General features: G+C 34.3%; 1 protein-coding gene across 3 annotated transcripts; it reads left to right on the top strand.

The window, feature by feature from the left end:
- Positions 1-13,068: 13,068 nt before the first annotated feature.
- LOC111514884 (fork head domain-containing protein L1) lies at positions 13,069-46,069 on the top strand. 3 transcript variants are annotated; one of them, XM_074186812.1, is made up of 3 exons: positions 13,069-13,276; positions 23,640-24,161; positions 45,691-46,069. In XM_074186812.1, exons 1-3 carry the CDS (start codon positions 13,247-13,249, stop codon positions 45,841-45,843), a joined length of 705 nt encoding a protein of 234 aa, XP_074042913.1. In that variant the 5' UTR covers positions 13,069-13,246; the 3' UTR covers positions 45,844-46,069. The 3 variants fall into 3 exon arrangements, with proteins under 3 accessions (XP_074042913.1, XP_074042908.1, XP_074042917.1); XM_074186807.1 differs by having other exon boundaries at positions 13,070-13,276; positions 23,613-24,161; XM_074186816.1 differs by having other exon boundaries at positions 13,071-13,276; positions 23,576-24,161.
- The last annotated feature ends 26,020 nt before the right edge of the window (positions 46,070-72,089 follow it).

Raw genomic sequence — 72,089 nt, 5'->3', positions numbered from 1 at the left:
GTACCTATGCAACTATTTGCATTGTTGAGGCACTTTCAACGGAACTCATTTGCGGCCGGTAAATCGGACATTACGGTACCTGATACTGCAATGTGACACTTTATGTTTTTGAAAGCAATGGCGTTTTAGTTTCGCTGAAATCTGTTCAAAATGTACAATGTGTGTACACTATTATTGTTATATTGCCGAAAACTTAGATTATAATATAACCATATACAATTATTGAAAAAGTATCAGGTTGTTTCAGAAGATTTGTGCTTTTTTATGAGTCTACTTTGAACTGTGATATATCTAATATTTATTCAATTTAATCGAAATGAGCGCCAATTCAATCAGTGCAGATTTGCCAACGTGTCACAGGTCGACTAATTCCGTCAGCATGAAAATTGTGTGCTCGGGATTCGATGGAGTCGACGAAGACTGTTTTTGCCTGGTCCTGATTGATGAAGGGCCCACCAGTGAGAAAGTTATACGAAGAGTTTGAAAAGACGGTAGTCGGTTGGCGAGAAATCTGGGGCGTATGGTGGCCGGCTGCTGCTGACACAATTTCTGGTACATATCGTCGATTTTCTCACAATAAGACTCTGCTGTAATGGTTTCGCCCGGTTGCAGAAAGTTATAGTGAAACACACCAGCCGCTGACCATCATACAGTAACTATGGTCTTTTTTGGCCAGTTTCGGCAGCGTTTTGGTTCAATTTGAACTTGAAAAAAATTGGCCAAAAATCGTTCAACATCATAGAGTAATGAGTTGAAAAGTGGAAAAAAATTAAATTTGGAAAAAATGACCGGCATCAATGTATATCTATCGACCAGTATATACCATGACACTGTAGAATAAATATTCATTCAGACAAAACTTTTGAAACAACCTGAGTTGAAATTCAAAGAGTCATGTGGATTAAACAGGAGCAAATGCATTCGCTCACATTATTTGTCTCATTCAGTACGTGAAGTGAGAGAGATGGAATGGGAATAAAAGCTTTCTCTTCCTTTTATTCATCTATCCCTAAGCCATAGCCCAATGAAAAAAAACGTACTGTGCGCCCTCGTCTCTAATATATATTAATAATAATAACAATAATGATCGTCCTTTTTACTGTCGAATAAATATATACAAAAAGAAAAATAGATGAAATATACTGATAACTATTCTAAATATCAATGAAAATAAAGGGCAACGTTTATTTTTGTAAAGTGTTGAACACCATCAAAAATATTCTTCCACTTAACCCAAAAACAGAGATGTGTTCTAATTTAGTTACTCATTTTAGTTACTCATTGCGAATGCATCCCTCACTGAAAATTATCTATTCCAGAATTGAATCGTAGAAAAGGAAGAAGAGAAAAAAAAATCAAATATTATTTCCTTTGGTGTTTTTCCCCATTAACTATTGCTATACACCCCGCATATGATTTATAGAAAATACATCCACAGCTGTCCATACAGTGCATTTCTTTAATGCCTTCCTTTTATTTTTTGAACGGGTCAACTCGAAAATTTGAAATTTGGAATGATGAAATTAATCCATAAATACTTCATTTTGAAGTGAAATTGACAGATGAAACTTCCAAGATGGCTACTGGACGCCATCTAGGAAGAAAAATTAAATGGAAAGGGGGGTCTTGTTACACATCCTTTTGAAGTTCCCTACAAATGCTTTACAACCCTGTAATATAATGTCAATATCTTCAACTACTACAAAATGGCGGAGCTTTTAATAATTGCCTGAATACATTGACATTTGACTACATAATATGAGGAAATGAGAATAAGGTTAGTTCAGAAGATGCTTGAAATGGTCGCCTTGAACTTCTTGACATATGAACAGCCTATACGATATTTCACGCTGAACATTTTCGAACACAGTAACGTCAATATCTCTACAAATATTTATTATTCTCTGCCGTATATCCAATATTGAAGCAGGTACAGTTGCGTACACCTTTTGCTTCAAATAACCCCATAAAAAAAGTCCAAAGGTGTCAAATCTGGCGAGCGGGCTGGCCATTCTGTAGGACCTCGACGGCCAATCCTACAATCGGGAAAAGTAATATCCAAATTGTTTTTTACTTGTCTGGATTAATGTGGTGATGCTCCATCTTGTTGGAATACAATATCCATAACGAATTCATTAGGATTCGCTTCGACGATTTCAGTGATGAGGAGGGTCAACAGTAGTGGAAACTACTACATATTCAAATACAGTTCCCCTGTTGAACTTTGATTAATAAATGGAGATCCTACATTATGGTTTCCAAATATTCCTATCCAAACGTTAATTTTTTCTGGATATTGGGTATGTCTTTCCCGGAAAACGTGAGGGTTGTTGTCACTCCAATATCGGCAATTTTGTCTGTGTACATTCGTCACTAAAACAAATATTGGGGAGATAGGTAGGATCCCTTGCAATGGTTTCCGTCATGATTTCGCAAAATTTTGTTTTTCGATCAGGGTCATTTTCAGTTGATTGAAGTGAATTTGGATACGATTCGGAAAACGTTCATTGAAAATCCTTTCGATCTCGTGAAAGTTTCGCGGCGCAACGTAAATAAAAATCGCTTCAATATTTTTTTCCAATGGACGAGAATTGACCATTTCAGAGATTGTTTACGTGGTACCTTTCTACTAGTAAAACCGAAAACTAAATGAGAATTTTTTAGCTGAACAGTGATGTTCATTATCGTGCTAATATTTTTTGTCTTTTTTATAAACAAAAAATAACTTAACAAACCTAATCGGGTTGTTGGAATTGCCATATGATAGATGAAAAGGAATATTTCTAGAAATACCGATATTAATGTGTTTGTCTTCAGGAAATTATTAAATGTTCCGCCATTTTGAGTGAGTGAAGATGTCAACTTTATTTTCTAAAGTTGTGAAGTATTTGTCAGGAACTTCGAAATGATGTGTCACAAGACCCCTCTTTCCATTTAATTTTTTTCCAGATGGCGCTCAGTTGTCATCTTGGAAGTTTCATCTGTCAATTTTACTTCAAAATAAAGTATTTATGCATTTATTAAATTAACCCAAATTTCAATTTTTTGAGTTGACCCGTTCAAAAACTAATGGTGGGGGGGGCATTGAAGAAATGCACTGTATACTCAACTACCTCAGTAAATGGAGAATTTCATGTAATTATGAAAAAAATGTGATACGTTTTTCATACTCTTTAGGTCAACTAACATTAATATTTTTTTTTCCTTCTGAACCTATATCTATTGACACAGTTTATGCATGATAGTTCGTACTGGAACCTCGGGCGTAAAATGAATCTATTGAAAACACTTTTTCAACAAGAGAACAAAATATACGGTCTCTCGACGCGCGTTTCGCTAATCAAGTTAGCGTCCGTAGTAGATCATTATGATTAAAGTTTACTACTATGTTAGTGTTTTTGTATGCTAGTGGCCTAACTACTACTATCGGTTAGTATTACCTAACCTAACCTAGCTGCTACATGTTATTGTTCCTATGCTAAACTACCTGTTTTTTAATAACCGCTAATTTGTTATGTATTTCCTCTATGTTAGTGACTATCCCCTAAATTTTTCCTCTGATATTCATCTATTTTTCATTTAGAATTATTACTTATAAGACCAAGCTTTTGAAGGCATCCAGAAAACTGTTGTCATGTACCGGTCTTGAGAATTTCAAATTTTTCACTTATTCTATGGTCGTTCTCTATGACATGTTGAGCGACACTGGATTTCTCCGGTCTATGGAATGAACATGCAAAACATGATCCATTCATTTGATTTAACCAACATATTTCTTATCACAATCCTCTCAGCTCCTTCCGTAAATCTCAGACTCTTTTTTTCCAACGGTTTGTCTTTCGTACTGCCCAACACTGTTCGGACCAAACCATTGATGTATTTGGGTTCATATGGAGGCACTATGAATTTTGAATCTTCCTCCCTAAATTTTTGTCATCCACTATGTTTGATGGATACCCTTTGCTACCTTCCTAACAACTTGTTTCTCAATCTCACACCTTTTTTGCACAAGGGAAATGTGAGCAGTCTATGGACAAGAAATTCAAGTCCCGCCATTATTTTCTTATGGGCAATGATGAAAGCTGTCAGGGATATACTTGAAAGTACTCGAATTCTTCCTATATATATATATATATATATATATATATATATATATATATATATATATATATATATCAAACTCTAGACCCTTATCGACATTTTTAATAACTGGTACATCACGGAATGGTAGTTCTTCGTTATTTTCAATTTCGTGCCTGAATTTTATACATTCGTTTCGAAAATGGCAAATACATCATCCACGTATCGGCTCCTGTATCGTGGAAAGTAAAGCATCCATCCAACCCTTCCCTTGCTGCCATTTCTAATCTGCTCATGAACAGATTAGAAGACAACGGGTTTCCCATTGTTGTATCTTCATGTCGCCCATAAAAACAGTTGGCGAACTGGAAGCAATTTGAGTAAATGAAAAATATTGTTAAACTATCGAATGCACTCCTAATTATCATATTTTATTTACTTTTCTCAACTGAAGTGGTGGTTTCTTTTTTATCGGCCTCATATCTATCGATACCTATTAATCTTGACGTAAACATGCGAAACAACACTTAAGCAAATATAATGAAATAGTATTTTTATTAGTTACATATTCAATCAGTGGGAGTTAGTATCTGAATATATAAACTGAATCACCTTCAGAAAGGATTTTGGAATTACGTAACATTTTGACTGAAGTACCCAGATTGAATTCTCTCTTGAACTTTCAAACTACTTCCATGAATGAAGCATTTTGAACAGATTCTACACCGGAAAGATTTTTCCCCAGTATGACTTTTTTCATGAGCTTTCAAAGAAACAAAGTGTGTAAAAGATTTCGGGCAGACTGTACACTGAAACGGTTTTTCTTTGATGCACAACTATGACTAAAAATTTTTGAACAGCTTTTACACTTGAATGGTCTTTCTCCAGTATGTTTTCTTTCATGAATTTCCAAAGAACCACTTTGAGTGGAATATTTTGGACAAACCTCACAGTGAGACGGTTTTTTCCCGGTATGAATTCTTTCATGATCTTTCAAATTACACATTGAATGAATGGTTTTGGACAAATTACGCACCGTAAAATTCTTTCCCCAGAATTAATTCTTTCATGAACTTTCAAATCATCACTTTGAGTGAAAGATTTCGAACAACTACACTTGAATGGTTTGCCTCCTGTATGTTTTTTTCATGAATGTTCAAAGAACAGATTTTGCACAAAGTTTGCACTCAGGTATGAGTCCTTTCATGAACTTTAAGATTACCACTTTGAGCAAAAAATCTTAAACACATCGTACATCGATACGGTTTTTCTCCAGTAGGCCTTCCTTCGTGAACTCCTAAGTAATCTCCTTGAGTGAAAGGTTTTAAACAGATATTACACTGGAACGGTTTTTCTCCGGTATGAGTTCTTTCGTGAATTTTTAAGGTATCAGTACGAGTGTACAAAATGTACACTGGAAAGATTTTTCACCTGTATGACTTCTTTCGTGAAATTTCATGTCATAACTTCAAGTAAAGGATTTCATGCAAATTTCACACTGAAATGGTCTTTTTTCAAAATGAATCCTTCTAATCTGTTGATCTGTTTCCTGCTGTATATCCAAAAGTTGTTTCACGCATTTCCTAATGTGTCGAAAAAATGTTACATTTGTTTTAAAATTATGTTCCACAGGTAGAAGCCATGTGGTTCAAGAACAAAGAGAGGGACAAAAAACAATTGACAATGACATCAGTCATGTAATTCAGTTTGAAAAGGTGTGTTCGTTTGTCGATGATAAAACTATGGAACAAAAAAGAACCATTATGGTGCAAGTGTGATCAGAGACATCTGCTGTTCTGTAAATAACTCAGTGAGAAAACTCAAAAATAAAAAAAGGTTAATCAAGGCCAAGCCCTGCCATAGTGAGTTTGGAAGTTTATTAAAAAAGGACATATTCAATTTATTATGTATTAAATTGATGGAAAACCAGAATTATTATTGGTTTGGGAAACATGTAGATTTTCTGTCAATATCTAATAAAAAAGTATAGATTTCACTGAGGTGATCAATGTCTGATATTTTATTAAGGCAGTTATTGTATTTTAATATAAATGACATTTCCAAAAACAATCTTTCAGATGTATTTCTTTCAGTTGATGAAATGTTTGTTGAATTTTATTCCATTTTATGACCTCCTTTGGAAACATGATTACTGAGAGCGCATCTCTCAGGATGTAATCTGCTACTACTACTACTACTATTACTAATCTACTGTCTTTGAGTAATCTTGACGTTTGACCAATATATTCTCTACCACGATTTAAACATGGAATGGAATAGATTAATTGAGATTGAAAGTTGATAAAAGTTTTATCTTCAAGTTTTGAAAATAATTTATTGATGGTGAGTATGGTTCTGGAAGCTATTTTTACATTCAAATCTTTGAAAATTCTGCAAAATGTGAAAAATCAGAAAAGTATTTGATAAAAATAGCTGCGTAAACGCAAGCGAAACATAAATGGAACCACCTATTGGTGTGACACCCAAGTCGACTTGACAAGTGTTTATGTCAGTGTTGGTGGTTTGACCAATCAACCGACAACTGCGGTAGCAGAAATTTGGGAAGCTGACCTGAAATGCCATCGTCAGTACCTGCCCGGTACTGACGATGCCCAATAGGCTGAAACAGCTGTCTACTGGTGGCTCTTAGATTGAAATCAATATGGGAATGATCAGAGAGTACTTATCTATTCATATATATATATATATATATATATATATATATATATATATATATATATATATATATATATATATATATATATATATATATATATATATATATATATATATATATATATATATATATATTCTTCGAAAAATAAAGCCAGAAAGAATTAAAAACCATTTTCCGAAATATCTGTTTTTTCCGGATATCAGAACTTTCTCAACGGCATATTGTTAGTTAGATAAATGCGCAACTTTCCTTCCCAGTAACCATTTTCGTATCTCTCATAGTTTTCGAGATCCCACTGGTGAGGTTCGAATTTAAAACACCCTATATGCATGGATGATTCACTCAAAAAATATGCAAACCGCATAAACATATTGACACGTCTTTCTGGTGCATTAGCTATCATCAGTACAGTATAGCCAAGTGAAAGGTCAGAGAGAACTTGATTGTAGAAACAACAAACTGAAGAATAGAGGAAAGTGTTTTTCATATAACTCAGCGTTCATATAAAAGTATTTGTTTCGAAAGTATTTTTTTCTTTCGTGTAATTCGTGTTATTTAATGTCTTCATAAAAAAAGCTGTTTCTTCTTGTCTGAAAGTTACTTCTTTGCATGATCTGCACATCTTTGTATTGACTTAACTTTTGGAATTGAATGCTTCCTTCTTTTCTTTGGAAGATTTCCTCATTTTTGTATCGAAATGGAGAAGTAGAAAGCCAAAACCTTCATTTCTCAAAAAATTAATCTTTTCAAAAAATATACCCTCTCAATTTAAACATGAATGCTTTTGATTATATGAAATTCACTAGCTAAATCATCGTATACTGGATCCAGATGTCATGCAGGTAGCTAAAGCTGCCTCGTGGTGACTTCAGTGATATCTCTAACTCGAGATGACCTGACCAAAACCACAAAGTGTGGCTGGCCTTTGTTGATGACTCCGTTTATTTATGTTGTTTCTGCTATACCGTACTGATGACAGCTAATGAGCTAGAAACACCTGTCAACATGTGCCTGCGTTTTGCATATTTCTCATTGATTCCAAAAATAAAATAAAATTTTCATTCGATTTCCTGGTTGGGAGATATTCAGGATGAGAATTTTTGAATTGATATATTGTTTTTTGTATTTCAGAAACTGATGAAATTGCGAAGAATCAACTAATAGCGTTAACATTACTACTTGTACTGATGAGAATCGACATATTAACCAAATTTACAAAACCGCCCATGAATAAAAAACAGGCCATTTGAGACACCCTAAACCGGAAATATTCTTTAATAATGTGAATTTCATGAAACCATTCCATTATAAACATCTTCGGATATTCTACAAATGTGTTTGTCTCAACGCGACAACGTGTTTGCGAAACCAAGAAATAACAGTTCCCAACGTGTCTGCTTCATTTTAAAAATTTATGGACGCCAAGAAAAATACTGGCGCGTTCGAGATACCGAGATCAGGTGAAAAAACATATTATTCAATAAATTTACGGACGAATACCTTTGGTCGGAATTAAAAAAGCTTTCAAAATAGATCGAGTCAAACCCTCAGTCAACACAGAATAAAATAACACCTCCTTCAGTGGCGTAGATACAGAAGGTTTCGGGGTGAATTTATATAAAATCGTGCATTGAAGTGATCATGAAAAAGTGAATCATAATGATGCAAAATATTTTTTTTCAGGTACACTTTATGTAGTTTAGTTGAGTTTTTTCTATGTACGTTTAGAATCAATACCTTTTAATTATTTAATTATTCAACATTACGTTATTATGTCAATGGTTTTGAAACATTATTTTGTCTATTAGGATCAATTTAGATAATGCACCACTTTGTAGCATTAATAATTTTTTTTTGGTTCATTTTAAAGGAAAAATCCAGAAGTTTTACACAATTATAAAACCCTGACATTACTCGTGATTTTTTTTCTTCAAATTGGAAGATGAATTAACAAATTTTAATCGTAACTCATGTATGCCAATTACTGATGTCACATACAATGAAGAAAAAATCCATAAATTGATGGATGTAGCTGTTACTACATAGAATAAGATCATCATGAAACGAATACAATATTGTATTCGTTTGAAAATTTTCTTATAGAATAAAACTGCAGCGATATTGGTTTATAAGTGATATAAAACATAGGAAATTTTATTTCTCATTTTTCAAGGAAAAATCTACTTGATATCCCTCAACAATCTTGAATCCTATTAAAATCAAACTATTATTTGAAATTCTTTCTCCAAACTACACAAATTATTGACTAAAATGTTGTGAATTTTCGAGATATGATTTTTTTTTCTAACAAAACACAAAACCCTTGCATATACATATATATGCATAACAAAATTAAATTTTCAAGTATAATCGAATTCAATTTTCAGGAAAGTAAATCGTCAGAGTAGGGCAGTAAGTGTCTCTATTTTGTCTTGTGAGATTTATTTGAAATTAACGAATGTACTCGACTTGAAACAACGATTGGTGATAAACTGGATGTTGCCAACTTCATTTTTTTTAATGTTGTCAGGTTTGGTGATCCAAATAATATTTTCAAATTCATCGTAGATGAACAATTTAGTTGAAAAAATGTTTCGCACTTCAAATCCATCATCAGGGTTCAATAATAAAATAATTTCATTAGAAAAGATATCTCAGATATCTCAGTATCTACATAGAAATGTGGAAACCTATATGTAATAAATTTTTAAAGAATCCAATTTAATAAATTGAAGTAAGCACTCTTCTGTCCTTCTATGTTTTTTCTAGTGTTAACACTTTTTTATTTGAAAATGTGGATCATCTCACTGAACAGTTGTTTATCCAATAAAGGTTGAACACCTCGGTCGGTCGGTAGCCAAGCGGTTCGGCGTGGGTGCTTTGTTCACTCACTCGAATTGACTGCCGTGTTGGTCGGTGGTTCAAGCCCTAGTCTGAACGATCGAGCTTCACTTGCTATCTTCCAACCCGTGTTAGGAATCACACGTTAAAAAGTAAGACCTCGTTAATCCTTAGCTCGCACAAGTTTCGACTTCTGAGGGTTGTCGTTCTTAGGGGTGCGACAGCTGGTTAACGGAAAAACAGATTTTAAACAGATTTTTTAAACCTAAAATATTAGGGTTCCAAATTGTGGTTGTTTTCTGTTGTGTCTTCAACGATGGCTGTTGGATTGGCAATATCGAACTTTTTTGTATCTCTTTCTGGTCTGAACGAGTAAAAGGGTCGGACCGGGCGATGTGTGTAATGTTGTGAGATGTATGGCGTGGCTGTTATGATCTCCATGAATGAGGTAATCTTTGTGAAGCATTTCATTCCTTGAGGCAGTTGGGAAGTTTTTTAAGTTCAATAGCTTTCCATATCATCCTGAGTTTTTTAGGGGGCAATGGTTGTGATGATTGAGAAGCTTATTGTGTGGCCTGTTTCACGATGATGTTTGAAGAGGGTTGAGACTGGATCTGATATACGGACAACAAGTTTATGCTCATAGGCTCTGTGGAGACTCTTATACCTATCTACAGGTCATTTCTGTTATTATGTGGAAACATGGCTGTACTCGTATCATAAACCATAACAGATACGAAGACGATTGAATGGAAAAAAGGTAACTGTTATCGGGAACAATATAATGGTGGAAGCGAATTTGAGGGGAATCTCGCCCTTCTCGAGTTATAAGGGGAAAACCAAAAATGCTGTTTTTCGTTTTTTTCGAATAGAATTGTTATTTCGGAGAATATAAAAAATGGAAAAGGGAAATACAGCTCACAGCTCATTAACGGAAAAACAGAACAGATTTTAAACATAACAGAAAGGTATCTATTGGCACACACAACGAGTACTCTTTGAATTAATCAAATTTGTCGGGCGGTTAGACGTGAGTGCTTTGTTCACTCACTCGAATTGACCGCCATGTTGGTCGGTGGTTCAAGCTCCAGGCTGAACACTCGATTTTCACTTGCTATCGTAGCACAAGTTTCGACTTCTGAGAGTTATCCTTAGCGATAGCTGGTTAACGGAAAAAACATATTTCAAACATATTTTAAACAACAATTACGACATTGATTCAGATATTGGAAGAATACTATATTTTAGGAAACTTGTTTGCTGAACACTAAAAGAGTAATATATGAATAAATGAGGAAATGCATCTAATTTTGAAAGTTCAATCCCTTTATTTCAAAAACAATCCATTACAGGGTCTATATTATCAAAAACTTTTTTTCGTAAAATTGGTTCCTAACACGAATTCAATTTTTTTCACCGCAATTAGAAAACACTCTGTATGTTGGCTATAACCGACGAAAAAAAGGAAGATCTGAATCCTGTGAAAGGATTCACCAAATAGAACTATGGGGATATTTTCGGTTCATATCTGAGTGAATACAAAAAAAAGTTTTCGCAATTATGTGTGTGAAACTTCATATTACTTGTCGAAAATTGGACACTGTTGTTTGCTGCAAATACGGCTTATATATGACATTTAGTGAGTGTATTCAAATGCTAGAAGAAACCTATGAGAATCCTTACTAATGCATGTTTTCGTGAACATGGCCGAGCTATTGTTATTCTGTTTGGTACCATGCCGCTTTCTTATTTGTATACAGGTTGTTTATTAAACATATGGAAAAAATTGAAGGATTATTCTTTTGACTATTCTAAGGATAATTCGTCTCTGATGACTTTTGATACGTGGCGAAAAAGAATTTAGGAATAAAAATGTTAGTAATTTTAAAATAATTAACGTAGCCGAAATGAAAGTATAGCGTATACGCTGGACCAACCAATTAATAAAAAATCTAATAATCCCGTTGGTATCTATGAACAACATTCCGATTACTACAAACAGCTGCACACATTCACTTTGAATAGTATGTCTCCTAGGTGATCCTTGTTTTTTGATAGAGTTCGGGAGTCAATGAGGAGAAGATTGGATTCTTGTATTCGAGCGGGGGGTAATCATTTTCAACAGTTCTTGTGGAGTAACAAACATTGCATGTAATAAATTGATGGATGTAGCCGTTACTACGTGGTAGGAGATCATAATGAAAAGAGAAATGAAAATTTCTGTTTTCTACCACTTTTGATTGTAACTAACGTTACTGCAATTTCGTCCTATATGGACATTCTCAAACTAATACAATAAATTTACAATGAACTTATTTTATTAGTTTGAGAATGTCCATATAGGACGAAACTGCAGTAACGTTACTTACAATTAAAAGTGGTGGAAAACCTAAAAATTTTTATTTCTCTTTTCATTACATGATTTTTTTGGTAATAAATAATAAATAAATGAATAAATAAATTGTTACTGTCAAAATAATTTTTCGCTCCGTACTTTTGAAACGAAGCGACAAAGCGATAATTCAACGAATAGTGCCTTAGAGTTTTGCCGTATGATAAATAAACACCCTGTATATTTACTGTTTCATTGGAATGCCACAAGATCTCTAGAGACTATGCATACGTTAGCGATATGTCAAAAATTCTCCAGACTCCATTGAGTTTATAGAAATAGGTGGTTCTCTTATACCAGATTCACTTTGGTGAATTCATATAATTTAAAATATTTATTTTTATTTAAAATGTTTTTGTAATCCCATACTGTTATTTTTATTTGACGGTTAATGTTAAGAGCCTCCGCCCACAAAGATTTTTCAACGGCCGGAGGCTTTTTCAAAATTTTCATATTCTTTTTGATAACGCCCTTGAGTTATTTTCGACATTGAATCAATACTCGCTCAATTTTTTCAGTTTCATCCATTGTCGTTGTTGAAGCAAACTCGCGTACACAAAAAAACTGACGTTGTTTATAATATTGTTGTCATATTGTTAGACTGTTCCATGACAACACGATGTTGGGATGTTTCTGTAGAATTTCGAGGTACGTGGTTTGTTGTTTCCTCGTAATCAAAATGTTATCTTTCAGCTACATATCGACGTTGTAATAATGTTATTGACTAATTCGGTACAAGACACTAGTATTACTTTTTTGGTTTTTTAGAGGGAGATGCTTTTGATGGCTTTCCAAGCGTTGTGATATGAATGTATTTGAATATAGAATCGTCTAATACATCACCTCTACTTCATAACACGTTATAAGATGTGGATAGGAGAGTTGGCTGAAAATTGATGTTTTCATTTCTGAAGATAATAAATATGACTCCATGTTTTCCAATGTTTCAAGAATAGAGTTGCGCCACTGGATATATAAGCCTTTAATGATGTCACATTACTTATTTATATAGTATTTGATGACAAACTAAGTCTATTTATTGCCAGAAATGTTTACAGATTGTCACAGTTACTATATCCTGGTAGACCAATGTATTCCCGAAGCACCGCCTCAAATCAGCAGACTTTCGGGCGACCTCCCATTCTGGAGGGGATGGATTAAGCTCATGCTCTAAAGTTAAGTCGTTTGATGAGATTTTCCAGTTTTCCACTGTTTATTACAAGTGAATGTGTTGGTGACTAAAGTTCATGTGATATATGTTTTTGGATAACAAATTGCAACTGATCGTAAGCCTGGAAAAGTTATTTTGTGATATCAAAAAAAGTGTTCTCAAATGTCAAGCAGTGTTTCTCTTCATTTACAGTTCAATTTCCATTGTTTACAGTAGGAATTGAAAATATAAACAGTATATCATAAGAGAATATATTTTATTATAAATTTATGTGAGACTTTCAGTGAGTTCAAAAATTTTTATTTCAAAAAAATTTTGCAAGCAAATTCTGAATCAAATTCGAAATTCATAATGTCTCAAGTATATCTATTCATTTATTACTTACACCCAACCTAAACCTGTGATGCATTGTTTGGAAACTTTGGTGCAGTAATGAATATTACTGGAGTTTTTTCTCTCAACATCAAAACCGTTATTTTAACACCGCGATACGTGTTTCGATCACCAAGTGATCATCTTCAAGAGTAAGATCAAACTAATCATTCTTACAAAGTTATCCTTATTTATACCATAGACACCTCTTCTAGGTACCTGTGTCTTAGGTATCTTAAATTGATTTCACGATATTGTCCTATCTACTAGTCTTAAATTGATTTTACAATGTCTCCTTATGTAATAGTCAGGTAAATCTAATAATTGAAATTATTTTAACAAGCTATATAGTATACTATTAGGTATTGGTCCACCATCGTTATTCATATTATTATGTTTACTTATTTTTACACTCTCAAAATATGATGAGCAACTGCTGATTTTTCTGGTCTTCCATATTTTAAGCGTTCTAAGTGTTCCTTATATCTTATTTTGATATATCTTTTTGTCTGTCCATAATATTCTGCATCGCATTCCTTACATTTTTTTCGTAAATTCCAGACATTCCGAATTCTGGACTTTGTTTTTCAGCCCAGCACGTTTGTGACGTCCACAGTGTTGTGAGCTATCAGGAACATACCTGTAAGTGCTTGTTTCTTTTCTAAATACATCGTATTCTAGCCCTCCATTTCGGCTCCTCATTACCAAAACGCCAAGAAAGGAAAGTTGTCCCTTATTTTCTAAATCATACGTGAAATTTTATTGATGAAAATTTATTTTTTTAAATATATTTTAAAAGGAAACAAAATCCTTGATATTCGATTTTTTGTTATCGAATATCGCGAAAACATCATCCACATACCTTAGCCCTATCATAGGAAAATACTTTGACTTTTCTTTGGTTTCCATTTTATTGCTTTCCATAATTTTCTATTGCATCGTCTTTTGACTTATCCTATCACACATGAGATGTTTACAAAAGAAAAACGTACAATATAGGAAATAGCAGCCACTAACGGTTTCTCGAGGGGTATTGTAGATGACATTATGAGGAAGAAAAAGTTTAGGTTAAGGTTGAACGCAATATTGATTTTTAAAAACGACAAAAACCAAGATAAATATATCTCAGTTCCATACCACCAATGCATGAAGAACATTGAAAGGATCTTTAAGGAAAGGATCTTCAAGGGCTGCTTTTAAAAAAACGTCATACACTATAGGACCTGTTAGGAAGTCCAAAAGACAAAATCGAGAATTCGGAAATTCTGGGATTTACGAAATGAAATGTAAGGACTGTGATGTAAAATATTATGGACAGACAAAAAGATCAATTGAAATTAGATATAAGGAACACTTAGTACACAAAAAATATGGATGACCTGAGAAATCAGCAGTCGTCCATCATATTTTGCAACAAAACCATTACATAGATTTCAGTTCATCAAGATTAGTTAGACAAGTTAACAACAATAGGTATCTACATTCCTATGAGAGTGCAGCAATAAGAAAATATAATATTATGAACAACGATGGTGGACCAACACCTTATGGTATACTATAGAGCTTGTTAAAATAATGTTCGTTCTATTGTTCTCAACTTTTTTGAAATAATCAGACAAAATAGTGAATATATAATTATCAATTCGTTACAGATTTGCGATCTCACATTGAATTTCAATTTACCAATATCGAGAACAATATAAAATAAAGTGCATTGTCACGTATTGTATTTCTTATTCTCAGTCAATAAATTGTACACCATGTAAACATAGCAAATCGTAGCAGCCTTGGCGGAAGCAAAAACTAATAGTTCAGAGTTTTTTATGTAATTGACTTGAGAACTGAAATAAGGACAGTCTATTAGAAATCGTCGTTTCATTAAGATATATAACATATCATCATATCATAGTTTATTTTGTGATATATCATTTGCTAATAAATGAACATTATTTTTAGGAGAAAATGAACTAGTTACACCGATAGTCACAAGAGTTCTATTAAGTGAAAAAAATCTTGGAGGAGGTTATACTTATGTCTCATTAAAATTAAATTTTAATGTGTTTGAAATATATACCCTACCTTACTCCCTTTTCAAGAAGAAGTAAAAAATTCAAAATTGAATAATTGAAAAAAAAAATGTGTAACGTGGACCAATTATTAATTTGTTGTGATTTGTGACTACTATGATATTCTATATACTTTCTTCAATATTGCAAGTAACTTCGTAAATATTGTATCAGTATACTTTTTATATAATTTCGTATAATACCTGAAGATGACAGTAAACTGTTCATCAGAACTATTCCTAATGAGATAAAAACTTTTCATATTCAATCAGAAACAACTGATTAATATTAATGTGTCTATACTCATATGAATAAGAATCCAAAATTTGGTGAATAGGTGCTTCTTAGGTCTTAGATACGCAACAACAAAAGATATTCGAATATTCCAACTGGGGCTTCCTCCGTGGGGGTAAAAGGGACGTGTTTACATATAAAAATTACTTCTTCATCACTGTTTCTTCGTACCGCTATATTTTCGAGTATTGATATTTTTTATGTAGGTTTGTTTTATGTTGTAGAGGTGCAATAAGAAAATATTTTCAAATATTACAACTGGTGACCTTCACTGTGGATGAAAGGGGGGCGTTACTATATAAAAATTACTTTTTCATCAATGTTTCTCCGTACCGCTTCGTTTACACAGTCTGAAATTTTGTATGTAGGTTTGTTTTCTGTTGTGAATGTGCAATTAGAAAGGATTATTGGAAATTCCAACCAAAAAATTGAAAATTCTCCGTGAAATACTGAGATGCTGTGTCAACAATATATTCTAGGGAATCAAAATTGATATCACAAAAATTTGAAATTGAATTGAAATTATAGCAAATGGTGACTTGAGGTACAAATTGGTTCTGGCTAGTCGACTGTAAAAAATGTTTGTATTTATAATTCTAAAATGGGGCACATAGAAATTTATAAGAGATAACATTCATAACATCCACATTTGAAATGAATCAATGGCGTTGAACTTTTTCAATTAATGTATTATAGCAATTGTGGAATGGAGACCATAGAACAGAGCCACATTCTAATTTTGACCTCACGTAGGCTTCATAAAGATTAAATAGAGCAGATATGTTTGAGAAATATCTACAATAAAGTCATAAACTCTCAATGCTTCATTTACTTTCGATCTAATGTGGTTGAAAAAAAAAATTTTTATTAAAATATACACCAAGATCTTTAATTGAGTTACTTGGAGACAGTGAAAATTAAATACATCAAGCATATGTGCTTGATGAATCTAATTATTTTCTTCCCCAAAGATGCAATTCATAATTTTTTTTGTATAATTTCAGGAATGACATATTCATATTTTTCACCTATTATTGTTCTTATCTGATTCAAGAGAAGTTTTCAACTCTACTGTTTCGATTCCGGGCAGTATTTTTTTCACCTGAAAATAATGATATCGTTAGCGAGTAACTTGATATTTTTTCAATCGTGACATGTATATTTGCACACCTATTTGTTAACATTTCATCATTCCCGTTATGCATTTCTGTTACTACAAGGCATCTAATTGGAGTACACAGACACAAATCTCCATTGATTAATCAGATCGATTGAATGTAATTACATCAAGACCCAAAATATGTATTCACATATGCAGATCCTGATGATTCATGGTGATTGGTAACTATGCAGAGCAGTTTCAGATATGTTCACGAAGCAATATGGAGAAATCTATCTGTGTGATAGGTAATGTGTTACATTTGATCAGAAAATACACATCTTCAAATTAACCTTGAATTATCGTAATATCGAGCGGTTCAATGATTTGAAATGAAGGCCATTTTGTTGATAAGAGTATTAGAATTCCAAGGATTACGATTTGGTTTCATTGAATTTTTCTTTTATGAAGTATGATATTATAAAGATTATAATGATAATATACCTGATATTCTCAGTGACGATGGAATTTTATTCACTTCAACAGCTGATTTAATGGTTATACGTCAAAAAACCGAACAAACTCTTCATATATAGACCATCACATGGTAATGATATGAGACTATTTTCAAAAGCCTACCAGTAATAGTCATCAATTTTCATTATTGTTCAAATCAAATAATTGAATTTTCCAGTATCTATGCAGTAATGTATGATAAAAAACTATAACTCTTCACGGACAAATGATGTATGACATTTCTTCAATATATTTCTGCGTGGAAGAAACTTTCGAACATTTTAATTCTCATTTCTAACGAATATTGGATTTCGAACAGAAGATGGGTAATAACAGGAATGAAAAGTAAGAAATAAAACTCTGTGTTTCTATACCACTTGTATTTTAACTGATGTTACTGCAGTTTCGTTCTATAAGGACATTTTCAAACTAATACAATGAACTGAAATGATTGCCAATGTTAACATTTACATATGTATACATCACTAGGTCCTCAACTCAATTGTGTACCTGAATTTTGTTTACCTGTGACAATATAGGTATGCTAATCTCAAAACCGGCGAGTCATAGTCATTTAGCAGGTTACATCCACAATGTTAATGCTTACGAATTACTAAGGATTCAAAATAATTGAGTTTCCGTTCCTTGCTTGCCTAGTGCAAAATGTCCCAATCGTTTAGATTCGGGAACTTGTGGTTGCATTCCAAGGAATGGTTTGAAAACGTCAAATCATTTTCACCTAGTCTGAAAGACCTTTCATGTTCAGCGTATCGTTTTGAGAAATTTCGGCCACATTGTACCACAAAAACACTCTTACACTCCAGACACTTGAGCTTATAAACTCCAGATTTCTCCATCTTGTCCTAATTATTTTTGACATTAAAAAGGAAATTAGATAACCACATTGTTTTTTTCTAAAAATCTCGCAATTGTCTCTGTTTTTTTACCAAAATAGGTTAAAGGTTCAAATTTCTTGATTTATTATTTTTTCATCTGGGGGTATATTAATCTGTACGTAAATTTGAGGCTTTGTGTTTTGACTGACTTCTGATTTGTGTAAGAGATGAAACCATTATTACGTCCTGTCTGTATAATTATTTCAATTTTCCCATCAAGATTGTTAAAAAATAAAGGTAACGAGAATGATTTGTGTAACATTGAATTTTAGGTTGCTAATTCATGACCTGTCGGGATGGAAAGAATCATTTGGGATTGTGATTATATGATTTTCACTATAAAGGGTTTTACAAAAACCGCGACACGTGTTTCTCCATAGAATAGCTTCCTCAAGCGTAAACTCATATCCATTATGATTATGTGTAATGGTCAGTTCTAAGAAAATAATCTGTTTCTCTATCTCTGTACAACAAAAAACTGTAACAATCGGTATACTCGCAACAATTACATATTCAACAATTCCCTAATATATAGGGAATAAAATATATCCAATGCCAAATGTGGCTGCAGATATCATTGTTCATTTGGAAGGCTTTCAAAAAAGCTTTAAGAAGTATTTCTCTAAAAATTATTCAAAAGTGGACTGTATCAGAAATCCTTTTTCGGAAACCTCACCAAATGAATTGAAACTGAAATCAAGTTTTATCGAAGATGGTTCCATGAAAGATTATTTTAAAGAGAAATCTTTAACTAATTTCTGGATCGGATGAAAAACCGACAGGCTCTGCTATTTTTGATGCCATTTCTTATTGAGTTATTTGTGTGAGAGTGGATTTTCTGATCTCTTGTACATAAAAAATAAATATAGAAGCAGAATAAGTGTTCAAGAGAACTTAAGAGTGAAGATAACTTCCATTACTCCTAATGTTGATATTTTGATCACAGGCAACAACAACAACAGGTTTCGTACTAAAGACTATAAAAGTATATTTTGTATGATGATTAATTTTTTGCTGACTTTTCAATAATGTTTTGTAGGTATGTTTTTACACCTATGAGTGATAAGTAAAACTGTAAATTAATACCATTTTGATTTTTTTTCTCCTTTATTATAAGCATGTTATAAATAAAAAATATCTAACCATTGAATATGAAGTTTTCTCAAGAATTTAATTGAAAAAGCCTTTGAACACTTTTACAAGAGTTAATATAACTGAATATATATAAATAAATATAAATAAATATACGTTTATTAAAATATTCAGGTCTGATGGTACGCCAATATTTCTCAAAAAGTCAAGTGGTACGCAAGTGCAAAAAGGTTGGGAACCCCTGCCCTTCATGACACTTTTTGAGTTTCTTTCCCAAATTTACGTACAGATTGATATACCCCCAGATCAAAAAATAGAAATCAAAAAATTTGTTACTTCAACATATTCTGGTAAAATAATAGAGGCAATTACGGGATTTTTCAGAGAAAACAATGTGAAAGTGGCATTCAGGCCACATGCTAGGTTATCTAATTTCCCTTTTAATGCCAGAGATGGAGCGGACAAGATGAAAAAATCTGGAGTTTATAAGTTTAATTGTCGGGAGTGTAATTGTGTTTATGTAGGTATGTAGGGCAGTATGTCTGAAATTTCATATGAATACTGAAGGGACTCAATTTGTTCGAAATACTTGCTATATTTGAATGCCTTTTTTTGAAGTCAGAACAAGGAGGTAAAGTTTTCGTTTCACATTGATTGCTTGCATCTGATAGTTTTTGAATAGTCTCAACAATTCCAATTCGATTTGTGAGTGAATTGTCTATATTGTGACATTGGTAGACTTCCACCCACCGTTTCTCTTTCAATTTGTGATCTTTACATCATTATCAGCAAATAACGTCGCTGAAGTTCGACGAATGCTATGACATAGGTCAATTTGAAAATTCTGCGATTTCTAATCCGATATTACTAAAACTATGAATGTGTTTTGGAATCTGGTATTTTTACAAGCAACATGTCTAGCATGTCGTTTTTTAGATCACTCGACAATTTTGTCAGTTCTCAATAATTGTTTCTACATGGAAATGAAGCAAATTGAGTCGATACTTTTGTATCCCTTAATGGTAATTTTTTGTGGAAATTACCATTGGCATCAGATATATTTCATCATTTGCTTCCCCAATGGATTTGATGATCTGCTGGCTGTTGAAGACTCCTGAGTTTTCAATCTATAACCATCATTCTTCCTTTCAAGAAATGCGATAACCTTTGAGAAAGTATTTTCATTTACATTTTTTTCGACAAAATGAAACTTTATGAAATAGAATACATACTTCACACGGTAGGGAATTTGATAGTTTCAGATTTATGCGCAAAATAATCCATAAAAACCTTTGATACCTTTGCATTCCTTCGCATCCATCCGATTGAAGAACAAATCAAACATTTTCGTACCTGGACTTCGATTTTTCAGGCAATAATTATGCTGTAGCAGCAGCAGCTGCTGCATCGTTAATTCCGTAAAGCATATTTTCAATCCGTGTTAGGAATCACACGTTAAAAGGTAAGACCTCGTTAATCCTTAGCTCGCACAAGTTTCGACTTTTGAGGGTTGTCGTTCGTAGGGGTGCGACAGCTGGTTAACGGAAAAACAGATTTTTTTTTTTTCAAACAGAATCTCACTATTGCTGCTGCTTTTCAAAGTTGAGGGCGATAATTGCGGGCAAAAACCATGCAAACTTCCAGAATCAAAATGATAACTGATTTCATTTTCAATAGCTGTCAATCATCATTTAGCTGTTATACTAATCATCAACCCCATTCATCAAATCTACACTAACCAATAATTTCATATTCAAAATGACAACAACAGTGTAATTCATCCCGTATTAGGTCGGAAAAATGCTACTTTCTCAAAGAAAAAACGTGCGAGACGTGGATACTTCTTGGACGGTTGCTATAACCAAGTTTCTATAACCAAGTTCACCTCATCAGGAGATGATCATCCTAACTTGGTTAGTCATTTCCTCATGGTTCACTGGTTAGCAAAACTCGCAAAAAGAGACGTGTGGAAAAATTGTTCTCAATGAATTCATTTCACGCCAGAGGTTAAAATTATTGAAAAACATTCTGATGATATTTTTTCTCGCTTCGTGATACGGTGGTAAGGAAATGCCTCAAGTATTTAGGGATATTCCCAGAATACTATGTATAGAGCCGACTTGATAACATGAAGATGAAAAATATATATCTCATGAAATACATAACTCAAAATAAAAATGTTACACAAATAAACATATCAACACAATATTCCCTAATGAATGTTTGAAGGTGATTGACAATGTTTCATGATGAATTTCACTAGTTCGGACTTCCATTGTCTAATATATAAAATAATTTGAAATCCCTGAAACAACTAAAAAAGAAGAATTAAAAATAAATTGCTGTAAATAACAATTATATTAAGCAAAAAACCTGAAATGAAATAATAGTGAAATAAAGTAAACAAGTAAAATTAAAACAATTGAACACAAAATAAAGAAATACAAAATGGAAATAAAGATACAAATTAAAAGTTAGGAGATTTCAAGCCAAGTTAGTTCACAAGGTTTCGATTGTTAGTATCCACAATCATCTTCGGGTGATGACTGGACTGATTCCTCCGAGAGTTGACTATTTATGGGTCATTCGAGAACTTTCATTTATCCCCGCTTTCCATTTTTCTCGTTTCACTGGTTCAGTGGGAGATGACACAGAGAGGAACATTGGTTTAGGAGAATATTCAAGGGAGCCGCATACATGTTGTCCAACAACGTATTCAGCCAAGCCAGCGTAGAAATACGCAACATACGGAAACCCATCATCAAGCGAAAAATGGCCAATTTCCGCCAAACGGTCCTCTCCACTGAACCAGTGAAGCGGAAATAACGAACGACCTATAAATCGTCATCTCTTGGAGGAATTAGTCTAGTCATCAACCGAAGACGATTGTGAATACTAACAATCGAAACGTCGTAATCTAACTTGGTTTTTATTTTTATCTTTATTTTCATTTTGTATTTCCTTATTTTGTGTTTAATTGTTTTATTTTTACTTGTATTTTATTTCACTATTATTTCATTTCAGGTTTTTTTTGCTTAATATAATTGTTATTTATAGCTATTTATTTTTAATTTTTCTTTTTTAGTTGTTTCAGGGATTCCAAGTCTTTTTATATATTAGACAAAGGAAGTCCGAACTAGTGAAATTCATTTTCTAAAGAAATTACACAATTAGAAAATGTTCAGGAATTCATAGTTCTGGAGTTCGGAACATTTAGACATTATCAAGAAGTCCATAATTTTGTACAAAAAGTCAAGTTTTTATAAAAGTAGTGGACACCAATTCAGAAAACGAAAGCCACAATAAAATAATTCAACAATCTCATAACATCTAGTATTTGCGTGAAAAACATTAAAATATTGGTATACTTAAATTCTGTAATTTGTAGAAAATCTACAAATCTTCTTTGATTTTCAAAGGAATTATTAGCAAAACTATTTCGGTTGATACTCAGCCTCAAATATTCTTCATTTTGAACGTCAGTTATGGATTTTTCATTCCTAAGACCAGTTAATTGAGTTTCTGTTCAAAACATATTGAATAATGAATACACTTGGTTTTTCAATTCATTCGATTCTATCTATCATCCAGTGATAAGATTGGATTGAATTCAATGACGCAGGTGTAGATCTTATTCAATTTGGTTTTCATTTTCAGATTAATTTATTATATAAATGAAAAAAAAAATGTCGGTATGATGTAATGAATGATGAAACGATGTTACCAAGTAATGAACTTACATTTGTTCGGTTGCAGATTTAACCTTTCATATCAACATTTAACATATGTTACATGGAAAGTATACACTTCATTTTTCGAAATTTGTTTCAGGTAGTACAAGTTGATCATTCAAAAAGCGTTTTTTGAATTTTTCAAGAATTTTCTAACTCATTAACAATTGTATGGGAAACAATTTTTTTCCTAATCATTCGCGAAGATTAGGATTATTTCAGTAGGTTTTCAGTTGCCTTATAGGAACTTATTGATAATCAATTTCATTTATACAATGTGAACATCACGAAGTTGATAACAAGATTGATAGGGAAACACTGCTTGACATGAAAATCTAATTTTATGAGGAATGAAAACTTTACATTTCATTCGGTTCGGTTGCAGTTTGAGAGTATTTTTCTTGAACCACAGATTTCAAAAGAAGCTATAGAACCAATGATGTTTCCATCACAGCAGTTGGATCAATGTTACTGTCTGGACCATTTCAGTGATTGTGTTACTCAAAACCCTTTTTTTGCCCAAAGACTATTCAACCCCTACTACTCCCAACTGTGGTTTCCGTTACCCATAAAAATTCCACAACCCCGCCCAGAAAAACCACCGTACTCCTACATTGCACTCATAGCCATGGCCATTTCCTCATCTCCCAAACAGAGACTCACACTCAGTGGCATATATAGATTCATCATGGACAATTTTCCCTACTACCGGGAAAACAAACAAGGCTGGCAGAATTCCATAAGACATAATCTGAGCTTGAATGACTGTTTTGTGAAAGTGCCAAGGGATAAAGTGTCACCGGGAAGTAGTGAACAGTCCGGCGGTAAAGGGAGTTATTGGATGTTGGATCCTAGAGCATCGAATATGTTCGAGAAGGGAAATTATAGAAGGAGGAAAACGAGGAGGCAGAGGATTGCGGAATGCACGTATCAGGTGAGAGGGACATTCAAATTATTGCAAGTTTTTTCTTGATTAGTTACGACATTAGTTAATGGTCTCAAAATTTATAACTGTCTTCTAGATCTATTCAAATTGTAAATTGATTAACATATATTTATATAACTCACTGAAATTATTTCGCGGTTTCCGAGGTCAGCAATTTGATAATCTGAAGTCTAATAATCTGAACTCCCAAGCAACGATGCTTGACAGTAGGCAAATTGAGACCCTTGCAGAGACCTGGGGAGCAGGCGCCAAGTCGCAAAACCCTCAAAATGTGTCACTACCTGAAGAGTAGGCACATTGCTACCTCAGTGTTATAATAACTTCTTGATAATGGCTTGAACGTCGAAGCCGAAACGTTGAACTAGTAACTACTATATATATATATATATATATATATATATATATATATATATATATATATATATATATATACTACATCCATGGAGTCACTGACAAAATGAGCTGAATTCTGAAGAAACATAACGTAAAGACATCATTCACAGCCAACAACCAAATCTCCACTATATTAAGAATACCCAAGGACATGATACGCAACGAAGCACATGGCATATACGAAATACAACAAAGCCTATGAATATGAACTAGCTGTTCGCAAATCAGATCCAGTATTATCTCTCTTCAAACACCACCAGGAAACAGGCTTCAAAAACACCAAGACCATTGCTACGGAGAAAAATATTCAGGCCAGGATAATTAGGGAAGCAATCGAAATTGAAAAACATCCCAACAAGCGAGATAATTCGCAGAGGCTACCACAAACATGGAGGACAGTTTGTCACGCGAGATACCTGAAAATAACTCAGGTACCCGGTCAGGTAGACCGGATATCTGCCACAACAATATAAATATGGGCCCCAAACAACAGAGTGACCACACCCTGAAGAGGCATAAGCCTATAGCAGGGTCCTACACAAAAACACACACACACACACAAAAATTGTAAATACCTGTTAAATTTGTAATATACGATTTTCATTCATTCATTCAACAGAGTGACCAGTTACCGATCGCGAAAGAATAGCACCTAAAGGCTGACTTTCGACCAAAAGAGGTCTGAAGTGTCCGTCAGTAAGTTGAGGACCGCTCGGACAGCGGGGGTGGATGGAGTGGGGTAGTAGGTTCTGGCAGAATGTCCAGTGCGTTGAACGAGTTGAACACGGCAAGCATAGTGCTAGTGACGAGACTTGGGGGACATAGGGAGATTGCGACCCCGTCCTCGAGTCACGTAAGTACAAATCTAAGTGATTCTTGAAATGGCTCCAAAGCAGGAGTCGAAACGATGAAAATAACAGACGCGGTTCCACCCGGATAACAGTATATCATATGGTCGATGTTTCGAGAATGTTTATTTCCTTCATAAAGACATCCACAAGAAATTTCAAACATAGAAACAAAATTGTAAAACAGATAGGTGAAAATGTACTTAACAACTTGAGGTTATAGTAGAAAGTCAGACGTGGCAATGAGAAAAACAATGTTAATACTTTTCATCATGTAGAAAAGTGTCACACATTCAATTCAAAATTAGAGAGAAAAAGTACAGAAACTTATTTTATTCAAACATTTAAAAAAGTTATTTCACTGGCCCATGCTTGGCACTTACTCGGTGGCATGGTAGCAACCAAAGAGAGAGAGAGAGAGGAAAGAAGATATATTTGAATTTTGATAATTGACATTCTGGAAAGACATTTGAAGTTTGATAATTCGACAAAGAAAACGACAGGGTTACCAAAAGGCATACCAAACCCATGGCTGACCCAATCAAAATCAATAGTATCTGTTTGACTCTTGGTATAGTGCCGCCAATCACTCCCAACTGACATAAATGGTTTTTCACAGACTCAGCACTGCGCCCAAACGTATGATGTCTGGAAAATTTGATTATGGATAGATAACGCCTGGACTGAAAAGTCCCGGGCCTAAAAATGAAAACGCGTTTGTTCTGTTCGAAATTGGCTTTATTCATCAACGGTATCTCCATCAAGAGCCACACAATCATCCCAGCACAATCATTGTAGAACGACTTATCTTCTGCCCCAAAATAGGCATCAATAACATTATGCAATTTTGCCATCGTTTTCATCGTCTTGAAGCAGCAGTTTCTTTTTCTTCAAATGTGGACATTTTTCTGCAATTTTGGCCCCCAATAACGCTACATAATATTCACTATTCATGGTATTTTCCTTCTCAAGATAGTCGATGAATATTACACCACGCATATCTCAAAATACCGAAGCCATAACCTTTACAGCCGACAGCTTTCGGGCACTTTGGACAAGGTTCACCAGTTGCACTCCACTCAAATAACGATTGTTTTGATTCCAGAGTGAAGTGATGGATCCATGTCTCATCCATAGTCACATATCGACGCAAAATTCCGGTTTGTCACATTTAAACATGTCCAAACACTGCTCGAAATCATCAAAACGTTCTTGTTTTTGATCAACAGTGAGCTCGTGCGGCATCCACTTTCTCATAATCAAATGTTCATGTAATATAAAGCCAACATGTTCTTTTGGTATCTTTACAATGTCATTAATCTAATAAACAAGTTCAAAAACATGTTTTTTATTTATTATTTAATTGTTTAATCAGTTTAACAATTTGTTATAAACAAATATTGACTAATGTTATATTTTTTTCTGAAGCAGAATAAAATTATAAAAATAGCTATATTGTATAAAAAAGTGTCAAAAAATATAAAGTATTAGGATAAACGAAAAAAAGTTATGGCACTTTTTCATATATAGCTGTTTTTATAATTTTTTTCTGCTTCAGAAAGAAATATAACGTTCGTCAATATTTGTTTATAACAAATTGTTAAACTAATAAACAATTAAATGATTGAAGAGTTTATTTTTCTCCTGCCAAACTATTCAAAAGTGTAAATTATGATTTTTAAAAGCAAAATTATTTCTTAACTGATTATTTAAACAATCGAAATATGAAAAAATCGATTTTAAACAATTAAAAATTTAAATTGGAAAAAACTTTTTTTTGAAAATCATAATTATCTCTAGGCAACAAAACATCAAAAAAATTTTTTTTTTCAAATATTGAATTTCTCTATTTGTTTAAAACAATTCAATGAACAAATCACTTAAAAATTAATATCATATGACTCGATTCATTCAAGTGTTAAGAAGATACTAGATTTTTCCTGAAGCAAAGTGTCTAGTTCTGTATTTCCATGGAATTAGACACTTTCCTGCAGCACATTGAAAACGTAAGTCCTTTCATCACTTTCACAATTGAGAAGGAAGTTCACAACGAATTGCCTTTCTTAGACGTATTGGTGAAGAGGACCTACACTAAATGGGAAACATCTGTATTTCGAAAACCTACTCACACAGGACAGTATCTGAACCAGAAATCCAACCACCATCAATCGACTAAGAGAGGAATCATCATGGCTCTACTAGACCGTGCTTTCGGTCTCTGTAATACAAAGGAAGGTCTCAAAAAGAAACTAGGCATCATCAGAAATGACTTTCAACGGAATGGTTACTCCAGAGTGATGGTAGAACAGGCTTTAGCTAGAAGACAGCAAGAGTTCCACAAGGAAGAGAAGCCGCCACAACCAGTACCAGTGCTTTCCTACATCAAAGGATTATCGGAAAGGATAAGAAGGATTGGGTCCAAGTATAACATAAGGACCTGTTTCAGATCTGGGTACACTATCCGTAGCAGCCTCACAAAAACCAGGCCCCCAAACGCGGACTGCGATTCCAAGAATTGCATTTACCGGATACCCTGCGAGTGCGGAGAATCAAACATCGGTGAAACTAAGAGGTCATTGAAAGTTCGCATTGCTGACCAGAAGAAACACACACAGCGAGGAGAAACCAGCAAATCCGGAATAGCAGAGCATGTTTGGACTCATCAACATAACATCAAGTGGGCTCAAGCTGAAATCATCCACAAAGAGGAATACTGCTTCAGGAGAAAATTCAAAGAAGTCGCGTATATGCTGTCTAACAACGCATTCAGTTAAGCTAGCGTAGAGATACGTAACATATGAAAACCTCTAATCAAGAGAAAAACGACCAACTCCCGCCAAACGGTCATCTCCCGCTAAAACCAATGAAGAAGAGGGGATGAGTGAAAACACTCGAATGACCTATAAATAGTCGGATCTCAGAGGAATAACTCCATTTATCACCCGAAGATGATTGTGGATACTAACAATCGAAACGTCGTGACGTAACTTGGTTTGAAATCCTTTAATTTTTATTTTTAATTTTTTATTAATAATGCTTTCATTTTTTAATTTCCAGCTTTTTATTAATATTTCAATTTTTTTGATTGTTTGCTTGCATGTTATTTTTTTGCGATTTCTGTTTCTTTGTTTAATTAATTTGTTATTTTCGGTTAATCTTTTTTTCAGGATTTTCAAATCAATTTATATCATATTAGACAATGGAAGTCCGAACTGATGAAATAGAAAATTGCTATGTTTGTTATTGTTTAGCATTCAGATGAATGATTTTGTAACATCTTCGAAAATATCAACACTGAACTCAATAGAACTGAATTATAGCGAAGATTTGGAGTACAAACTGAATTTCGTATAGTTCAATATTCATGAAAGTAGTTGTTTCAAACGTTTTTTTTCAGATTCTATTTAAAAGTTACTCCTAAGGATGATTTGCATATCTTTGTGGAGTTGATTGAAAATTATTTGCTTTCTCCCTTCTTTCCCCTGTTTTCCATATTTTTTGTATGGAGATGAAGAAGTACAAAGCCAAAACTTTTTTTCTAAAGAAAGAAGAGCTGAATTATCATCATCTGATAGCTGTTCGCGCACCCAACTGAAGGTTTTACAGATATTAAATCCTAAACTCAATGCCTGTGAATATACATTTCTTTAGGGAAAAATCAATTTTGATTTTTCGTTTAGGAGATGAGGTTTCAAAACACTGCATCAAGTGACCGAAAATTGCATGAACATTATCTCCATACCACCCTTCGAATTGATTAATTCAAATGGACCAATATTTGTTTCGAATTATTGTTCCATCTGAATACAGGGTGAATCAACAAGATTCCCTCGGCCCATTGCTATCAGAGAAAACACATTTTCGATTTGCTCAATTTTTTTTCGCAGTGATATCGAAAATTACTATTTTTTTAAATTATTTTCTCGCATACTCGCATCCATTTTTCAAATGGAACACCCAGTATATGAAAACGTCATTCCATTCCATATTTCAAAGTTTTCTGAGGAATTTCTGTTTTCGAATTTCCATCGCGGCATTGCCAAGTTATTCCAGAAAAACCTATTTCTGTAATTATCACCCGCATGCCTACAGCAATTAAGTGGATTTGTTTAAGAAATAATTAGACAACATCACAATGATGATTTCTGAAATGTTAACTTTCGGAAACAATATATAGGGTGCTCGGTAAAACCGGTCAAGTTTCATTCACTTTCAAACAGACATAACTCAACTTTTTTGAATGGACCCAGTATTTTTTCATTAATGAATGAGTTGCTTCAACATTTCTCTACATTTTTCTTAAGAAGTATACTAAAAGTGATATTTTAATAATTGTTGTAACTACAAAAAATTCATTTATTTACGATCACTCACTCAAATTTTTTTCAATATGAACAATAACGTCCAAATGTTTTATTGAATAGAAGATTCCAAGAGCCAGTATTTTTTTAAACGAATTCTCTACAGTGTTCCATTCAAAACAAATATAACTTTGGTTGGCCACGCTTGGCTGAATCACCCAATATGCCAGAAAATTATTTCAAAAGATAGTATTTATCTATAAAGTGAACAATTCAAAAATTGTTTCCTCGAATAACAATGGAGCGAGGGAATCTTGCTAACTCACTCTGTATAAAGATATTATGGTTAGATATACCAATGATTTCATTCATATATTAATTTATACAGAATAGTTATTGTGTAATCGATATTCGTATTTTGTGGATCTAGTTGGGTGATCAGTGATAATCATCAGTTGATAGGAATCTAAGATACTGTCCTGAACTGAAAAAGTAATAAAAAAATTTCCTGGAAATAATTTTATCTTAACATGTTTGTTAAGCCTTGCAACATCTGTAGAGAGGATAAAGATTTTTTTTAGTCCTGACCATTTTCTCGCAAATACTACATTATGCATTTAGCAAATTGTGGAAAGAAAGTCTGGCGATTTAAGAATGTTTTGATTTGAACAGTGAACATTTATAATTGGCTTTGTTTCACAGAGTTTCCTGAGAGTTCCCCGACAATTAAAAACGATAAGAAGTACGTTGTTTTATTCAAATGATCGTAGCTTTGTATTTAGTCAACTCCAGAGACTTACTTCTGTTTCATTACAGTTGCTTTTGAAATGAATATCATGTCTATACCGGTATGAATGTGAAAGTTTGTGAGGATGGATGTATGCATGAATATTTGTGGCTCTTTCACGCCTGAACGACTGAACGGATTTAGATGAAACTTCACATAAATACATCTTCTACACCAGAATAACATAAAGGCTACAATTTACAGAGGTTTTGTGTAATTTTGGTCATAATATAACGATGAGTATTAAGTAAGTCGGAAAAAATTCTTGCGTCCTGAGAGCTACTTTGGCATGCGCTGCCTATACCGTTAGACTCACATCCAGATTATGTACCGTAAGATTGTTTATCTTAAATAAAAGTCCGCGATATCATATATCTCCCTCTCGTGTGGTAGCCACTATATGCAAAATACTGAGCCATAAATACAATTCAATTGGACACTCTTTTTACAATGCACATTTTGGAATATCTCTCAAATTATTATAAAAATTCAGACAATTGACAATATAGATGAACTTTGTCTTTTACACTAAGTAAGTTATCACGATAAGATTAACTTGACGCATCGCAGTAGCACAGTATACGTCGTGTCTACTGTAAGACGATGAGTGACGATGTGCGGGAGTAGGAGGCGGTCTGAGCAATGAAGCGCCGTTGCAAAGAACGCGACCCGAACGCGGGCAGACGCAGGAGGACAGGCGTCGTTGACGGTTGTGTTAGTTTTGTGAATTTCTTTATAGGTAACATAATTCGATTCTGGAAGATATTCATTACTAAGAGCAGTTGGCATGTTTTTGCAGTATTTTTAGGGTAAAAATATAAATTACTAGCTGTTGAAGGTCCTTATATTAACGTACAGCCGATGCCACTGAACCTAAAATCTTGAAATATGCAGGTAGATTCTTTGTATAGCGTAAATAAGCATCAAGAAAGGGAATCAGGAATTTCCATCTCTCAGGTGAAAAATAGGGCTTCAAAGATTCTATTGAATCTCGGTTTTGTCAGTTTTGAATTTGGAAACCTGAAGTTTTGGGTTGATAGAAACAATTGTAACCATTTGTTCAAAATGGTCTCTCACGTATAACAAACCAAATTCTACTCGGGCGAAGCCGCGGGCAACAACTAGTAGTGAATATTTTCTGAATTATCAATTAAATAATTAGTTCCATTATAAGTACAAACACACCAGGACCATTTTCAGTTTACCTACACATCGCAGCAAGGTAGATCACTTCCAACGTTGCCGCTTCGTCTTTGATAATATTTGCCACAGTAGCAGACGAAACATCAAGTATAAAAAACAAGCAGACCACGGCTAATGAAATCGGAAATATCGGACAATCAACTAGATGACTGTTAGAGAATATGTTAGGAAATAATTCTGAAAAAAGTTTGGTTGGGTAACAGGATGAATTTTTTCTTGAAAATAACAGTTGTGTCCTTGCCGTCGTTTCGAATTTATTTAAATCCTTCTTCACTGCCCGATAATTATTCAATTCGCTTGTAGTATTCCGTCATCGGCGACCCTTCTTGATGTATGAGGTGGGAATGTTGTGACGATCCCATAGATGGCATCGTAGAGAGAGTCAGGTTTAATTCTATCAGTATTGGAACTTTTCATCAAATATTTTTTCAAATAACTCAATAATCAGACTCATTATATGAAAGATAACGAAGTTTCGTACATTTTGTGTACAATATTATAGATTACAATCGAGGAGCACTGAAACCTTAAAAATTCTAAACAGGTGTAGATAGGGCAAACCTTTTATTTCACCCCGTTGAGTTACCGCGTGAATTCAAAGAATTTTTCACAAAGAAAAATGATATTTTTATCAGTAACACATAATATTCAATAAGTTTGACTTGAAAAAAAGACGTAAGTGCTTATACAAATCCTTATTTGAATGTTTCGGGGGCTAAAATCTGTCTTCAATTTAGAAATGGACGGAATATTATGATACATAAAGTTTTTTCATCGCTGGATCGCTTTATTTTCGAACGTCTTGGAGAGACATCATCATCATCATTCTACTCGACATTCTTTGTTCAATTTCAAAATATGTTCTGACAATTTTGATCCCTTTGATTGCCTTCTATTGATGTAATCTACTACTCCAACATTTCTGTTGAGTGTTGATTCATTACAAAGCGTGTCATAACCTGTGATATCAAATATGCTTGCGTTGGGTATGATGAAAGTTTCTGTTGATACAATGATATCAAAATTAATTTTAGAATCAGTCAGATATATACAGAGCTCATCAAATACTTTTTTTGGACTCTAATGGAATCGATTTATACATTTTCAAAAAGCAAAACTACAAATGTGAAGAGTTGGTCTTTTGATGGACACAGGTCCACTAACTCGGGCATCCGATTGATATCCATATTGAGTCTCGATGACGTCAATTCAAAAATCAACTTGAAAATACTTCAACCAACCTTGAATGTACTTTGTGGGAACATATAGTAGACATTGAATAAATGTCATTTGGATCTTTTCAGACGTCCTATTTGAACCATCTATGAATGTAAAAGTGTATATATTTTTTGAATATGTTATAATGGATTTTCACCAAGTATCGTTCAGTTTTGTCATATTTTGTCTGTTAACAAGTAAACAGAACATTTGGATCTTTTCAGACGTCCTATTTGAACCATCTATGAATGTAAAAGTGTATATATTTTTTGAATATGTTATAATGGATTTTCACCAAGTATCGTTCAGTTTTGTCATATTTTGTCTGTTAACAAGTAAACAGAACATTTTACTTCCACATGTAAGACAAGAAGAGTGTCCTTTCAAAATCGGTACTACAGTCCTAATTTTTGCGATTGCGAAGTTTATGATGAAGCAGAATTTCACTAGTCGCTACTCTGCAGGTTTGCCCAATTATATCGGACGTTCATATTTTGCGACTGAAATGCATTTTCATTATAACTCAAATATTTGTACAACATTAAAATCTGAAAGATGCTTGGAAAGCAAGACTTGAATTTCAATTATTTCGAGAAAACTTTATATTCTACTCAACATTCTACAGAAACGACTCGAAATTGTATAAGTGATGCGAAGTAATTGGTGAAAGAATTATTTTGCATTTTTTAAATTTTCTGTCGAATATTGATTTGAATACAATTTGATTTTATTAGAATGAGATGATGTTTCCATTGGGTTTTTCAGAACTCCAAACGATGAATACAATTTCTTCTCTTCTCGAGAAAGCATATTCAAGTATGAATGGGAATGAAGTGGTTGCAGCTGTATTAGGTATGTGATTTTTTGAAGGCATTCGACTGCGTTGATTGAATAATTGATTTCGTCTGCATAAATCGAATGATAACTTCATCTAATATATAAAAATTAATTGCTTTTCGTTGGTTGAAACTCAAGAACGATTTGGATAATTTTGGTTTAGTGGGGAACGAGAAGTGCCGAATTTATTGAAATCAATCGTTCCCCTCCCTCAGGCTCGTGGAAGTTTTCAGCTTCTGGCGAGACAAATATCGCCCGAAAAGAGGAGAAAAACCGGATAAAATATCGAGAGTTTCTCTTCGAACTCCGCAGATTCTATCCAGAGCACTCTGTCAAGATGGTTGTTCTGAATGTTGGAGTCCTTGGTGGAATGATGTCCTCTCTACTCTCGAATCTTAAAATCATAGCGGCTTGCCGCACTAAGGCAGAAATCTTAGCCGGACAGATGCAGAAGGCTGTCATTCTTGGCTTACTGCGCTTCCTCGGGGCACATGATTCTCGGACCCAATGATCATTTACCACACAGTGTAGGTAGGTGTTTTTGGATTTGGCTTCATCGGGAGTGTGATAAGAATTATTGAAATACGATATAATAATAACAATAATAATATTAATAAAAGAACCCATGACCTGGACCAATTCTTATGATTTTCACGTTTTTGGATTTGTCTTCGTCGTGAATAGGGTGACTAGTATCGAAATATGATATTTCATCAATAGAAATAAAAATAATAATAATGATGAAAGATCTGACAAACGGCTGGAGCCATTTTTATGATTTATGTGTTTTTGTATTAATCTTCGCCGGGAATATAATGATAAGAACTGATATATAATATTTCATCGGTATGAAAATAATAATAATTATTATAGACTCAAGAACGGATGGACCCATTTTTATAAAATTTGTGTTTTTGGATTTGTCTCCGTCGGGAGAAATTTCATCAATAAAGATGAAAGAGGCAAAACATCACTGATGATAGTGATGTGTTATGATGAAACGTAATTGACAGCTTATTTGTTATAACAAAACGCAACTGACGGTTCACGTAATGTTGTATATGTCTATGGTTTGTTTTAAATTATCGCAAAGTTGACTGGTTATAAGTTTGTTTTGTGCAAATATCATTATAATATTGATATTATTGTGACGATATTATTATTAACAATGCCGTGACCGAAAAGGTCTGCTCTTTCTTGACAAAGCTGTAATGCAATTAGGATTCGAAACATCGTGAATGCCTCATTGTTGATGATAATCCAAAGAATTCGACCAAACAAAATAGATGATATAGAAAATGCATGATTTTTCACTCGATCAATTTTTTGTGGCATGTTTTATTTGTTCTTGCGCCTGATAACAAAATGAAAAATATCGTATATTACATGCAATTTCCAATAAGATTGGCATTTGCAATGAATACTTATAAATCCCAAGGCCAAACAATGTCCGTTTGTGACTTGGATTTGAGCACACCATGCTTTTCACTCCGAGAATTATACGTGACATGTTCTCGAGTGGGCAAACCATCCATTTTGTTTGTTTTAGCTAAACATAGACCAATGAAAAATATTGTACACACTATAGCATTGAGGGATTATTATTTGTAAGGGTTATTATTCTGATAGAAATAATTGATGTGGCAAAACAACGTTTGTCGGATCAGCTAGTTATCAATAAAATCAATCTATTTCTGAGATTTTATATTTTTCCAAATGCTTGAAACAACTTTGAATTCCATTGAATTAAACTGAGAAAAAAAATTGCCAGGAAAAAAATAATACCCTCAGAAATGAACTAGTTCCATTCATGAATATATTATTGAATTATTTGTCGTTTCCGTCAGAAAAATTATTTTTCTTCATACTTAGTCAAGTTTTGAATTTTCGTTCAGAATTGACTTACGCTATTCTACATTTTTTAATTTTAATTAATTTTTGGAATTCAGTCATAACAATTTCTACTGATGAAGTACCAACTCTTTACATTTGTAGTTTTGCTTTCTGAAAATGTCGAAATCATTTCCATTAGAGTTCCAGTTTACATCTAAGTTACATTCATAGATGATTCAAATAGGACGTCTAAAAAGGTCCAAGTGACATTTATTTAATGTCCACTTTATGTTCTCAAGAGATCCAGTCAAGCTTCGTTAAAATATTTTGATTTCGATTTTTGTCCCTTTAAAGTACAATTCATGTTCATATTGAGTCTCAAAAGATATCAATAGATATCCAAGTTGATGATCCCCTGTCCATCAAACGACTACCACTGGATATCCGTAAAGTATACGAGTATTTCGGATATCAATAGACATCTATTGGATGTTCATGTGTTTACCGTGTAATTTGACTCCTGTCTTTTGCAGGATCATCAATGAATTTTTTAAGAGTTTTTCTGTTGTAGATTTGTGGGTTTCAATGAGAATCAATTCTTTTCAGAGCCAAACGAACATGCAATATTTCATATATTCTGCCTCAATCTTAAATGATGATACATAACGATTTTACATTATCAGTTTTCGCACAGAATTCGCAAGCAAAGATTTCGGGATTAACTAAAGCTCGGCAGATTAATATACAGGGGGATACCTTGTACCCGGTTAAGTACCTCCACCAAATATGAGCCCCATATATAAGGACGCCTATGAGAGATAACGCATCAGATTAGTAAAAAAAAATTGATCATCAGAAATTCTCGAGCGCGTCAGATTAAGGTAGGGTGAGTTAATTATCTGCTAAAAAGTGTATTTTCCAGTAATCTGACAATTTGAGAGTGACGTAAAGAAAGGGGAGGACAGTAAAGTTGTCCTTATAGGACGAAACTGCAGTAACGTTAGTTACAAATAAAAGTGGTAAAAACATAGAAAGTTTCATTTCTCTTTTCTTCATTAATTAATGGATTGATTATAAAATTTTTTTTGAGCATTTTAAAAAATTATTCTCTCATAAATACAAGTATTATACTTAAAAAACATACACTCTTTTATTTGCATGCTATTTCCTGGGCTTTTCAATTAATTGAGTTCAATGAACTGAAAAAATATGAAAAAATATTGTTTTTGTCAGATTAAACGACTTCCTCTAAATAATCGTCAGATTATGAGACAGCACGTCTAAAACATAGAGATGAACCATATATATCCTAATCTGACGCGCTTGAGCATTTCAAAATGGCGAATTTTTTTTGCACATTATAATAATGGCCGCAAGTTTGCGTCAGATCGAAATCGTCAGATTATTGAATGAGAGCTTTTTTTTGTTGCACTTAACACCCCCTTAGAAAATCTGACGCGCTCGATGAAATTTTTTTTCTTTTCACTTTTAACCCTTACGCACAACTACCCACATCATGCTAACGATCAGAATAAACATACCAACATTATTAAAAATATGTAGGACATTGATGCTATCAATATCTGACGCGATCGGATATGTCCATGCAACAGTATTTTTTTACATATCTAAAAATCTATAGCCGCTTTCCCCATCAATGAAAAGGTATATATTATGTAACATTTTTTCCTTCTTATCATCTAAGCTTTGCAACCTAATATGTCTCAATGACGTTCGAGTAAATCCCCATTTTGAATCGTGGGCTCCCCTGCTATTATCACGAAAGTTTTCATCAGCAGTTTGGATTTTTTGCAGACACACAATTTTCGAGTAGTACACAAATGAAAATATGTTCTGAATATTATGGACAAAAATATGGTTCTGTACATATACACTGGAACTGTTGGCATATTGGGATTTGTCACCATTGTCATACAGCTATAACATTTAAATATTAGATTAGATTAGATTAGACATATTGCGAAATTATTAGATAAAAAAATTATAAAATAAAAGGTGTGGTATACCTGTATGTGTGGTACACCTGTATGGTATACCTGTATAGTATAAATAGGGTTAGCCTTGCCAGTTTTTCCAGTTCAATCTTCCTCTTGAAGATGATCACTTGGTGATCGAAACACGTGTCGATGTGTTAAAAATAACGATTTGGTTTTGGGAAGAAACTCCACAGCAATATTCATTACTATACCAAAGGTTCCAAACAGAGTATCACAACCATCTTGTGTGTCAACTTTCCAGTGAAAAAGTTAGTAGCACATGAGAACACTTACTCATACTAATGCTAAAAATATAAGTCATTTCCTCTGCATATCACTCAGATCTTTATTGATTCATACGAGCATACCCTTTTCATGTTTTACGACCTACGACGTTCCATCATATTCTCAGGTTGAGGTTTTACAAAACATTAGTACCTCTACTCGCTCCCATTGTTACTTGATTTGTCTTTATTTTTAATCTATACCAATATTATAAATGCGAAAACTTGTGAGGATGGATGTATGTGGCTCTTTCTCGCCTAAACGACTGACCAGATTTAGATTAAACCTTACATAAATACAGCTTATACATCAGAATAACATAAAGGCTACAATTAACAAAGGTTTTGTGTAATTTTGGTCATAATATAACGATAAGTATCCCTCCCTGAGAGCTATCTTGGTGTGCACTACCTATACCGTTGGAGTTACATGTGTATCGTGAATAATTCTAAATAAAAGTCCGCGATAGCATATATCTACTTCTTATGTGGTAGCCACTATATGCAAAATACTGAACTATAAATACAATTAAATTGGAAACTATTTTTACAATGCACACTTTAGAATATCTGACCAATTCTTATGAAAATTTATGCAATTGCCGTTTTTAGTATTTAATATAGATGATGTTTGTTGTTTATACTAACTAATTTTGACGAATAGTTTGAAAGTTATCGCGATAAGAATAACTTTACGCAACGCAGTAAGCTATTACTTGTCGCGTCTACTGTAAGACGACGAGGAACGATGCGCGGGCAGACGTCGTTGACGGTTGTGTTAGTTTTGCAAATTTCTTGATAGGTAACATAATTCGTTTCTGGGAGATATTGATTACTTATTGCAGTTGGCATATTTTTTTAGTTATATAAATTGAATACATTGATTTTTGGTTAGTATCAAGAAATACGATGAAAACCATTCAGAGTTGTGGAATCGGTATTCTGAAAAATAATTTAGCTACAGTAATTTTGCTGCATAATTAAAACGATTTCCTGTTTAAGTTTTATTTCACAATTTATTTATATTTGCAAAGATCCTTAGTGTCTTCGAAACATTTCGAACATTATTTGGTCATGAACCATTGACAGATTTATATGAGATAGTAAACGCCTTTTAATAGTTGTCACATGCTAGTTGAGTTACAGAGCTCTTTGAGTGTTATTTGAAATAAATTAGTTGAGTGAATCATTGTTAATTCACAGTTTGTTTTGAAACACAGAAGCAGTAATTTTGAGTGTTATGACAACATTTTTAATAATGCTTGAAATTTTCACAGATGTTCGGGATACATCAGTTTTATGATAACGCAAAGTTGTTTTAAATGCTATTAAATTATGTGGAAAGATATTTTTTTTGACTGAAAGAAAATATATTTAAATATGAAGTAATAATCCGGTCAATCTGGACATTGGAAGGACATACATTTACAACAAGCTACAAACGCGTGTAATTGTACAAAACATAGTTAAAAATGAGATTTTGAAATTCCGAATGATTGCGATGCTTGGAAAAAAAATTATTCGAGGTAAAAAGTCAAAAATCTAGAAAAAAATTGTTTTTTCGCGATTTTCAGGAAAACGTTTAGTTTTAACATAAAATAACCTCATATAAAAATTGTAGATCATGAAATTCTCTACAGAAAATGTATCGGGACTTTTTTCTCTTAGGGCCACTGTTTCTGAGATACGACGAGTCAAAAAGTTGTAATCGTCATTATATGCACACGTTTCCACGCCACCTATGAGGTAGTGTACGTAGCGCGTTTTTTTTAACGTGGTTTCCCCACTAGGCCTATTCCAAATGTCTGTTGTGATTCTGTCAAATTGAAAACTTGCATAATAAAATATGTTAGGAAGGGTTGGAAATTATAAAAGCGATTGAAATTAACCTTCAAATACTTCTGCTTGTCGTTCTTCTTCTTGGTCTTCTTCTTCTTGATCTTCTTCTTGATGTTCATCCTGGGTGTAGGTAAACTGCGTCAAGAGTGATGTATCGCATGTTTCCTCGTTGGTATCGAATGAATCCTCTCCTATTGGTGATTCAGCATTAGAACATGACTGGCCTTGACAATGTGTACATGCCAGAGAACACAACAGTCCAACTTTTTCACAACCACATTTAGCGCTGCATCCCTTTTTACAGTTGCAAAAAATTGTGTTCAGCAGTTTTTCCGGCGCAGGTGGCAGTAAAGTCTGAATAGGTTCTAATGCATTGTCGACCAACTTCCAACCCCAGTCTTTTGGGTCTAGCTGATAACCAAGCCACACTTGAACTTGGTAATATACCCGGAAAAGATGTTGATGAGCAGCAACTGAGGTTGGAGGAAGATAAGCTAATTGCACCTGTTTCTTATTTGTAATGTTTTTTACGAAACATGCATATCGATACTCATCTAAGCAGGTGTTTTTTTTGGGAGCTTTGTATATAGAAAGAAGAAACTGAATCCCGTTGGTGATAATTTTTTGTTTAGTCGAATTATTTTTCATTTGAAAACTTCAGCACATTGAACTAAATCTTGTTTTTCAAACATTTTAAAGACTGTTGCTTCACCCCTCCTGTGGAATGCAAACGTCGTATCACAGCCAGTTACTGCGTGTAAAAATAGTACATGATTTTGACTCTTTGCAAAAGTCGATAAACTTTTTGACGAATATATTTCGGTTTGACTTCGAGCTTTTCCTGTCTTTAGAAAGAAAATAGTTTTTTCAGGCAGTAAGTGAGTGAGTTCGAGCAGTAAGAAGTACGACTAAGTCTACATCTTCACCAACAACAATAGTTGTATTTATCAAATTAAATTTTTCTATAGCTGTTTCAATAATCAGTACGTCGGCATCGTTATTAACCTGTTTAACCAATATATTTTCGCCAATATACTTTTCCTTCAACATTGAAATGAACCGAGATTTGTTGTATTTGCAAGAACTTTCTGTTGATTTGTAGGAACTGTCATAAGTTCATCAAATAGAATATCGAAAGATGAAGATGTTGCTGAAGTTCGACGCCGTTGTTCTGCAGCTTTAATATTTCTCGTGCAATCATCATAGCCATCAAATACGACCGTAATTCTGGCATCAAAATGTCTACGTACATTCTGAACGTATTCATCTAAAATAATGCTGAATGTTTCTTTATTATACCACACAACACGATCTAGTAAGTATCCACCGTCAATGATGTATGTCGTATTAGTATTGTTAATTTCAATATTGACCCGTTGGAAACAGGTTATGCTTATGTATACCAATAGAAAAATATTTTTACTTAAATTACAACTTCAGAGATGTATATACGTGGCATACTTATGCATATAATGACGATTACAACTTTTACAACTTTTTGACTCGTCGTATCTCAGAAACGGTGGCTCTAAGAAAAAAATATTGATACTTTTTTTGTAGAAAATTTTATGATCTACAATTTTTATCTGGAATCATTTCATGATAAAACTCACCGTTTTCCTGAAAATCGCGAAAAACAAATTTGTTTCGAGATTTTTGACTTTTGACCTCGAATAAATTTTTTTCCAGGCATCGCAATCATTCAGAACTTCGAAATCTAATTTCAAATTATGTTTTGAACGATTACACGCATTCGCAGCTTTTTGCACTCTTATTTTTTAGTCTAATTTGACCGGACTATAATACAAATTAGAAAATTATGAAATAACAGCAACACAAATTAATTGGCGCTCCGGGGCGACGTGATTCATTTCAGTGGAGCATTTGCTTTTTCAGGTGCAGGGAAAACTATTTTGAACTTTCGTAAGAGTTTGGTGCTTCCGTCAGGGGTTGAGTCATGTCTGAAGATCATCAGTGATATTATTAGATTGACTGGTGCCTCAACTATACTTGTCTTATAATAGTCAGTTAGTTTGGCGCATATTTGGTGATCCAGTTGATCATAACTCGTTAAAAGTTCTATTTCCAGATGATTCAACAATAAACTTTGCACGGACTGGTTATCAGTCATATTAGGAAACGCTAGTTGAAGCTCCAAAAATTCACATAGGTTTTTGCTACCTCTTGAACATTCACTACAAAGTAAACGAGCGAGGATTTTTCTAGCAAAAGATCTACAAATACAAGACGAGATAGACACTTTTTTCCTTTTTGGTGAAATATCGTTTTTTGTTTTTGTTTATTCCAGAAATATGAATCCATTATTTTCTCAGTTTTCATTTCTTTGAATATTCCATTTATTTTTTTTTAATGTCATTATGTCAGAGAAGTGCTTTTCAAATATATGAGATCGTATGGTATATACCAAGTAGGTTAGAAGTCATGCCAAAAATAACGTCAAAAAATTAATATTCTCAACCATCCCCATTTCCAATGAACATTTATTTGGAGAGTCTGTTTAATTATGAGAATATTTTTGAAATGTACACTTTATATTGTCAAATGATAATTTGAACAAAATGTTTATCTCTATTGTTGGGTAAATCGAAACTCAAAACGAATTCTTAATATATTTTTTTTTATTTATAACGTAGAAAATATAGAGTTTTTTGAGTGAATATCTAGCGAATCAATATTTTCAAACACAGAAAAATCGAAGTTACCACAAAATTTTATTCAAAAAAGTTTATCTTCTCTCTCTTTGATGATGAAATGAGGAAAACATAGATAGCAAGAAAATAACTTATGATTCATATTCTTAAGGAAAAGCGTGAGTTATTTCATTGATTTCGAACTTTGTTTCATGAGATGTGTCATGGAATTGATTCATATTTGATGAAAATACATACACATTATTGTACGATTTTTACTGAATAGTTTACAGAAACATAATATGTGCCTCACTAAGGTAAGTTCGGTTGAGAGCCATTTTGTAAAATTATAGGATTAAAAAAATGCGAAAACGAAATTTCGGACCACTTCTTCATGGTTGTACTTACTATACCTACTCCAAGTGAAATTGAATGATGAGAAGAAGATAATTGTGGAACAAACAAAATTTTAAAAACTCCCATCTCTCCTAGAGTATCGGATATGTATAGCCATAGTACTAACGGAGTGATGACCATATCTAATTCTGGATCTTCTCACCTGCACCCTTGCTTTTTTTGTAATATATTTTTAATGCCCAATCATTTCTGCAGGTATGACACATATCAGAGTATTCTGTGCAGTTTTCGTGCACCCAGTTTAAGCACAACTCCCACAGGATCCAGTCTTCAGTCTTTTCAGTTTCATTAGAGTTCACACCAAATCTTTAGCAATCCTTTTTAGAATCAAGTTCTTCATTGCACCACCCGAAGCAGATTCACTGTTGTCAAAAATCAACTCACCTTCGCTGCTGGATGTTGATTCGATAGTTTCTATTCGGCATTTTCAAATTTCTTGTTCTTTCCTTTCAGTGATTTCAGTTTTTCTTTCTGTTCTTTGATGTTTTTTTATTTTGTTCATGTTTCTGAACATGTTCAGGATTCATAAATATATGAAACGTTAATCTGTTCAGCTCGCTTTTTTACTTGATCTGCTTTTTTATTGATTGAAATCAGAGTTGTATCGAGAAATATTTTTGATGGTGTTTTATGAAATGTTGCAAATTCTTTTATGCTGGGTCGCGTTGAATCATAGAGTGATTGTTGTGTTTATTATCAACAGTTAGTTGATGTTTCGTTTCTTGTGAAGATGATGCGTATGCCTTCTCAGGTACTGCTGAACGATTCACGGAAACACACGTGTGGCTTCAAACGCTGAAATATCGTTTTGTGGAGTGGCTGCTTCACTTCGAGCTTTACTCAGTAGCTCACCAAATTGAAGTCTCGTAATATGACGTCCAGGATTTCACTTCAGCCACATTCGGTATTCGACATTCATAGAAAAAGGTTTTCAGAAATTCAAAAACTGCTCTGTCAATAGGGCGAAGTATGGGTTGACATACATACTCCAGCATTTCTACGGAATTACAATGAGTACAATGACCGTATCTAGGAGCAATGAGAGGGATGGTCAGGTAGCGTGCAGCTGCTATGTTGTGCCTTTTTTATCACACAGACCTCGGACGTTCACTTTCTCTCTCGCACATATCAAATAGCTTCAATTCTTGAATGTGATAAAAAATTATTGAAATTAATTCAATTAAAAATAGCTATGAACACTTTTTGATAATCAAGTTATCATAAGCATGTTTGTTAATAAATTATATTTGATTGACAATATCTCTCATCAAGTTATCTGATGAGTGACGGTTGATCTTCTACGGGTCAATTTCCAAGTCGGCTAAAAATATCCTTAGTATCACCTGTCTACAAGAAAAATGACAGACATTCCTTGCTCAACTATAGGCATGTTGCATTACTGAGTATATTGTCAAAGGAATTGAAGAAAGGGATGGCACATAGGCTGAACCAATAACATAAAAAAGTTCAATATACTCAGCCCAAACCAGCATGGTTTCAGAAAAGGATATTTTACTGAAACTGCAACTAGATATTTGATTCAGCTGATACAGGATTAGATGGAGACAGGTGAAGTAATCATTGGATTGTTTTTCGACTCATCCCATGCCTTTCATCTTCACAAAAATGTATGCACTCGGTATATGTGGAAAAATTGAGGACAGGTTCCGTTCATTCCTAGAAGTGAGGAAACTGATAGTTAGAGTGAATGCTTAAACATCTGATGAATTCTTAGTGGATTCAGTAGTTCCTCAGGGTAGTGTCCTGGGTCCACTGATTTTTTTGTTATTTATAAATGACCTTCCGGACCATGTGGAAGATGAAAAGGTTTACGTGTTCGCAGATGATTCTGGCCCTAACAGAGGTGAACTAGTGAAACGTATCAAATCAATTCGACCAGTGGTGTCAGAAGAACAATTTAATAATAAACTACACGAAGACTGTTACGATTCAATTCCACATATCGACTACGAGAAGAGCCTATATATATAATGTATACAAACAGTTCATCAATCACATTTCAAAGTAGCTCCAAGTTTTTGGGTACAATCGTCGACTAAAACCTAAAATGGTACAACTGCATTGGAGTTGCATTGGAGTTATTCCACCTGGAATAAGCACTTCTTTGCGTTGAGGTTTTTAAAGAGCTTTTATATGAGAAAGGTCTCACAAGCGTTTACTATTCATTGGTATATTCTTCTATTAGTCATAATATTATAGTTTATGGTCCCGCTACTGGTAGCACCAGAGTCTTTATAATACAGAAAGGATTGATATTCCACTTGGGTTTTCGAGAATCTTGCAGAGAATATTGACATTCACGAGTTGATATCTATTTGTATAAATTATTAATATCTGCCTACATTCATAAAAACCATTTTATTCAAAATGCGGTTGACCACCACTACCCAACCCGTCAAAGAAAACTATTCAGATTGGAAATTGTCAACTACTCGACTTATGAAAAATCCTCAAAATATGCTGCGGCAAACTTTCTTACCATGCAACATGATGACTAGAGGAATCAGCCAAACCTGTTCAGATTCAGATTCTGTTATCTATAGGGCATTTTATAGTATTTCAGAATTCATTTCGGACTGTAATGAACAGTGTACTGTGTACTACCTACTTTTAGTGTTGCTTGGTTTGAGAATGTTTTTAAAGTGTTTTATTGTTTTATTATTTTAACATTGTTCTATTTTGACTTATCAATCCAATATAAATTGGTGTATGATTAATAAATATCTATCTATCTATCCATCATTTACATTGACATGAAAAAGTTTCATTATAAAGATGAATAGGTACAATGTTTTTTATTTATTTTTTGTAATATACTGTATTTTTGATTCATAAACTATCTCTTTGATCTTTTTTCCTAAACCTAATCTACATTTCTTATTTTCCAGGAACAAGCTCTCTCCCTAGTCACCAGATCGACGGAAGTATCGTCGGAAAATGAAAAACATGTGTTCGAATCTTCGAGGAAGAACAAAAATTCCAGTTTATTTACCATAGAAAATTTAATTAAAAGTAACGAATCCAGCAATGAGGTTGTTTAAATAAATAGGATGTTACATCTTTTCTTTGAAGTTAGCATCTTTCCCAGTCTCGAATTATTTGTAGTAGTCTTGAGAATTTCTCAACAAACAGAACTTTACTGGATTCATGGAATTACCGTGGATCTCTTATAATTCGAAATTTAAATAAATATTTCAGGTATATTATGTCTTGATTGAAATGTGGTCGGGATGTGTTTATTTATTGGATAATAAAGGATTTTGTAATTTCGAGAGGTTTTATTTCAGCATGATGCAACAACGTTGAATGAAATGTAATATAGGCCCGCGCAGGAGCCTGTTAGAAAAAAAAAGAAAGAGAAAAAAGATAAAACAGCATGAAATGATTAGAAAATATAGAAAATGTTATGCTCGTCACAGGAAAAATGAACTGAAGTCAAATCAAGGTACTGGGGATGAAATGGATGTGAATTTTAGATGTGAAAAATGGTTTTTAATTATTTCCAATGAAACTAGACCACTTATTGAAAAATGCCAAAGTGTTATAGAAGTATAAATATCTACAACCTAAGCCAATTCGTTTCAGAAAATTGAAAAAACCAGATTTAATGTTTTTGTTTCTTTCATCCTACGAAAATCAGATGTTTTTCACGAAATCCGGTGAAAACTCACCTTTTCTAGTTTTGATCATGCTGTATTCTGTTCGAATAACAATTTCCAGGAAAACATTTCATTTTGAACCTACAAAAAACTACAAGAATTTCATTCTAAAATACCCATGCACTGGAAACAGTGCATCAGCACTGTTATGTATCAGCAGCGGTATTTTTTATCCATTTAATTTTATATGATGTAAAATAAAAATAAAATTACTGTGGAAAAATTTGTAAAAAAATGCGAAAACCTAGTTCTGAAAAAACACTTTTTGGTTTTGTTAAATTTTTCTACTGTTATGTTACTCAGTGTGTACCATCTGAAAGATGTTTTGATGACAAAAGACCACTGTTTCAGTCACAAAAATTATAATTATTAGTATCGAGAAAAAAATTCATCAGTATAGAAAAATATGAGTGTTTTCGAATTTTGTAAGGAATAAAAAACCTCGAAAAATGTTACGTTGTAAAACAATAGGTTCACTAAAGATGTGAATGTTTTTTTATCTGCAAATCAAAAATGTGTAGAGAAGAAAGTTTCTGGCTTTCTACTTCTCAATCATTAAACAAAACAAATTCCTGACATAATAAAATATTATGAATGAATCGAGTGCTTTCCCTTGTAATGTTATCCAAATTGCTGCTGAAGAGGCATCAGGACTTATTCCGAAATATCGGATGCCAACCATTACGGATGACAGTGTTCCATGTAAGTGAAATTTTTACTAAACTGTATACTATATTGCGTGCCTATCCTATGAACGATATCTGATCAATTTCATAACGAATGTTTGGAGTATAAACTGAATATAAAAAAGTGTTTTTTCGTATAATTCAATGATTATATGAAAATAGTGTTCTGGAATGTATTTTCTTCGTATACTTCGATGTTTAAATGAAAGTAGTTGTTTTTAGTGGGCTTTTTCCTTCAGTTTGTGTCTGAAATTACTTTTTTGCATGCTCTACATATTTTTGTGGAGTAGGGCTTCTGACGACCCCATATAAGTATAAAAAAAAGATGAATGAATATTTTCCCATGTTTCATTTATTAGATAACCATAAATATATATATATATATATATATATATATATATATATATATATATATATATATATACATTTGAAAATATATAGTTTTTGGATTCTCATAGAAACATACAAAAATTTAAAATTGAAAATTGCACAAAAAGTTGTGAAATTGTATTTATTATAGTTACAAAAATAATATGCCCTATTTTTCATCAAAATTGCATTTTTTGCAATAACAAAAATAAAAAGGTATTCCGACCGTTGCTCGAATATATTCGAACGCAGTGGTTGAGTGTTAAGTATTAAATTAAAAGTAAAAAAAAATGTATTGAGTTGGATGTGCCTGTTTTTTATTGCTTGATAACAAATTAAATCTTGGTGGAATGTTTGACACTGCTCTTCAACTCTTCAACATTTTTTAGCGATGAACGATATTGGGATTTAATATGTGTTGAAACTAAGAAAGTAACTTCACATAAATATGTGGTGTTGAATGACAGAAGAACATTCACCGCCACATCAGCGATTGTGGCGAATTCAGTTCTTGTTCCGATCCAGCTCAGCTCGAAAGTTCAGCAAATTCCTTTTTAGCTTCAAGTGGCAGATGATCAATCTCATTCAAGCTAATCCAAAACGGCTTTTGAATCCAAGCTACATTAAATATGTACGGAACTGTGTTTCTAACGCTTTTAAGTAATGTACAATAATTTTTGACACTGGAAAACATTTCGAGCAAATTTTTGTCTACCCTACTTTTCCAAATGTTGATGTTTTTAATAAAACTTTCAATTTTATCATTCGAAGTAAATCGCGATTTTTCCTTAAAAGACAAGCTGAGATCATTTACTTTCGCGAATATATCTGACAAATAACACAGCTTGGATAGCCATTAGTCATTTTGAAAAAAAACAGCAAGTTAACATTGTCGTTCGGTAAAAAATATTTCGATTTCGTCCTTCAACAACAATAATCTACTCAAACTTTGACCTCTTGACAACCATCTCACTTCTGCATGTAATAATAGAGTTGTGTAGTTGGAATCCGTATCCTTACAGAGATTTGAAAATAAGCGGCTGTTGAGGGCATCGCTCTTAACAAAATTTATAATCTTAACTGATTAGTATAGGATTGTTCCACTTTTGTGAATATTTTTTATATTTTAAAGAGCATTCTAATAGTTTTTTTTCCTAACATGTTTTGTCAATAAGAATCTGATTTCTTCAACAATAAAATATATATTTTTTCTCTCTCTCTCTCAGCATCCTGAAGCACGTCGTTCAATTTTGGTGCCAGTTTTTTCGCTGCAAGGGCATCTCGAAGAAAGAGGCAATGAGTGAAAGTTATATGATCATAATGAGCAGCTTGAAAAAATATTTAAAACAAATATTTTTATCATCATCGCTCTTGCACCATATGTGCATATTCAACAGCAATTTTTCCATTCTGCGAGTGTGACTCTGCACAAATACTAGATGTTATAAAATCGTGTATTCAAATATTTGACATTAAAATCTCTCGCGACTCCAGAATTTTGCTACGCGACCCCATTCGGAGTCGCGACCCATAGTTTTAGAAGGCCTGTTGTGAAGAGTTTAGTTTGAAATTAATCACTTTCTTCTTTTCTTTGGAAGATTTCCTCGTTTTTATTCCGTATAATGATGAAGAAGTGAAATGCCAAAACCTTTCTTTCCCAAAAGTCAATCTCTCTCGAAAGTATATCACTTTCAATTCAAACAAATATGTCTTGTTTTGATCGAAATTGTGAAGAATAATTATTCATTCCTGAAACTCCACCCCATATCATCTTTTTCAATTTGGGACTTTTAAGTGAGCTAAGTTTCCTGTTAGAAATACATTCAGTCATATCCTTTCTGAAAATATTTCAATTAGGTTTTTTACACTGTTCTTTGGGTTTATAACCTTTCGCAATCTGGAAAAATTGAAGAAATCAATAGAGAATCAATAGAGAATTCAGTACAACTGAAAAGTTCTCCCCGAAAAGTTACTGCAGAGTATATAAACTACTGGAAGTCGGTAACTTGACGTATTCATAGAAGTTGAAAAAAATCAATTGAAGAACTTAAATATCGATAGTCAGCTTCCTTAAGTGGTTAACGTTTCAGAAAACAATCCTTTTCCGTTTTCACTATGAAGATTTCGCTTAAAACTGTAATATTTCTAATTCCTTTTCACACAAGCTAAGTATCATTATTTGATTTTTTCATTTGATTTTTTTTTTCAGTTTGTAGGCAAAATTTATGAATATGCAGTAACTTTTCGGGATGAACTTTTCAGTTTGCCCTTTATTACACTCCAGCAGATTCTGTATTGATTTATCTTTGATTTTTTCAGATTGTGAGAGATGATAAACCAATAAGTTTGAGTTGAGTTTTCCACTAAGAAATCTTGTTTGTAAAATATTTAAATTAGCAAGCTCTCGCCTTCAAAAATCTTGCCTACCGGGAGTGGTGCAAAAACCCCAATGCCGAAAACCGAACTAGGTTTGTTAATGCTGGCAACAGCTGCAAACTTGGGATAAATGAAAGCGAAGAACTTCACAATCATAGAATTAGGGATAAACTGCTTGCCAATCCTAACGGGTCTAGATCCTTCTGGTCGGTAGCTGAAGTTGTTAATCAGAACTTTACAAAATCCATAGTTCCACCACTAACACAAGCGGATGGTTGAATTGCAACAACAGCCATAGAAAAAGCGAATCTACTAGCTGAACAATTTGCGTCTCACTCCAAAGTAGATTTTCTGAGAAAGGCAACACCCTCTATTCCCACATTAGAATCTACAATGCCGGAAATTACTTTTCGACATCGTTTAGTCAGGCGAATTTTGAAACAGCTCAATATCAACAAGGCGTCTGGCCCCGATGAAGTGCCCATCATCGTACCCAAAAAGTGCGCAAATGAACTCGCACCAGTATTTTGCAAAGAGTTTTTCCTTCTTGTCGGAAGATAGCTCGCGTTCAAACTATTTCGAAGAAGTTCAAAAAAAATCGTTCAAATAACTATAGACCAGTCGCTTTTCTATCAGTAATATCAAAAATTATGGAGAAAGTCGTGAACCACCATGTCCTCAAACATTTGGAAGACTTCAACATCTTGAGCGATCATTAATATGGCTTTCGGAAACAAAGATATCAATAGGCGACCTTCTATCGTATGTCACTCATATTTGGAATAACGCAATCGAGAAACATAGAGAATCAAAAGCTGTTGCGCTTGATATCTCTAAGACCTCTGACCGTGTGTGGCATAAGGGTTTGCTTGCTAAATTTCGATGCTATGGCTTGTCGGATCGGATCGAATGAGGATCTGAAGGGATTTCAAATTAGGGTGAAAGTAACCAAGTTCAATTCAATGCCACAAAAACCCAGGCATCAGTTTTCTCCAAGATGATACATGTCTACGAACCGGATATAATAATGTCAGGTGAGACAATTTCGTTTTCTGCTTCGATAAGTTTGTTGGAGGTTAAAATGGACACCAATATGTCTTGGCACAATCATGTCGATGGAATTGCAAAGGCTGTTTCCCAAAAGCTTGGAACACTGTTCCGAATCAGAAAACTGTACACATCTCAGCAACTTTTGATGCGTTATAAAGCTCAGATTAGACCTTCTTTGGAGTGTTGTTCTCATGTATGGAGCTCTGCCTGATTGGAGACGCGAACAACACGTGCAACCTTGATAGTTTGGAACATCGAAAAAAGGTAGGAGATTTGTCTCTCTTCTATAGATACTTTCACGGGAAGTCTTCAAGTGACTTGGCACATTTGATCCCACCAAGAGCAGTACATATCAGAAATACGCGACGAACTATGGCTGCTCATCGTTTCAAGGTTCAACTCAGTACACTTCGAACTTCACTGCTTGAGCACTTTTTCATCTGAAGAACTGCGTTTATGTGAAATACACTTCCTGAGAACGTTTTTTCAAATAGATTTATTCTCCAGCAATTCAAATTCATCGTGAAACGCTACTTTCGCACAGGCATCGCTCTGAGAACACCTTAAGGATTTTCCTGTAGTGCTTGTGTTTTGTTTCGAAAAAAAAAACATTAGTGATTTCTTGTTGATTGAAAAAATCATTAATTTCTCCGAATTTTCTTTCAACAGGTTGCACTATCCTCTAACTTCATACCGCTTGAACAGACAAAAAGTTATAATTCCACTTGTTTACTCTGATGAATTTGAATACAAATATTGTCAGGACGATGATAATTTCAACTGGTATTCACTTCAATTAAATAAAACTTGTGTATAGATCAAATTACATACTTTCAAGATGTATGCTTTGAACTCTACATAAAAAAAGTTTGTTTTTATTATCCTTCAACCAAAATTCTTGTGGCGTCATTTTTATGAGAAAAACGGCTAGTCTTTTCAACTATAGTTTCACATGTTTCGGGGGGGGAGTGTATGAAAAATATTGAAATCAGTAAATAATTTTTCTATAAATTTCTTCACCGAGCTATTGAATTACTTGAATACTTCTGAGAAAAATGATATACACATTATAACGGGAGACTTGAATATTGATCTGTTAGCTGACAATAATTATGTAGAAGAATATAAAAACATATTGCATGTTCATGGTTTTCTCTCATATATTAACAAAGTCACTCGTCCGGAGGGCAAAACTTGCATTGACCACTTCTTTGTGAAAAGCATAAATGCTGAAATAGAGTCGTTTATATTTGAGGCAAATATAACAGATCATCACCCAATTGCTTTAACTATTCCTAAACTAAATCACAGCTCTGATTCTTGTTCTGAAAAAAGGCAATTCAAAAAATATATCAAGTACGATAGTCTGAGACTTCAATTGCAAAAAGAACACTGGACGGATATGTACAACGAAGAAGATCCAAACATCATAACAGAAAAATTCATCAACAAAATGAAGCAAATTATAGGAAAAAATACGCGATTAGTCAAGATAAAAAACGCTAACTCAGTAAAAGTAGGAGATTTGAGCCGGTTCTAAGCCTCCCCCCACCACTATGACGTATTAATTGCTTTTTTATTGGTTGTTGTTTGGTGAAGTCAAGGTGATGTGACCTTGAAGGGTGTGGTGTATGGATCGTTCAGAATTTTTTTCCCGGTTCTAATACTCCCCCCACCAATATGACGTGTTATTTGCTTTTTTTTTTGTTGTGCAGTGAAGTCAAGGCGTTGTGACCTTGAAGTGTCTGGTGCATGGATCGTTCAGATTTTTTTTTTCATATGAGATTTTGTGTGTGTATGTGTGTGTGTGTGTGTGTTAGAGAATGCACGGTACAGGGTTTCATCATGTGCTTGTTTGTCTATGTACAAACATACGTCTGCATACTTCGAAGATCCTCCAAGTAATGAATGCTCCATCGGTGTGAGGGCACCAGGTTAGTAGTGGAGTGACGTCACAGCAATAACCGTTCAACGGCTAGAGAGCGACATGTTCACTCCACGACGTGTGGCAGAGTAATGCGTATTCATCGGTCTGCTCTCACCTCCCTCGATGTAGTGAAGGATGTGACGTAACGCCCCAGACTCGCCATCAATGGTGACACGCAGGCGGGCGAGGACTGTGCTAACGTCTGTCTTCTCCGAGAGCGCAACGACAATTGCTTGTTCGGCTATCGCTCTCGAAGCAGTGAATGATGTGAGGTAACGCATCACCCTACCCTCGCTATTGATGGTGACACGCAGGCGGGCGAGGACTGTGCAAACGTCTGCCCTCTCCGAGAGCGCAACGATCACTGCTTGCTCGTGCCGGCAACTGTTATCGCATCAAATTGGGAGATGGGCTTGGCTGTGACGTCAGGCATCTCTAGTGGATAGCAACTAGCAATGTGAACCTTTCGCGGTTTCATGGTGGGGGTGACTCGCACTGTTTAATATAAAAGAAATGGCTGGCACACTATGAAATCAGTAGACGAATATATCTGCAGCAGTTAGCAATTGGTAGAGTGTTATTCAGTTCGTAATAGAAGGAAGACGGTGAGTGTATTTGTCTGTTGGAAATTGTTTATATTTTCATATATATTATCATCATGTCCGTTTCAAAAGTAGACTTGAATAAAATTAATAATTTGATTGTACAGGAGGTTGAAATACTAGAGCAAAAGGCCTTATCATCATTGCCAATTGATGAAGTGTACATAATTAAAAATATGTCAACTTATTCTACACGATTTGGTAAATCAATTTTATTAACTTTGCAAGATGTGAGCAATGATAAATTATTTAAAACATGGCTACCAAAACGTATTTCGTTGCAATTCAGTGATGACGATATATCTTGTATCAACTCATCAGGTGGTAAATATACGATGGTGTATTTAGGACAGAGCCAACAAAGTTTTGCTGGCATGAAAACGCGATCTCTAGTTAAATTCAATATGATTGAATAATAATTGTAATAATTTATAGCGAATTTCTTTAGGTCATAGCTTACAAAGTTTTTTGGTGTGAAAACGCTAACTCTAGTCAAATTCAATATGATTGAATAATAATAGTAATTATAATGAATTTCTTATTGTTTTATTAATATTCATATATTAGATGATAATTATATGGAAATATAAACATTACTAACTTAGTTGAATACACCCACTTTGTAACTACAAGTAAAATGGGAATGTGAGTATTATATCACTGAAAAATTGGAGGTTGCTTATTGTTTTTTTTTATTCGGTTTCAATTCCACCATTTAAAGATGTGGATGCAGTACGCAAGTCAAGATTGGGTCGATGTTGTAGATCTCAAATCATCGGTTCAACATTTGTCGTCTAAATTGAAGGTGTTGGGTGATGGAGCCGAACATGCAAGCAATTATGATATGAGTGTATGCTATGATGAAAAACAAATCGAATTATGCCTTCGTGATGCTGAGAAGTATTGGAGTGGTGCAGAAGTTTGTAACAAATTTTTGGATAATGAATTGGAATTGTGGCAACTTTGTGAGGTTATGATTGAACTGAACCTAAGAAGATTCCTGTATAGCCTCCAACCATACTTGCCAGAATGGATTATTCATCACTTTGAATTGAATGATGAAAATCGAGAGGAAATTGAAGATGGTCGCGAAAATGATGATTATGAGGAAGAAGTTATTTTAGATAGTCTGTATGTTCCTGTAAATCATAAATAATGTCAAATAAAAAACTTTGAATTATTTTCATGTTTTATTTATTTAAATCTCATGAAATACAATAGAAAATGATTACAAAACAATAAATATGATATAAAATACAATACATGATATAAGTCAGTTACAAATAAAAAAAAGATCATAAAACAGTATATGATAGAGTGAAAAAAAGTGTCAATATCTGCTATGAACTGAACCATCCAATGCATTGTATGTTAAAACTGTATCATGCAAAATTAATGCATATACTTTAGTGTTGTCTGGAAACTTGGTCTTCCTCGTCTCAAACTCAATCTTTATATCAATAGTTGATGATTTTGTTGCATTCGGTTGATGGGAACAATCGATGACGAATAGTGGATTCTCTCTAAATTGCCCAATGTCCATCAGAGGTTCACTCATATCTTTATCATAATAACTTCGCTGGAAACTCTCAAAAGCATAATAAGCAGGAGCATCAAGTTTTTTATCGAAATTCAAATTCCAACGCTCATATGGATAAACTTCAGAATTCAAGTATACTCGAATACTATTGATATCAGCAGTTGTGAATTTTGTAATATCCTGTGTTCTATCTTCAGATGTGGTAGTACTTTGGAATGCCATGATGACAAAACGAGGAGTTTCCAATGCATTAGTTGTTTTGATGGCCCATATGTCTGAAGAAGTCCCACGTAATGATGGTAGTTCATAGAGGTCCCACATACGATACGCCAACTTGATTTTGGCATTCAGACCGCTTTTGTTTATTCTACTCAAAAGTTTTAGCTTGTGTTTATCATCTGGTACAATATGTCTTATTTTCCATTCGATTTTATTTATTTCCAAATCAGCATCAACCTCACCTATATACGAGTTTTTGAATGATCGAGCGATAATCAAAATCAATTCCTGTTTGGCATTCAAGATACTTTTGTTGTAATCTTCAGCAAAACCCATCAAATATTTCAGTGGTAGTTTTCCACTAAAAACATGACTGTTTGTATCCAAGATATCTTGCTTCAATTGTGAAAGTCCCCAACCAGATGTCAATAATGTGTTAGCATGAGATTGTCCAAATGATATCATGGTTTTCATTGTAGATGTTATCCCAGGTTTTCTAACAACAGCCACTTGTTCACCACCCATTTCATAACGAATTTCGTCAAAGAGAAATGCAATTGCATTATTCGAGAGATAGCATGTTTTCGCTACATCTTTGGGGGTGAATTTACCTTCTATGTAAATGAAGCTGTCGGCAATATCTAGTATAACATCTTGATTATTGATTGCAATTCTGATTTCATCCGAATTCCTGAATAGCGGTGATCCATAGGGCTTATATGTGTGCTCATGTAAACTTATGAGAGAATGATCGAGCACTGGTTCATTGAATATATTCAACTTTTCACTGTTTGTTTCGAGCACCATTGTTATTTTCTCACTTTCAATCCAATCGATTTCAAAAATTTAAGATCACTCACAGACAGAGCGTTATATGCTAACTGTTTAGCATACACTTGTGGAATGAGCTTCTTTTTATGCACACTTTTCTTTTTATGCACACCTTTCTTTTTGATAGTGCAACTCGTTTGGGATTGTTCAATGCGATTTTGTCTATTGTAAATGAAACCCATAACAACAGTTATTCGATTTTCTTCAATTCCAAAATAATGAAAATCTCTTCTTCACTTCCAAAATCGATAAGGTTATTTTTTTCATCCAAAATACGCACTGTAATGTTGTGAATCAATTGACGACCTTCTGGACTGACAGGCATATATATAATACTGTGTGGTTCTTTAGTAAGATTGTAGCCAGGTTCAACATCAATATCGAATGAGAAAAGAATGTGAGATTCTTCACCATTTATATATGAACCTGATATTATATTGCAATCTAAGCGGATAAGTCTCACAGTTGTAATGTTTATTGGTAATGATGATTCATGTATCTGATTTGGTGGAAATATTCCATGAGCGAACCCCATCATTTCTGCTATAGAATTTGGATGTGTCAGATCAATTTCATATTTGGATCGCATTTCACATTTGAATGTATTATTATTGGCGTGTAGATAGAAAATATCATCTGCAACGACATCATTTGGTTTTTTATCATGAAACAATCTGAACATGATATGTTTCTGTATGACGGCATTGATCTCTTCTATTTCGTAAGCACCACATGGAATTTCAATTGTCAACTTTTGGGGTATCGATGAGTTGTCATTACTGATTCTAAAACTAACTAAGTTATTAGCTTCAGTTATATTATTGATTGTATTGCATCCATAGAATCCCAAAAGTCCTAATCCATAACGACTGTTCCTATCCAATTCAATTGGTGGAAAAAAATCCGCACTCAAGACACTTGTCCCGACAGCTTGTAGCTCGAACTTTCGTGACATGACTGATGAATATTTTGAAACACATTTCAATTTATTATTGTACACAGCAACAGCACATTTGAGACAATTTACACTTTTTGGAAGGTGTTGTATTGTAATAAGTATCATTTTTATTGATACCAATATTCACATCATCTATATTACAAATACAACACATAGATTTTCGAGGTATAGGACCATCATTAACATCCGAATCTGAATTTTGATCGTGGTGGTGCTCATAACAATATCTATGTTTCATTATATCGATGTCATCTTGCAGATGCTTAGGCAACTTTTCCCAAACATATGCAATCTCATGTGCAACACATGCAAGTATCACTTCCTTAGGCATATTTGCAAGCATCACTTTATCCATTTTTTTCAAGGTACCATATTTTGAAAACATTCTAAGTGAAAACCCCATTCCCTTGATAGCCTCCCGATCCAGTTTTGGTGTTGAATCCATTTTTATTTGGAAAATTATTTAGAGAGAAACTGCAAGCACAAGTGACCACAGAGAACTGTATTAAATTTCTGTTGTCGATCATAGTTATATTTGATTTTTACATTCGAACATTTTCGAAAGAATCGAGTCAATTCCAATGGTGGGGGTAGATCTCCAAAACTATCGAAATATGTGACTTCTTTCCCACATTTTTTATATGCCACCCAATGTGTTCCTGGTCCACTTATTCCATCTAAATTAACAATAGCTGTCTCGTTTTGTTTTGGACCTGAAGATGGTAATCTATCGCGCATAAAAACACCACGAAAATGTGGAATTTTCATTTTTTGTGCATAATAACTGAGATCGAGATCAGTAAGAGGCCTCTGAGGTAGGGGTTCAATCAGTTTTTTGTTTTGTTTGTGGCTTTGTATGGTTTTAAATATAGTCCTAAACCTTTACGGTATGGTTTGAGATATATTCCACTTCCGCGTTTGCCTAATGCTACAGCCTCCATGGTTTTATTGTGACGATTGGCTTCCATTAAAGCCGCTCTGCTGGCTTTTGCCGAATTCACGGCCTTGGTAATACCAGCAGCGGCTCCCGCCAAACTTCCTAGTGCGGATAGTCCAGCAAAAATTGGTATCAATGGTAAAAGTCCACCGATCTTGGGAACAGGAATTATGCGTGGTGTGCGGATTTTCTTCTTTCCACCGGCAGCTTTAAGGTATTTACGTGCCGCCTGCAATGCCACAGTGATAGCTTTTTTGCTATTATTCGTCACAAATTGATTCCCACCAGCTTTCTTCAATACATTTCGCACTTTATGGACTATCCCAGCACCAAATGCAACTTTTTTAATATTATTTTTCTTCGATTGTTTCCTCTTACATTTTTTCTTATTGGTACTACAACCCATGCCCATATGTCTTTTCGCTTTCATAATGTTGGTGACAAGTAATGCAGCTGCTCTTTCCCCAATACTCGCGTCCTTTGATTTAACCCTATCCCAAGCGCTGTATTCAAGTTCTTTGTCGGCTAAATGTCTTGCTGCAAGATCAGATGGATGCTTAGAATATTGAATATCGTGTTTTTTGCATTCAATATCTAATTTATTGATTCCAGGATCGTTACGAGCTAAACGTTGTTTCAATTTTGTACCCGGTCCACAGTATTGATATCCTCCAGGTAGATGTAATTCGAAAGGAAGTTTGTTTATTAAATCATTAACAAAACCACAACCTCTTTTAATTTTACGATCACTTTCAATACGTCCGTATCGTTTGATGGTACACATTGAAATGAATAAGCTAATAACATTTATATAGTCTCCAACCACGGCACGATGCGCATTGTAAAACAGAAAGAAAAGTTTGCTGTAGATAATCTAGATGAGAAATTTGGGTGTGGATTGAATGGACAAAGAGTATTCAGACATGGTCCACTACTTCCATCATCAGTTCGAGGACTCATTATAGGACCTTCAAATTGTGGAAAGACGAATGCAATGATATCACTATTAACACATCCACAAGGATTGAGATTTAGAAATGTGTATCTCTATTCGAAGTCACTCAATCAACCTAAATATCAGTACTTGCGAAGTGTTTTGGAACCTATAAAAGGATTAGGTTTTTATACATTCAGCAATAATGCAGAAATAGTGGAACCCTCCGACGCTAAGCCTAATTCTGTTTTCATTTTCGATGATGTGATATGTGAAAAGCAAGATATTATTAGATCATATTTCTGTATGGGACGTCATAAGGATGTTGATTGTTTTTATCTAGCACAGACATATTCACGGGTACCCAAACAGTTAGTGCGTGACAATACCAATTTCATTATAATGTTCAAACAAGATGAGACGAATTTACATCACATTTATTCAGATCATGTTTCACCCGATGTAACATTCAAACAATTCCAATTGATGTGTGTTAAATGCTGGGAGGATCAATATGGATTTCTAGTAATTGATAAGGATAGAAAAATAGATGAAGGTAGATATCGCAAAGGATTCGATAGTTTTATATACCCATGATCTTGTTTTTGAAACTTATTCGATCACTGAATATTGTAGAGGTCACTTCATCAACGAATTGAGCTATAATTTAAAAAGGGCATTATGAATACAAAAAACGATTCTGAACATAAAAACAATGAAATGAATTTGAAACGTCAACTAGTAGAGACAACAGAAGCTGTCAGACAGAAATTCAACTCTATCAAGAATGATAATATTGAAAATCGTTCGACACTTGAAAGATTGTATGAGCCCATAATGAAACCATTGAATGTTTTATCATCAAACGCTACTTCTAAATCAGCAGTGTTATCACCAAATCGTGGATCTGTTCAATCTACTTCAAATTATCCCATGAGTACTCCAATAGGAAGAAAACAATCTTTTGATGGTGTATCATCTGTGAATAGTGACACGAGCACACTTCAAGACGATATGAGAACAACTCTATTCGAAACACCATCATCGTCCCACATCGATTCCTCGGATCCTGACATCTCACCTGTTATGAATGAAAGTGGTGAAGATGTTTTGATGAAACATTTGAATAATGTAAAATCTAGAAATCCAGCATATGATGGAACATTTGGCGTACGTATGGATCCAATTACACAAAAGCTGAAAATGGGAAGTCTAGTGGTACATTTCAAAGATGGAAACATTTCATTTTGGGATGCTAATAAAGTGAAAAAATATGAATGCGCAGGTAGTCCAGAATTATATGATATGATCTTTTTGAAGAATCCACAAGATGTTGATAATGAAGAAACTCGTCAAGTATATTCCAAAATATTGAAAATAACGAATGCTCCATATAAACAATATCATCTGAAGAATGGTTTTAAAAATACAAATTCTAAAAAATTTCGTGAAGTCATCAAACCACTATTAGACTCACGACAATATCCAATTAGGAGTAGAAGTAAAATTGGTGGAGCACTCAAACGAGTGAAAATGGAGAAAACATATAATTCTAAACCTGCGAATTATGTGTACTGGAATTCACCGAAAGAGTTAGTTGCTCGCCTACGACTATTGGTAGCATCAAAGTCAGCTGGACATACCGGACATGATAATGAAATAATTTCAATAATTGAAGAATTACGTGAAGAAGGTATAATATATTAATATATATCCATAAGTAATGATCACTGTCACATCATCATTCAATGCAGTAACATTATCACTTTTTTTCTCTTTAATCATATTGAAATAGAATGACTAATGAAGTAAGTGATATCAAACGACAAGTTGTTAATGAATTACATAGACCTGCAAGACGTAATTTTCGTAGAAGAATAACTACCATCAAAGGTTTTGCAGATCTATGGCAAATAGATCTAGCTGAACTACAACTTTATGCAAAAAGTAATGAAGGATACCGATATATACTTGTAGTAATTGATTGTTACTCAAAATATCTATGGACTGTGCCAGTTAAAGATAAAACAGGTAGTACAATAACTAATGCAATGAAATATGTACTGAAGAAAGCCAAATTTTCCCCTAAACATATACAAAGCGATCAAGGGAAAGAATTTTTTAATAGAAGCTTCTCATCTCTCATGCGAGAATATAATATCAATCATTATTCAACATTCAGCACAAAGAAGGCAGCTATAGCAGAAAGAGTGATTCGTACAATAAAGGCATGGCTCTACAAGGAATTTTCGATGAGAGGTCACCACAAATGGCTTGATATTCTTCCAATTATAACTAGTAGATATAATAATAAAGTTCATCGTACAATAGGTATGGCACCCATCAATGTTGATTCAACAACAAAATTGAAATTCAAGGGTATCAATGGAATTGGAGGAAGACAAAGTAAACCCAAATTCCAATTGAATGATATTGTACGTATAAGTAAATACAAAAATATTTTTGAAAAGTCTTACACTGCGAATTTTACCACGGAGCTATTCAAGATTGTTAAAATTAATAAAACCATCCCAACGACTTATAATCTTGAAGATATGAATGAACAGCCGATTAGAGGATGTTTTTACGAAGAAGAGTTATTACGAACCGAGAATCCTGACGTATATCTGATTGAGAAGGTGTTGAAGAGAAGAAAAAATAAAGTATATGTAAAGTGGTTAGGTCTTCCTAGCGAACAAAATTCTTGGATTGATGAATCAAATATGGTTTAAATGTATCTAATAGTGACTTTTATGAATAAAGTAATATTAAAGTTCATTATTGTTTTCATTTCAATTATAAGTATGTGAATTGAAAAATATTGTATATACCATATTGTATATTGTGTATACCAAACCAAATTAATTGTATACTCCATTCCCGCTTATATTTTTCAACTCACGATATTGAAAACACATCATCATTCCCAAAACTAATCGCCGTCACTTTGAAATGCAGTATCCAACTCTTTTTGCCAATTATCTCTCACTGATAATGCCGTCTCATAAAGCTTAGTCGACTGCTCAAGCTCAGCCTGAGCTTGCATTCTCGAACGTTGATGGAATTGCTTATCTTTACCTATTTTTGAACGGAGTTCATCAGCATCTTTAGACATTCTAGCCAATTCAACCTTCGCTAATGCAATCTTGGCATCTAATGCTTCAAGAGTTTCATTATTAGCATTAATAGCTCGCTCACTCTTTTCGAGTTCAGCAATAGTCATCTGTGCCTTTACAAGACGGTATTTTGCTTTCCTTTTCATTTCCCCAAACCGATGGAGGGGACTGAAAGAAGATAGCGGTTCAGCTTTCAAATCACTCTTCATTTCTTTAGGAGTACCTTTTGGCTTCCTCTTCGATCTGTCACTTTTCGTTGCGGGTTTTTTCTGTCGCACAACACTTTTGGATTCTTTCTTTTCTTTAAAGTCAGTGACAATCGATGAAGATGCCTTAGTAACCTTCCTCTTGATTGTTCTAGATTTCTTATCAACACCAAGAGGAAGGGTAGATGAAGAGTGTTTGAGTGATGATAATTGCGAAACGATCGGATTTTCAATAATAATTTGCTCATTTGGTTCTGGCACATCTGCAAAGTTAACGAAGTCGTTAATATCAAAATCATTTATCGAATCTTGACTGGATAAATGTAATACTGGAATATTTTCAAAATCAGTCTGATCGATATCAACAAGTGGTGAACCATCTTCAGCAATCAATAGCGGCATAGAGCTCATGATTATTAAGGTCTGAGGAATGATATGTGATAGCAATAGAATGTGGATAGGAAAGGTGATGATGTTACTGAGACCTCACCATTTATAGAAGAAAATAAACTAGCGCATGCGCTCTTTCATCAACTGGCACATGCGCTCTCTCACTAAACTATTCACGCATGTAACAATCTTTGTCATTTAAGAGGAAAACTTTGTGTTGCATGCATGTATTTTTAAATGTTAGAAAATAATACAAATAAATTCAATATATATATATATATATATATATATATATATATATATATATATTTATTAATAATAGAGGACAATAACGATAATAAAAAATATAAAATGAAAAATGGTAATATGTCTCTGTGGATGTGGAACGTTCTTTGACTCTATTCCTCAATAGTTGTTGCTCGTGCGTCAAACACCAACATTGAAAAAAATGGATTCTCCTATTGGGGTAGAGTTGACCAACCTTCTCACACAGATCCCAAGTACTTCTACATGCATTGCATACATGATTCCAACAATTCATGGAATATGTATCACAACGCAAACAACGTTGCAGTGGAGTTGGAACGGCAGCACAGGTACCGCGAATATTTCTACAGATACCTATATTGTTAAATATTATAGGTTCGGAACACTTCAGACACTGTAACTGTTGTTGACGATAATCCGATTTTGTTCGCTTCGGTGGATGAGAAGGAGGCGATAGTTGAATCCGCAACACGCAATCACTACACATACCAGTACATGGATTGATTGAATCCTTAGGTCTACTTATTTGACAAAAGTAGCACACAATAGCCCCTGCAATCATCATTGGGTAGACACACACTTTTGGTTTTTCATTCCACTCTTTTGGAAACGGCATTTTACTAATTCGATTAGAAATATTAAGAGATGACTTACAGAAACTCTGAATGCTCTCTCCTACACCTACGATCTCTATTTATACAAATCAACATCATGTGAAAGTATAGTGGGATAACTTCTCCTACTATTCCACTCTAAACGAGTCAAGTGGGAGTCGCATCACCTCCTATATAAGTCGACTTGCAAACCTAGAGTTCATTCATTCACTCTCTACAACTGTGATCAAACAACAACAAGATGAATTCTGCAAAAATAAATGCTGCATTAAATAGAATATCTGCTGTTGATGAAAACAATTGGATAGACGAATCAGATGATGAGGATGTCAATGTTCCGCTAGAGGAAGTGATAGTTGAAGCAGAAGATGTTGGAGTCGATGAAGATGAGATAGACGAAGTTGAAAACGAGGCCAACCAAAGCGACGAAGATGATGACGTGATGGAGTTTGAGAGGGTCATGGATGAAGAAGGAGATGATGAAGGGATAGAAGCTGACACAACTGAAGGCGATGGTGCTTTGAGGATCGGTATGCGAACGCTCAATGTCAGTGAGACACTGGAAGATCCCTTGGATTTGTATTGTGCAATGGATGCATACGTATTGATCAGCACAATAGATGGAGAGAACAAAAAACTATGTTGGTGCTGCTTTCGGTTTTATTCGCATAGAAACAATAATGGAGGGTGGTATGCCCATGTCAACACCCACAACACTGTCTCAATTATGGAAATGGGGCAGAATTGGTGTGAAGCTTGCGAGAGGCCACTAACAAACTTCACCCGAGTATCTACATGTATTATATGTAATAATGTCCAACCTGTGGCACAATAACCGTGGACCTACTGGTCAAAAAAAAACAACAGCCCTTTTCAGGGCTACATTATTCACACAAACAGTAGTTAGTTGTATTAGTATTCATAGATTATATGACAAATGAATACTTTGACGAATAAAAGTCTAAGTAATTTGTTAGTCTTTGAATATCTATACATTATATGACAAATAAATTACTACTTTGACTGAAAAGTCGATATTTGGAATTTGATAGTCATTGAATATCTATGCATATGATGAGTACTACTTTAAATGAAAGTTGAAGTTGGCATTTTGTCAATCATTGTATGCATATAATGATGAATACTTTTACATACATACATTTTGTTTGAGACTATAATGTTAACAATGGTATGAACCTGTTTCTGTTTGAAAGTATAATGATAGCTCTGAAAAGAGCTATTTTTTTTTATTGTTTCAGTCTTCAATTGTAGCCCTGAAAAGGGCTGTTTTTTTTATTAATCCATGCAATGGTATGGACTAACGCTCCTCATCATCATCAGAAACAATGATGATTGTATCATCATCTGTATCTGATGATATACTGATGATGTCATCCTCATAATCATCTGAATCAGACGATATACTAATGGCATCATCATTAGCATAATTATCTAGCTCGTTATCCTCTAGATCGTCTAACTCATTGACATCCATCTCTAACTCTGCCTCTACTTCCTCTTGCATACCTTCTTCCATACGTGCCGGGAAATCATCAGGTAGATCATAGATACGTTGCAGCATTTGTGCAAAATTTGTACTGAAATGATCGAACGTTGAATCTATTCCATGTACCTGGATGGGGCCTGTACTCGTCATAGAACACTCTGGTACACTCATCGGTTCGGTGGTGGAATCAGCACTCGACATTGTGGAAGAATGATATAGAACTGGAATTGATGCTTTATTTATATTGGAAAAAAAAGGAGGGGGTGAAGTGTAAATGTAGAACAATTCAGTGTTTGAAATTCGAAAGCAATAAGAATGACAATTTTCTTGAAATTCTAAGTGATTATTATTATGAGAAACTCTGAGTGATTATTATAAAAAAAACTAATAAGGGAGAGGGAAAAAGACACTGCCCCAACCTCGCAGTGCCTCGTGTACACCAACCAAAAAGTGTGTACTCCGTGGAAGGAAAGGAAAGGAATAGAAAGGATGGGAGAAATGAGGAAACGATTACATATCATCGTCTGAATTCAGGACTTCATCAATCAGGATAGGGGATGGTGGAGGACTATCATCGGACTCATTGTCAGCGTCACCGTCATCATCGTCATCGCTGTCGTCGTCGTCTGTGTTTCCGGACTGTGTATCCCATTCGTAATCATTCCGCCAATCATAGGGATCTGGATAATCCCCATCAGACAGGTCCGCTTGATCGGTTCCAGTAACGTGAAGCACTTGTATCCGATCATCATAAATTATGTCATCATAATTCATCGAGTGAGGTGCCGTCGTGGAGGTAACGAAACCTTCATGGATAGAAGCCCAGTAAGGATGTTGATGCGCTGGGTCACTGTACGGCTCAGTAGTTGAATCAGGTTCCATGTTGAAGGTGGCTGATCAACTGAATATTCCAACAGATAATTCCTACTTTTATACTTTTGAAAGGGAGTGGGGGAGGAGTGGGGAGGAGAGGGGATTAAGTGGGAATGAATTTCAAAAATGACATGAGCTATATTCCATGAAAGAGAAAATTGAAAATACTATATGAATTATATGAAATATACTTATTGATTTCATTATGAAACATATTTTCTTCCCAAGAGATTATTTACAATAGATTAGAGAACACAAAAATTGATGTGAGGTATTTGCATAGAAGAACTTGTAATTGAAATAAGAAAAGGAAATAATAATGAGACGAAGTGAAGAAAAATGCTCCAACCATCGCATTGTTCAATGTGTACCAAACCAAAACAATGTACACCCTTAATTTCACTTCTTTTTTTTTTATTTTATTTTTATTTCCTAAAATTACAAACATAAACTTAAAACTATCTTAATTAAATATTCCTAACTAACCTAAAACTAATCTTACTACACTTACACTTAATCTATGGAAAGTTTTTATAAAAGTCACTAACTTTTTATAAGTCTCTATCGAAGAGGTATCTGCTTCACACTTTTTCTCCAGAGATGCATACTTCCGATCTAGTTCGGCTATTACTTTTTCTGCTTCCCTCCGTCGGTTAACAATTTCAGCCATTTCGCGCTTCCTTTTAACCAACGCGGCCTCACTAGCTCGAGAAGCATGTTCTGCTTCCTTAGATCTCTGTAGAAAACTGTCCAACATTTCACTAACCTCTCCGATAGGCTGTCGCACTTGTGGCACTAACACTTCAGGATTCGTCACCGGTGTTGCCAGCATCGGCGAAAGCGGCACCACCGACGGAGTGAATACGATGGGAGCCTCCTCCGATGGGGACAATACAACTGGTGGCTCCTCCGGAGAAGGCGCCCTAGGTTGTTCCACTACTGCTGCGGGTGGTGTGGAGGGCCTTAAGCTGTTTGGAGCGGTCGACCAACTACCTGCATAAGGATTAGTCCTATTGCAAGTAGCTCGGTACTTAGAAATAGGACCAACCTTCGCTGCAGGTCGTTGGCAAACCTTCTTTACAGGCCTGACTTCCTCCTCCTCCTCGAATAAGTCAGGGCTGGTGGATCTGCACCTAACTCGCGAAGTGGATGCCTTCTCCTGCTCTGTCATAGGCATGATGGATGCCACAGCGTTATTTAATTCCTGAGTGTTGGATGCCATTCTGAAAATGTAAAATAATACAAAGTTAGTAGATGTAAAAAATTAAAGTACATTGTTAACTTACTCAAACTTAGCTCCTCGTCGTATAGTACACTGCTTCTGATTGAGTATGGCTGGACTGCTCTGGATGACTGGAGTTGTCGTACTGAATGTAGAAGAACGTGCTCATCGGGGTATCAACATCATTGGGAGTGGAGGGAATGAGGTGGGGGCGTGCATGCGCAATGGTTGGAATATGGTGGGGCGAGAAATGGTAGGAAGTGGGCGGGGTGAGCAATGGTGGGAAGAAAGCGGGCCGCGATCCGCGCGGCTCACGCCCCAATTCGCGAAGCGCGCCGGCGCGAGCGTAATGGGGCCACCCACCACCCCGGGGGGAGGAGGGGGGGGGTTTCCTATTTTATAATTAGATGTATCGAACTTATTTATATTATTTTTGATAAATTCATAGAAATTGTCTGTATTTACTTTGAGAATAAGGGAGTCGGTATCAGTGTAGAGTAAGGACGCATCTTCTCCAAACTGTTGTTTGATACATCCATAGAAAAAATCATACATAACTGTTTTAGATAATTCTAGAATGGAAAATCCTAAATATAGTGGTTTATCATAATGAACTTTTACTCTAGCCAATTGAATGGCAACAAAATTTTCTGTAAAAATAGAGCATTTTTTAAAATTTGGTCGAGATATGAGACAACTAGCACCTATAGTTCTTTTTATATTTTCCCAATGTGTAATGAGTCTAACATCAATTCTATTGTCTACGTTTTCCATTGTTTTTCCATAGACTGCATTATTCATTAGTTTGTAGAAATCTTTTTCAGATTTGTTATTAGACCTATTACGCATTTCAGTATTCAAATCTATATAAGGCTTCATCCAACATGATTGCTTAAACCTCAATACTCTATGTGTGTTTATCACTATCAAACCATGATTGACAGCTTGCTGTAAGTTTCTATAGTGAACAATATATTTTCTTTTTTGTCGTTTAAATTTGGAATTAATTTGGGAACTTTCGATTTTGCATATGGAGGTATCAAACGTTCAACTAAGAATGGTAAATCGGAATGTTTATCATGAAGTTCTTGGGGATAATGTATATCCACTTCCAATACATATCCATAAGGACTATCGATATCCACATTCATTATATCAAGATTGAGAATTTCATGAGGTGCTAACCATGAAAATTCACCTGTTGGTAATGGTTGCGACATGCTGTGACCATATAGATTTGTTGCATCCAAATATGAAATGAATGAAGATGGTTCATTTGGATTATAATCCGGTAAAAATGTATTGTTTGCTTTATGTTTCCTTTCACTACATTGACTTATTCCACCACGAATACCTTTTTGAAAGAAGTGAACCATATCAATATCAGTTAGTAATTCCAATTCAATATTAGTATATTTCAACATGGCATCCCACGATAATCCGGGTGCAGTGAAGTATTGTGCCGGATCCAATTTATATTTATCAACAGATATATTTCTAAAGTTTTCAAAAATGTCACATAATAGTAACACATCTGACTTTAAATATAAATCAGAGTATTCACCCAAATCCTGACATTCGAATAAATTCCAAACAAGTTGTGCTCTCCCATAATCATTATCTGATATATGTTCACAATTGAGTTTATCATAAAATTGATTTTTGGTTGGAAGTCTTGGATGATTCAGTTTTTCGATGTCATCAACAAAACTATAGGGAAATACACCTTTCTTTCTCATCAAATTGAAATTTTCAATTTGTGGGAAATGTTTGCGCATCTCGATACACTGATCAGATGTTAAATTTGCACCTAAATTCTCCAAAGAACTAGGCATGAATCTGAAACTATCAATGAATCTCATTTTCAAATAATTCTTCTTCACCCTACCATCTTTATCCGTATAGGAGTGTGTAAAGAGATGTTTTGTGAAAGATATATATTTTTCATTAGTTTGTGGGATGACATCCACTTTATCTTTGTTTTTATACAATTCCTTTATGAATAAATGACAATCATATCCACTGAGATTGTGAAAAATTATAGGAATGAAATTTGGCAATTTAAAATTCAAATTACAAGATGAATGAGCAGCAGGGGACCTTTTTTTTCCTGTGAGGTGACAATGATCCCTCACTTTGACTTCGCCATCATTAAATTGTTTGGAACAAATGCCACAATTTGTGGCAGAAGCAAACTGTTCCTCTTCCTCAGGAGTTTGTACATCCATAGGAATAGGAAACCTGAGATGATTTTCATAAATATTTTTCAAATCATCTTCGATTTTGCTAACGAATTTTTGGGCTGCATCCACACCCCTATACGAAACAAATTTTGATAAATCATCATTGTATGAACATTTAATCAAATAAGCAAATGAATAAGGCTCATGTTTGAATGTCTTGATCGAATACGAGTATTCAGGATTTGGTTTAGTGGTTTGAATCGGCTTCAGTACTGATTCAAAATCTGCATACACTACAAATGGTACCTTCATTTGTTTCTCAAAGTTTTCAAAAGTTAGTATATTTTCAGGTACCGTTTTCCCATATTTATTGACTTTGAAATTGGTTGATGGTGTTGTAGTACTCAAGTGATTACAATCATTTATCTTATGACGTAATAGTGATTGTTCATTAGAAAAATATAATAAACAGCCATCACAAAAATATTTCTTATGTTCATGAGCCGATAATTGGCTTGAAACTAATCTTGAAAGATCTTTGATCCAACAATAATGATTATTACCGAAATCATCTGTGATAAGTAACAAATTGACATGTCTTCTAAGTCTTCTCTGAGAGTAACGTAATGGTCCAATTATTTCATACATTATTTTACCCTTCTCGAATTTACTTTCTAAACCGTACACATTAACTGAAATATCATTCTTGTCTTCAAATTTCACAATATCTTTCAACTTTACCGGAAAATTCATACCTGTTACATCTATGACTGTACTGAAATGTGGATACGATGAAACTTCTGATGTTCTATCGATTGCAGGATGTAGTGCTGAAGTGATAGCCCATGCAAAACAATGCTGATCTTCATTACGGACATTAACCACGGCCTTCCTACGCTCAATACATTCAGGCAGCTTCACATATGAACATCCACTGAGCGGGCTGTATTTATTAATGTTCAACTCCAGAAACATGATTTTTTCACAAGTCCAACCTTAAATACAGAACAATATTACTAATCCATCCAATTAAAACTTGGTAGAAATGTTTACCTGAATCACGTTCCTGGAATTCTGTAGTTTGAGCGATAATGCCATTTCGAAATCCATCAAATAAGGAATTCAAATCAGTAGATTGATCAACTGTTCTATTCTGTGAATTAAATGATTTCGTTTCCTTCAGGTCTTGTGTTTGTAGAATATAACTCCCAAATACTTCCATATTCACTTTGATGATTTTGTGAACCCTGATGGCCGATTCCAATAATTCTATAACTTTCTGCCTGATTTCATTAAAGAATAACATGTAATCGGTGGAAACAATATGGAACTCTGCACCCTGTATGTCGCAATCCGACGTTTGAAGGCGCTCTTTATAATTTGAACACCATCACTGAATTGAACACATGTATTATTCTTATGTTGTAGAGTTCTATTGTGAGAATTCACTTGAGTCAATGGAATCATCACATTACAACAATTACATGTGTACATAGGTGCTGCAGCGTCATCTAATCTCACTCGTTTCACTGATGGCCCTCCTTGGCAACTCTGGAGCTGATGACGACGAAGGTTGTCACTACGGGTAAAAGATTTACCACATTCACAAGAATACATTTTCTATGATATGTTCTCACTAACTCACTCGATGGAAACTGACATAACCAACACTCGCCCGCTTCTTAAATACCATAATCCACGTCGCCTGCGCATCACCGTAGAGAGTGAGGGTAGGTAAGGACACATCGATGCATCCGCTAGAGATGCCTGACGTCACAGCCAAGCCCATCTCCCAATTTGATGCGATAACAGTTGCCGGCACGAGCAAGCAGTGATCGTTGCGCTCTCGGAGAGGGCAGACGTTTGCACAGTCCTCGTCCGCCTGCGTGTCACCATCAATAGCGAGGGTAGGGTGATGCGTTACGTCACATCATTCACTGCTTCGAGAGCGATAGCCGAACAAGCAATTGTCGTTGCGCTCTCGGAGAAGACAGACGTTAGCACAGTCCTCGCCCGCCTGCGTGTCACCATTGATGGCGAGTCTGGGGCGTTACGTCACATCCTTCACTACATCGAGGGAGGTGAGAGCAGACCGATGAATACGCATTACTCTGCCACACGTCGTGGAGTGAACATGTCGCTCTCTAGCCGTTGAACGGTTATTGCTGTGACGTCACTCCACTACTAACTTGGTGCCCTCACACCGATGGAGCATTCATTACTTGGAGGATCTTCGAAGTATGCAGACGTATGTTTGTACATAGACAAACAAGCACATGATGAAACCCTGTACCGTGCATTCTCTAACACACACACACACACATACACACACAAAATCTCATATGAAAAAAAAAATCTGAACGATCCATGCACCAGACACTTCAAGGTCACAACGCCTTGACTTCACTGCACAACAAAAAAAAAAAGCAAATAACACGTCATATTGGTGGGGGGAGTATTAGAACCGGGAAAAAATTTCTGAACGATCCATACACCACACCCTTCAAGGTCACATCACCTTGACTTCACCAAACAACAACCAATAAAAAAGCAATTAATACGTCATAGTGGTGGGGGGAGGCTTAGAACCGGCTCAAATCTCCTACTAGTAAACAAAAAGAAATGGGTTACATCTGCAATATACGAATCTATCAGAAAAAAAAAATAAAATGTACAAAGATTTGATCAAAAACCCCGAAAATCAATCTCTGAGGAAAAAATACCATTTGTACAGAAATAAAATAAATAAATAAACAAAATTAGCCAAGAAAGAGTACTCTAAAAAGGTCATAAGTGCAAATAGCAACAACTCGAATGGGCT

The sequence above is a fragment of the Leptinotarsa decemlineata genome, unplaced genomic scaffold, assembly GCF_025532065.1.
Source record: "Leptinotarsa decemlineata unplaced genomic scaffold, Ldec_3_MD MMD2_P_RNA_scaffold_11, whole genome shotgun sequence".
Lineage (NCBI taxonomy): Eukaryota > Metazoa > Arthropoda > Insecta > Coleoptera > Chrysomelidae > Leptinotarsa > Leptinotarsa decemlineata.
This window is presented reverse-complemented; position numbering and strand designations above follow the sequence as displayed.

Bases quoted from the DNA above. Each gene is read 5' to 3' on its own strand.
- LOC111514884 (XM_074186807.1), top strand. From the start codon at position 13,247: ATGTTTTTGGATAACAAATTGCAACTGATC. The intron at 13,277-23,612 runs GTAAGCCTGGAA...GTTCGGTTGCAG, and splicing joins ATAACAAATTGCAACTGATC to TTTGAGAGTATTTTTCTTGA. The intron at 24,162-45,690 runs GTGAGAGGGACA...CTTATTTTCCAG, and splicing joins TTGCGGAATGCACGTATCAG to GAACAAGCTCTCTCCCTAGT.